Source organism: Coffea arabica, chromosome 8e (assembly GCF_036785885.1).
Source record: "Coffea arabica cultivar ET-39 chromosome 8e, Coffea Arabica ET-39 HiFi, whole genome shotgun sequence".
Classification (NCBI taxonomy): Eukaryota; Viridiplantae; Streptophyta; class Magnoliopsida; order Gentianales; family Rubiaceae; genus Coffea; species Coffea arabica.
The window spans coordinates 42235117-42306171 of record NC_092324.1 but is presented as its reverse complement, the minus strand read 5'-3'; the positions used below and the strand labels follow the sequence as shown (position 1 = coordinate 42306171).

The following is a 71055-nucleotide window of genomic DNA, read 5'->3' as shown; positions in this document are numbered from 1 at the left end:
GTCAAGTTTATAGTGCTATTAAACGAATCAAGTTATTCGTTAGTTTGCCTCATTTAGGTTCATTCATATTTGATAACAGTTCATTCGAAATTTTATATGAATCGAGTTTAAACAAATATTTTGGCTCAATTAGTAATCGAACGAATACAAATTCATTTGCGAATTTAAATGATTGTTCGTGAACATGGGTCTAATTAGTGCTTTAGTTGTTAATGAGGATGATTTATATGACATATTTTTATTTTATGTGGCATGGCAAGATTGGATTAGTGAATTTTAGATTGTTGTTGTTTCTTAATAGTTAATACTATAGACAAGCAGATTGTATTAATTTTTTGTAAGAAAGACTTTGTATTCGAACATCTCGAGTTTATTTGTGAACGGTTCGTTTATGTTAAACAAGTCAAACTCAAATTCGAACTAGGATTGTGCTTAACGAGTTGAACATGAACATAGATTTGGAGTTCGAATATTATCGAATGAACACGAACTTTATTCGATCAACTAAATGAATAGCGTTCAAACATGAGATACTTAATTCGACTCGACCTATTTACAGCTCTAGTTGAGAGTGTAAAGGGTATAGGGAGGTATGAGAAGATAAAAAAATAACTAAAAAAAATTAGAGCAAATGGGAGATTTGATATTTATGCACTACAACAACACCTTAATTATTAGTAAAAGTTGGCTCACTAATAATACAGGTAGGATCGTGCTTATGGTATGTGCATATTTTTCCACTTATAATTATAGTTAATTATTTGGTTCTTGGGTACTTAATGCTATAAAGTTAAGGGGGAAATTTGTCAAATTAGTCCCTAATATTTTCACAAAATACTTTTTTAGTCCCTAACATTTAAAATCAGCCAGAATAGTTCCTAACATATAAATTATGAGCCAGTTTGGTCTTAATGCTCGTATTTGCTCTTTTTTCCGGCTAAAAATAGAACACCGGCGTAATTTCAAGGGCAAAATCGGAAAAATTCGTTAATCCATAATTTTGCAGTCCTCAAACTCTTCCACCGCTTCTTCAATTGATTCTCAACCTACTGCTACTAGGATGGAGAATTAACAAGAAAAATTGAATGAAAAGACAGAAATATCAAAGACACCAAAAAGAAGTTTCAAGAAATATCAAAGCCACCAAGAAAAAGTTTCAATCACGAACAGAAGATTAATGGGAAATCTACTAGCCTGGCTAGAGGCTATGACAACAGGGTCAATCATGAGTTGTCCAGAAGGTGGAAAATTAAAGCAAAAGGCTTTGTGGGTTAGAAAGCTTCAGCTTCAATTCTTTCAAACAAGACAGAGCCTGCATCTGTCACAATCAACGGCTTCCAATGCATAATCATCTTCTTCCACAATACTCTGTACCAATATCTGCAGTTCCCTCATATTGATTGCTCAAATTTGGTAAGAAAGCTGTTGAAGCATTTTGGCAAGTCCACAGGCTATCTTTGCTTGAACGGAGCCCATATTCCTCCGTCTCTATTCAGCCATTGACCCAATCTCTTCTTCTGCTTCTGATTTCGTAAAATCATCCGTCCTTGCTCCTCTTAACCAAGGAATCAGCAACATGGGTTCTCTCAGGCAGCTATGGTTATTGAGAAGAAGACCCTTTTCAGTTTGGAAATCTCTGAATTCGATATCAATTTCAACAAAGAACTCATTTTTATCTTCTTATTTGGCAAATAATTCTCTGCACCTTCTTAAACCCACAAAGCCTTTGGAGAGCTTCAACAAAAGGGTGAGAATCAATTGAAGAAGTGGTGGAAGAGTTTGAGGGATGCACAATTATGGATTAACGAATTTTTCTGATTTTGCCCTTGAAATTACGCCGGTGTACTATTTTTAGCCGGAAAAAAGAGTAAATACGAGCATTAGGACCAAACTGGCTCATAATTTATATGTTAGGAACTATTCTGGCTGATTTTAAATGTTAGGGACTAAAAAAGTGTTTTGTGAAAATGTTAGGGACCAATTTGGCAAATTTCCCAAAGTTAAGGATAAGACCACAAAAATCTTGAGAAGCGACGGATAAGGTGTCTGCACGCTCCTCTATCGCGCGTGGAGTAATTATCATACTTACCTGACCAACACGAATCTGGTGGCTTGCGCGTGGAGTTCTTTATACCTAACTTATATTTTTTTTCCCAAAATACCCTCCATCATAAATATTTCATATTTTCTTTTATTATTTTCCCCAAATTAATTTTTCCCCACGCTCAAGCAAACCCTAGACCCTAGACCACAGAAATTGCCGATTCAAAAAGTCTTCGTTTTTCGTGAATCAGAGGATCAAATCAACAAATAGACTATCGGCATGGTCAAATTATTGCATTAATTTCAAGCAATTCGAAGAAAAGGTCAGTAGATTTGTCCAACAAATGGTTTCCCATTCGGGTTTCAAAACCCTAGTTTTTAAATTTTTCTGCTATTTTTCAATATGTTAGTGTTTTGAAGCTTTGCACATTTTACTGAGATTTTGGGGTTGGTTAATAAGTTTATTTTCTGAAATTTACAAATCTCATACTTTTTTTACTGGGGTTTTTTTTATTTATTTATTTCTCAATAAGCTTATTATGAGTAACGATCAAGGCGATTTTACTAGGTAGATATTGCGTTTTTTTTATTTTAAATGATCGAGTTTGTTGAATTTTTTTTATTTTTTATTTTTTGCCTTTTTTACATCAATTTCTGTTGATGTTATTTTTGCACCTTTCTAGTGTTAGATTAGTTTATCAATTGATTGTTTGAAACTTTGTAGCGGCCTCCTTTGTGGGTTTACATTTTCATTGTGATAAATTGGATGAAACCTCTTTCAAAGTAAATAAAGCCATCCATAAGCCCCTGATCTTTATCTGTGACATTGCTATGGTGTCTGGCTTCCCCGTCTTTAGTTTGAGTTGATTCTCGTGTTTGCATATGCTGATTTATTGTTTTCTGTTTTTGTTGTTCTGGACAGGTTTTAACTTGCGTTTGATTAAATTTAGTTGCCCATAATGAGGTTTAAAAGGGGCAGTAAGGTGGAGGTTATGAACAAAAAGGAGGTGCCAATCTCTTGGCGTAGTGCCGAGATACTAAATGGGAATGGTCATACTTATTATGTGAGGTATGAGTACCATCCGGTTATGAACAACAGATCTATGATGGAAAGGGTGTCAAGGAAATTTGTTAGACCCTGTCCTCTGCCTTCACAGGGCATAGAGACTTGGAAAGTTGGAGATACTGTGGAGGTTTTTGAAGATTTCTCATGGAAAATTGCCACCATATTGACAGTTATGCAGGGGGATTACTACACGGTGAGGCTACTTGGAAGCTCCAAGGAATCCAATGTACACAAATTGAATATCCGAGAGCAATGGTTATGGCTAGATGACAAATGGATCCTGATGGGAAAGGTAGGAGCTTTTTTCTTAGTCCACAGTCATTTTCCATTTCTCTTTCTATTTGAGCTATGTGTTATGCCTTTGAATCATACACTCTGACATATATTCATCATGCATATACATTTTTTTGGTTCATTGCAGTATGTGATCTATGGTTTTGTTTTGCAGAAATCTGGAGCATGTGGAGTAAATCAAGTCAACAAGCAATCAAGTTTGAATTACTATGAGAAAACAAGCTTCCAAGCAGCAAAATTTAATGCAGGGACACACACTGAAGCACAAAAAAATTGTTTAGACATTGAGAAACGAAATGGGTTGCAGGAGTTTCACAAATTATCAAGATCCCTCAAAAGATTGTCCCAGGATAGTTCATGTGTTATTGAATCACTTACTGGGAAGGCTTACAAAATCAGAGCAGTCGAGAAAGATTATAGGAAACAAAAGGTGGCTCCACCCTCATTGGTGGAAAAGGTAGATCTTGTTGCTTCTCCAAAAGAGAATCTGGGTGAAATAAACATGCGTGCTTCCGTTGACAATAGAATGATTGGATATAAAGAACGAAAAAGAGAAAATCTAGATGGTGCTGCTGGATCTTACTTAGCTAGAAGCTTAGAATCTAGGGATACCGAATCCAGTGATTTTGATAGTGATGCTTCTTCTGTTGGTAGTTGTAGTGTCAATAGCGAGCGACAGAGACGGTTTCCCTATCGTTTGGCGCAGATTCCTTTTCAGGTGACAGATAGTGTTTGTAGCGATGCGGAGTCATTTTGTGGTTCAACAGATAAGGAAGAAAGTTGTTCTCTTTCTCTTCCTTTGGAAGAAGAAGTGGCAACAAGTATTCATAACTTGGAGTTGCATGCTTATCGCTGTACTTTAGAGGCATTGCATGCTTCTGGACCCTTAAGTTGGGACCAGGAGACATTGCTGACAAATCTTCGTATGATGCTCCATATATCAAATGATGAACATTTGATGGAGATAAGGAGCCTACTTTCTGGTAAAACTGGTGCTAATTGTAGATAATAATCATTCAGCTCATTATTTTGTTTTTAAATAGGACCATTCACAAAACATTGTAAGAATGCTGTGTTACAGTTTGTACTCCCTGTTAAGTTTGTAATTCTCCAATTGTCTCTTGTAGCTCTGAAATCAAATATGAGATTCTTCTAAAGGAAGGACTGCATGTATTGGATATTGCAAAGAAAATAAGTGCTCCTACTGTCATTTTCCTTTTGATTTGTTCTGTTCCTTGTCATTGTGCAGTTTCAAAGAATGTAACAAAAATTGCGAATATTGCATAAGTAATCAGATATTTGATGACTTAGTTGCCTCTTACCAATTTTATTATATTTATGTCCGTGGTTAAAATCGTGCAATTATTGGTGTGAAGAATGCCTAGAATTACTGGCAAGCAAACAGTTCAGCTTAAGTCAAGTTGGTATAATCATGTGTTTGAATTGGAATTAGCCAGCCAAGTAATTTTGTTTTCTTGGTTTATGATTGTGCTTCTGTTTTCGTATTTTAAGGTGCAATGGTCCAATATAGTTACTTTCTTTAATTGGATGGCTACATCAATTTGTAAATTTACTGTGGAATTGTTGTTACTGCCTTTTCTCCTGTAACCATTGTGTAGTATTGGAGTTTATTGCTTAATATTTGGCTTGAACTCTAGAGTGGGAGTACACCTATCACTTTTATTATGAGTGATATTTCAGATTTCCTGATATGTTAGTTTGGAGTTTGATTCTTTCCATACTATTTAGCAGTAGCATGTGAAGTTCCTTTTTGAAGACATTATTGATCAGTCCCCTGCATTTTCCAGGGACAAATTTTGGAAGCATGCTTCCCTTGCTTCCCAAGGTTTAAAGATGATGTTGGGGACCTTGGGCTTTGCACCTTTTCCTTGGCATATACAGTGGGACACTGCTTGCATCCACTTTCTTGCAGATAAGATCATGGCAAGTCCATGCTACTGCTGCTCAATTTCTAGAAGTTGTTTGCTCTTTTCAACTTTATTATGCCAAGAGAGCTGATTGATGGCTGACATATTTTTCTCCAACAGCCATAATGTTGCATTTGCTCATACTGATGCAATATTCTTCTCCACCTGTTGCATCTGCATTTTGTTTTGAATTCTTTTAACACCTTCTATTTTAACAAATCTAATTTCATGCATGTGTAAATTCTGGAAATTAGCTTCAGTCTGCATGCTTTTATCCACTAAATCACAATGTAGTTCTCTTGCAAAGCTTGTGAGAATTACGACCACTTTTCTAAACTATCAGTGCAATACCACATAACAATATTTCAATGCAGTATAGACTTCCCATAACTGCCCTTGATTTTCACTGATTACCATGTCGCTTCTCATATCTCGCTCTCTTAAATATTGTGGCCTTTGTTCTTATTGTTACTCCTAATTGCTGTCACTTTTCCTTTTTCTTGCTTAGTTGTTGAGAAAATCTTCTTCTTTGGGTTGAGCTTGCCAGAAGGAATGATACCTTCCAACAGGTGCCTATTGAGAGGACAACCATGTAGAAGCTGCTTTGCTTTATTGATTTTTATCTTTATTATTATTATCATATTTTGGTTGATAAAAGATTCTTAGGCAAAAGAAAAAGAAGTCATCCAATCTGCTAGTTGAGGATGTCGCATATGCTTGGAATCACTTAATACATAGAAATGAGGTGGTCAGTTGTACCGCACTTACCATTGTTGGAAGAATGCACTGTCATTTCTGAGCTTATGACTTGATTTTGGATCAAGATTTTTCAAAATTTTCCATGGTACCCCTCTAGATTTCTTGGTAAAAGATAGAATTGTGACAGTGCTTTAAAAATCATGCAGTCGCTGGTTAAGCTAAATGATTGAAATTTCCTCTACGATAAATATTCTAAACTTCCCCTTTTCTACTGTAAATGCTGCTACTTCCAAGTTGTGGTTGAGAAATGTATATCGATTGTCCCAGCCATTCATCTGCATATACTTTTAGATGATGTGCATGTATCCTTCCTTATTTATTGATTGAAAGAAGGGTAAAGGAAACAGAAAAACCTCATTAGATAATTCATTTTAATTTAGATGGGATCTCCAGCTTAGTGGTTATGAATTCTTTCATCTGCAGATGATGTGGGAAAGTTGTTTCAGGTAATGGTAGTCCCATTGGCAAGGGACAGTGATGTGATGTTTGTGACCAAAAGTCACGTCACAAGCCTCCAGCATTGGTGTAAGATTAATTTTTCTCACTATGATCGAACAATACAACATTACTTAACACAGATTGGCTCCATTCACTTCAGTAGCATATCACTTTCCACATTGACAGAGTTACGGGTAGTCCACTAAGTATTCCAGGGCGAAGTTTGCGTCCATTGATTCCTGTTATCTACGGTTTAAACAGATGATGCTGGTTCTAACAGTCTTGCGCCCCTTTTCTCATCATAAAAATGATCAGGTGATATGGCTTCCGTGTCCGACTGATGAGGCAAACTATGACAAATTTGTTGTTGCTGGTAAATGTATCTGATTTACTTGTGTTTCTTTTGGTCTGCTTGGGTTTGTCCAGATTTACACTGCTAATAATAATTGAGATTAACTTTGATAATGCTGTATCTAAATATAGTAGTTCTGATGCTGACTGAACAAGAAATATTGCAACTGGTTAGGCTTTCTTCTTCCTTTTTCTCAATTACTCTGTTCAGTAAACTGTTTCCTTAAATTGGTTTTTGATTCTTTTTGGTTTCTGATTCATTATGATTTACATTCCAAAATAAGGTAATGGAAAATGTCTTATATGTCTAAAAACCATTACAAGATTATAATTTCTGGAACCAGAAACAAGGGATAAGATTGAATTGTATGTTATTATATGTCATTTGTCCTGAGACAAAACTTAATCGTGTGAATACTGTCAATTTAGAACAAATATTATACCCAAGATTCACATGACAGTTGTCTTTTTATGTTAAGGGGCTTGCTTGGGTGCGTCTATAAAGATGGCTGATGTGGAGATATGTTGCTATCATGGTTATGTTGGTGTGCTATCACGTTTGACAGGAGAGTTTCAAGAAGCGCCACATTCCTCTGTAGTTCATGAAGAAGACATAAGTGAAACTGTTCAAATAAAAATTCTGGATATTTTTCTGTGGCTCTACAGCTGGAAGCACAGCACTCGTACATGAAGAAACACCACAGAAGGAACTAGGTTCAGTTTTGATCATATAGCACATCAAAGGCTGTCTACAATTAGAACGTGGCCTGCTACAAGTCGAACAAGGGGAAATAACAGTAAAATTAAATAATAAAAAAAACCTCTAGTTAAACTTATTTCTGTACTTAATAAACATAGAGAGACAACCATGTAAGCTGCTTAGTATGTGCAAGGAGTTGAAGTAGTGGAGCCTGAAACTTTTGAAGGTTATGGTCAGATTTATCAGGACAACAATCTTTGCCCATTTGGATTGCTATCTTTTAGGGTTTTGTGGAAAAATATACTGTAGCAATTTAATACATGTGAGATAAAAAGGTGATTGAAAAAATGTGATTGAAAAATGTGTTTATAAAAAACGTAAAAATTTTTTGAAACAAAATGACTTTCCAAGCAGCGCTGTGCCACAAACGAGACCTGTGGTAACATACTCCTTACCGAAAACTTGATGTAACACATGGAGGAGATACTGGCAATCAAACATAACTTGCTGCTTGATCCTTATTAACATAGCGGTAGAGAGACTACCATGCTGCATCTAAACTTCAAACATTTTGCTTTAACCATTTTAATGGTCCTACATTATTGGTTGGTAGAGAATCAAAGGGGTTTTACCATCGAATCACAAAATGCTATGATTCTTACATGGAATTTCTTAATTTATTTCGAAGTAATTTAAAGTTTTTTCTAAAAAAAAAAAAAAAAAAACTGATGTGTACATAGAGAAAGCCGTGTGCAATGAAAAATGCAAGCACAGCTTAGGGAGGTACATAAGAAATGTATTGAATCAATTCTTTTTAATGAATCGATCTGATCGCAACTTCAAATATGGAATTCAAATTCAAACCCAGTGTGAGTTTTTCTATTTGACTTTGCTCCCCTCAATGAGAATGGACAAGAGGCTCGTGGGATTACTGTCTAATTCACCAATTCATGGGAAGAAATTGAACTTTTGTATTTGAAAAATGTTTCAGTAGGTATTTTTGAAATAAAAGTAGATGCCGGTTGATAAAGGAATCCTTGATCATAATTTCTAGTATTTCCTGAATATCTTGATTTAAGGTCAAAGAATTGCCTACCGCTACCATATAGTATTCATCTCTACCCAGCAAAAAAAAAAAGGACCAGTCTTAGAAATTTCATAAAATGGCTAAAAACGAAAAAGATTCCATAATCAACAATCAGATAATTCATGAATCCTTTAGTAAAGTTAACTCTCCAAACTGGACAAATTCTTCACTAACAGAAATAAAAAAGAAGGATATGTCTCATAGAACAAGTACAATCAGAAATCAAATAGTATTTTTACATCCGCACGACTTCGGCAGATCGCATCTTTTTTTCCACGCATTTCTCAAAATACTTCAACAGACGATAAATCGATTTTATTTTATATACCTCTTACTTTATATTTTATCTTTATTAGCACCGTATATAATGATAGACGAATAACAAATTTTCAATTGAACTTATTCTTTCAATTATTCTTTTTTATTATGTTCCTTTTTCATAAAAGGGAATTTTAACCAAAATCAAACTAATCCATTTTCACTATAAAATCGAAAATTTTTCATCATAGAACAATTAGTCGATCAAGTAAAAGGATAGCAAGTTACAAATTCTGTCTAGGTAGGATGTGTATTTCTATTACTATAAAATTCATAAATATTCATATATGTAGTAGTTAATGGTGGGATTACAATTATCCTTTTTGGAGTGACGAATCTTGTATGTGTTCCTAAGAAAAGGAATTTGTCCATTTTTCGGGGTCTCAAAGGGGCGTCATACTTATGGTAGTATAAATCCAATTCAGAAATTATGTTTCACAATTTATCTGCTGCACACTATGACACTGACAGAAATTACGGGGTCTTCCTGTGTCAAAACTAATAGAACAAGTAGTAAGAATTTGTAGCCCCCACGTGAATGGGCTGGTGGTTGGCGCCTCCTCCTCGGGACCGTTAGGTCCTGGGGTCGAACCTCCGCAGCAACATCAGTTTGCCGTGCATTTAACGTGCTAGGTCTGGTTGGGGCGCTGGGCCGGGCCGAGTGGGGATTAGTCGGGCCGCCTTTACGGACTTGACCCGGACACCCCACTCCGTCGACAAAAAAAAAAAAAAAAAAAAAAAGTAGTAAGAATTTGTAGATTTAGATGTACTCGTGTGATGTAATTTACCATTTTAGTGTTTGTGTGAATTTACCATTTTAGTGTTTGTGCAGTAATGCACTGCCTTCCTCCCATTTTAGTGTTCTTATATTTATTTTCTCTTTTTTTTTTTTTTTTGCCAGTAACGATATACTCCCTCCGTCCCAAAAATTTCGTCGCACTTAGAAAACTGTGCTTTTTATGAATAGTTCCAGCATAGGTGAGTTGCTTACCGTTTTGTCCCTCGCCCAAGCTCTTCGTGTAAATGTAATCGGTTCTGCCATTTCAAATTAAAGCCTAAACAACTTCTGGATGGTAGGATCAGAACTTTTGTTTTGTTTGCACATATCTTGTGCGTGCTTTGCACGCTGAGGTTTCAACCAAGTTTCTCATGGTTTTTCACTCCACGCACATATTCATATGGGCTTTTCAAACACATGAATACTGAACAAGTGGGCTCAAAGGGCACACATAACTTGATTATTGTGGGGACCAAAAGGGTAAAATAGTGAAAGTGAATGATAAGTCTTTACTATTTTTAGCAAGTGACAAATATTTTGGGACAGCTCAAAAAGGAAAGTATGACACTATCAATGGGACGGAGGGAGTATTGTATAACCTACTCTATCCTAATTTAGGGAGAGGGGGAGCCTAAGAAAGCTTGTGTTAGGGACTAGTAGATATCCAGATCTAACTAGACCAAGAAAATGTTAAAGCAAACAGATTTTTAATGTGCCATCTGTTTCTTCATTCGTACTTGGAAGAGCACAAATGAAGCTCGACTTTTGAAAATTTTGTCTTCAGATTGGCTTTGAATATTTTTGAAGCTCGGACTTATTTTGAATACAATGTGCACTCAAGTCGAGAATATTTTCAATGGTTTTAACGTGCACTCAAGTACAAATGAAGCTTCAATATTTTTTCAACAATCTTCTGAATCAAAGATTTTTGCAGCATGATGGCTTTGGTTCCTTTTCAGCTATCATAGAAATTGCTCACATCGAAACAATTCCGAAACAATTCCGGAATCAACAACTTGTAGACACCAATATAATCCACATCCGCGAGAGCAAAAGGAATTCCGACACAAATTACGGCCAACGTGAACAATACCCAAAAAATTACATCCCTTGAGCTGCTGGCATTGACTGGTTTCATGCCATCCCCTCCTATATTTCAAAAATACTAGTCATTGCTGCTCCATACAACTTGCACTTTATCAATTCTGCGTGTGTAGTGATACTAACGAGCATTATCCACGTCGAATTCAGAAAAAAACCTCAGTACAAATGTCGTACCACCGGATGATACAACAGCCCTCGAGCATAAACCAGGTAACAAGGTGAAGTTCTGCTTAACCCCAAGACCAGAAACAACAAAATTGTTGGTCCCGCACGCAAAAATTGAATTATAAGACGAAATGCACCCTTAATACATGGAAAAACTAAAATTCTGCATGCAGTCTTAGTTCATACAAACAATAGTCCACCGTATCTTTAACTGATTAACCACATCGGGTCCTTCTCACAAACAAATCAAGGCGAAACATCAGGAAGTTTGAAAATTCCTAAACTGATCGATGAAAAATCCCTCGATACTTTCTAATATGGAGACAAAATTCTGGAAACCTATAGATGGCAAGGAAACCTATCGATGAAAAATGCCACAAATTCCATAACAGAGGCACTCCAAGCTCCATCCAACCGCTCCTTACTCGAAAGTGTCATCATCGTCGTCAGGGAGTGGCTGAGCAGCAGCTTGAGCAAGCTCAGCCTCATGCCTGAAAGTTAAAATTGCAGCATTAGTTGGCATGTCAGTCATAGAGCAGCAACATCTATATGCATGTATAATGCGCAATAGCAAATTCCTTGTTTCATCTCTACGAGCATGTGAAAAGACAAAACACTTACTGTTGCTGTGCAACCAAGTCAATCTGAACTTCAGGGGGTAAAAGGGCAGGGGACTCGACAAAATGCAAGTTAGGGTCCCTGAAACAGTTCAGAAAATCAGTGAAAACCTTCAGAGCATTCTTGATCGCTAAACCATCTTTGAGTACGTTTAAACATGAAATTCAAGAGTGCAAACTATCTGCACAAGGTAAACACTCACCCAGCGAGTTTCCTTGCAAGATATAGGAAAGGCTTCTCAAAGTTGTAATTGCTCTTTGCTGAAATCTCATAGTACTGCAAGTTCTTTTTGCGGTGGAAGGTAACCTGCTTTGCCTTCACTTGCCTATTCTTCACATCAACCTTGTTTCCACAAAGTACAATTGGTATGTTCTCGCAAACCCTGCAATTGACCCCAACCGAAAACAATTCATAAATATTTCAACTAGTCTTTTATCTATCATTTCAAATAAAAAGAAAAAGGATCTAGCACATACCGACAAAGATCACGGTGCCACGTAGGAACATTCTTGTACGTCAATCGAGCTGTTACATCAAACATGATTATAGCACACTGTCCATGGATACTGCAGACAAATCGCAAGTGTCAGACAAAAGCACTTGGGAGACCAAAGAAATAAAAAAACATAAATGAGAAAAACCACGCAGCTGATACTAAGAGCTACCATCCAATAAATTTAGATTCTCAACTACTATATTTACCATACACAGTTCCCAGTTCCCACTGATTCTGCTTCACAAGGTATCATTTTGGATCTTCAAAAATCAACAACTTAGGCAAATACAAAATTTACCAGCATGTATTAGTGTAAACAACCAACTAAACACTTTGTGCGCAAACTATCAGCAATGTGCTGTAAAAGAAGCAAGACGAATCAAAATTCCCCCAATATCACATTTCAACCACAAAAAACACTGAACTCATTTAATAAAATCATGCACAAAAAACGCAATGTATCTACACATGTTTTAAGCAAATGATCAGGACTTACTAGTATCCATCCCGAAGCCCACCAAATTTCTCCTGTCCAGCTGTATCCCAGCAATAGAAACGAATCTTCCCACAGTTTGTAAAGAAGTCCAATGGATGAACTTCCACACCAATAGTTGCTATTTACAATTCAAAACAGAAAGATGGTAACACGCTATCAGATCAAGCACAGCAAAAAGCACCACAACTTCAAAAGTTAACACGTCAAACCTGAATCTGAAACACAAAAAGAGGGTACATTTCCATCACTTACGTTCATATTTCTTCTCAAATTCACCAGTAAGATGCCTCTTCACAAATGTAGTTTTCCCTACAGTACAGAAAGCACCGAGTCACCCCACAAAAATACTCAAGTCATGTATAAAGAAGAAATGGACAAGCACAAAAAATAACCTTAAAAATGACTTTTTCCCATTGTCCAATACCCTTCTTAAATTCAAAAATCCAAACCCTAGCTATCATTTCAACCGCTCAAATCTCAAGACTTTCACACATCCAAACACAACCTAAACCATACGAACAAGTAACCCTAGAACAAACTAAACTATTCAGAGAAACTCACTAAAATCCCAAAAAAATACATAAAAAAAAATTCTTTATCACATCATCAAACAGACAAAAAATCTGAAACATAGCAATCGAACAATACCATACAAAAAATTTCCCAAATAACAGAGGAAAAACATAAGATTTTTACCAGTTCCACCGTCACCAACAATTACAAGCTTGAAACTGGGATAATCCACGGTCTGCTGATTCGGCAGCGCCTAAGAAAACACGACAAAAAAATCAAATCAAAAACACAAAAAAAAAGTTCATTAATCGGCTATACATAATAAATTCGAAATATACCTACGACGAGAGATGGAAAATACAACGATAAATGCAGATCGAGAAAGTACTTACCATTGATGAAGATCAGAATCGAATTGCTGCGAAAGCGGAGAGGAAAGATATAATCAGGAATTGGGGTTTGGAATTTTGGGCTGCGGAAAATATTTGGGAAGGAGGAAAGTGAAAAATGAGAGGGTTTTTGAAGGCGAGGTTTTTGAGTTCAAAGAGGGTAGCTTTGAGCTGACGCGACAATCTGAACCGTTGGATTGAAATTGGAGCGGCTGGGCTACGCGACAATCTCGACCGTTGGATTAAAATTAGATCGGCGAGGATACGCGACAATCTCCACCGCTGGATTCAAATTAGATGGGCTAGGACAGGAGACAATATGAACCATTGGATTGGCGGAGATCAGTGACAATCTGGACCGTCGAATTAAATTTTTTCTATTAATCTCTTTTTCTTTTTTTTCGGCTCCTTTTAAAAGATACAAAGGACAAAGTAAGTTTAAATTATATAAAAGATACAAACAAATTTGATTAACTTCAAAAATTTAGAAAATTAATTACTTGTTTAATTAATCTTTTATCCTTAGCATATTTGCTTTCTCTGCTTGAGGTATTTGCTTGGCCTGTTCACGAAGTATTAGGTGGTGTCTGGATTGGGATTTTTTATCAAAAAATTTTGGGATAACTCCACAAACCTCTCCTGAGGTTTCTGACACTTGCACTGAGACCCCTTTAGATTTTAAAAGTTTCACCTAGCTCCCCGATAGAGTATTGGGGTCCATTGCTGACATGCAGAGTGCTGAAATGACCTATTTGTCCTCAAATGATGGTTTAGATGACTAACGTTAAGTAAATTGACAAATGCATCTGGAGGTTCGTAATTACATTTAACTAGAATAACAGAAATTTAATTAGTTTGTTTGGATAGTGGGTTATTTCCCCAAATATATTTGCTTACATCACCATTACAATTTTCAATACAGTTTTTTATCTTTCCAATTACCTTTTTATCTCACATACATCACATCATAAAAAGTACTACAGTAAAAATATTTCAAATAATTTACAATCCAAACAAACCTAATGTCTAATGAGGGTGATTAAAAAACCATTACTCCTAGGCGCCAATAGAAGAAGTAATTTGGCGCCAATTTTTAATGATGAGTGATGTGACAAGGCTGATTGAACAGATGTATCTTGCTTTGTAACTACAAACCTCAGAAAACATGTCTTAAATCTAAATATCAAGAAACGGGACAATGAAGAAAGCAGTGGAACTCAAGTGAAGCTGTCTTCATCTGGTGGAAGTTAAGCTTCTTAAAAGCAGAAATTAAGATACCAATTTCCATTTTCAGATATGCAGTACTGTAATGCAGTGTTGTAATGAATCAGTTTGTTAAAAAAGTGCATGTTATGGAGAAGTTTTTTGCTTAATCAGTAGATGTATCAAGAAACTAAAGATGTTTTTTGCTTTATGCAGTACTGTAACTAAAGATGTTTATTGAAATTTCATGCACGATGGATGCATGGAAGAGGTTTTCTGGAAATTTCATTAATTTCTGTTAAAAATGTGCATGAATGCATTAGCAAATATGAACTGTAATGATAGCAGAAATACCAGTACTTTCGGCAAGTGGTCCAACTCTCCAACTTACTAAGCTTATTTTTCTGGTGCAGGACTATAATGATGACCCTATTCTAATGAATTAGTATGTGAAAAAAATTTTGTTATGAAGTAGTTTTTTTGCTTGATCAGTAGTTTCTGTAATGCTAAAGTATGCTGATCTATAGTGAACATGTATGCTGATGTGTTTCTGAAAATTTCATGTGTTTCTGTAAGAATGTAAAGGCATAAAGCATGCACTTTTATTTAATCACCACTTTGCATCCAAATCTAAAAATGTAGGATGGGGACTGTTGCTGCTGCATATGACATTGTTATTCACTGTAATGCAAACAAAATCAGGATTCCAAATATTGACCAAGTGGCTACTCATACATTAACTTGTTGTTTGATGTAACTGAAAAGGCATTGAGCAAAATAAGTGGGAATATTAACATGATTATGCAGATGAGATGTGAAATTCCTAGAAAAAATTGCATGATGGATGTTAATGATGACTATTCAGTTAGTGAGATGTTCAAAATACATCAATCTAAGCCAGTGATAAACTTGCATGTCTCTGATATGGAAATTATCCCTACGATGAAGAGAATAACTTAGTAATTCCAACTAGTGTGAACATGCAAGATACTCTGGTTATTAGTAAACAGAATAACAAGACAGTAGCAATAGAGGTTGATATCTCAGATGATGAGTATGGAGACTCTAGCTCTGATTCTTCATGGAGACACAATATGCATAGTGACAATAAGGATGAATTAATTCTAGATAGGGTCTCAAATGATGATAGTGAGGATAGTAATACTAATTTTTCTGATTTTGAAAATAATGAAGTAGAAATTATGGTTCCTGATTCTGAAAATAATGAAGTAGAAATTATGGTTCCTGATTCTGAAAATGAGGAAGAGGATGATCCTATGAGACAGTTGATGAGATCAAAGATGTGGATTTGCAATCCTAAAAATGGCATAGAGTTTGAGAAGGGTCAATTATTCACCAATATGGATGCATTTAGGGCTGTCTTGAAAGATTATGTTATTCAAAATGGCTTTCCACTTCTGAGATTGAAAAATGAGAGATCTAGAGTGACTGCTATCTGCAATGCTGAGGGATGCCAGTGGAGAATACATGCATCACCAGTGGCTGATAATATCACTTTTCAGATTAAAAGTTACCAACCACAGCACACTTGTGTGATGGATAAACACTGTGCTGAAACCACATCTGATTGGATGGCCAAGAAGCTGGTTGGTGTCATGAGAGATCATCCTAATATGACCAGCAAAGGTGTAGAGGCAGAGTTGAAGACGTATGGTATGAAGCCAAGTAAAATGCAGATTTTCAGAGCTAAGAACAAAGCACTTAATGAAATAGAAGTCACACATGATGAATCTTATTCTAAACTGCCAAAATATGCTGAACTGTTAAGGAACAATAATCCCAACAGTATTTGTAAAATACATTATGATAGGCCAAATCTGTTAGTTGAGCTTAAATTTCTGAGAATCTTCATTAGCTTTAGAGCTCAAAAGCTGGGATTCCTAGAAGGTTGTAGGCCTTTTGTGGGATTTGATGGATATTTCTTGAAAGGTCCATTTGGAGGTGTGCTTCTCACAGCAGTGGCTTTGGATGCAAACAACAGCATATTTTTAATAGCATTTGCGGTAACTGAATGTGAGAACAAGGATACATGGAGGTGGCTCTTCTATTACTTTCAAGAGTTCTTTGGACCATTTGACAACAACATCCCTTTAATTTTCATAAGTGATAGGCAGAAGGGATTGAATCTTGCTTATAAGGAGATATTTCCTGATGCAACTGAGCGACATTGTTGTAGGCATATATGCAGCAATTTCAAGTCTCAATTTTCAGGAATATTACTTAGAAGTTTCTTTTGGAAGGCAGTAAAAAGTTATGATGTTGTTGGTTATAATGAAGCAATGGCAAGTATTAAAGATATTAACATTGCTGTTTGGAGATGTCTGGATAAAATTTCAAGAAGTTCCTAGTGTAGGCATGTCTTCTCATCTCAACTTAAGTGTGATCATGTAATAAATAATTTCACTGAATCCTTTAATGACTGGGTTGGTGATCTTAGAGGAAAGCCTATACTGACATTAGTGGATGGTTTGAGGACAAAGTTCATGAAAAAGTTGCACAAGAGATACCAGAAAGGTTGCACTTTGACTGCTAATATCACTCATAGAATTGTTGAGAAATTCACAAAAATTAGCCAAGCATCAAGAAAATGTGAGATGCATATGGCTAGTGAAAACACATTCGAGATTGGTGATCTGGATAGAAGCTACATAGTTAATCTCAGCAAAAGAATATGTGATTGTGATGCTTTTCAAATATCTGGAATTCCATGTAAATATGCAGCACTAGGAATTATGTACAGGAGAGAAAAATTGGAATATTACTGTGAAGCCTAGTTTACAAAGGACATGTATTTGAAGGCATACTCAACAATGACTCATCCTATTCCTGATGTAAAAAGATGGCCTACTATGCCTGATTTACTTCCAAAAACTGTGTTGCCACCTCCTTTGCGAAGAGCTCCTGGTAGACCAAGAGTAAATCGAAGAAGGAAAGCTGATGAGGGAGTTTCCTCTTCACAACCAAAAAGGTCAAGTACTCTCAAGTGTGGCCATTGTGGAGCTTTTGGTCATAATAAGAGGACCTGCAAAGGACAACCTGTGGTAGAAAGGACTGCAAATGCTACCCCTGCTGAACTGGTAGTTTCTCATCTCATCACTGAACTGCATCATCTTACATAGGTTTTTGTTATGTGCAACTCATTTGAAGTTGTTATCATAGATGACAAATAGAAGAGGCAGACCAGGCAGAGGAATGGCCAGCACAGGCTTGCACAGGCTTATCAGGAACTGTTCTTTGGGTATTTTGCTGCCAGTTTTATGTTTCATTCCTTATCTATTACAATTATGTATGCAGAGGTTTCCAGAGATTCACAAGTACTCTCATTTTACAGGATCATGCAGAAGGAGCAGTACCTATAGTTCACTCCAGTCAAAGGAGCAATCCTAGTCCTACTGAACATAATGGAGGTGTTAACGTGCAGAACAATTGTCAAACTACTGCTGCAGGTTCTAACAGAAAGGTAAAAACTTGTATACTAAGCTTGTCTAAGAGAATAACAAGTTTTGTGATCTGATTTTTGCTCTCAACTTGACTTTCATGTTATTATGTTTATAGAGAGGAAGGCCTGCTTCAAACATTCCTTCTACTTCAATAGTCAGAGGTGCTGGTAGGACCAAAAGTACCAGAATCTACTCCAATCCTCAGGTGCCAGTTCAATTGACTTCTGAATTTGCAAATGCTACATCTGTCAGCATGAATGCACCAGTAAATGTGAACTCCAATAGCATTAGCAGTACCAGCACTTTCAGCAACTGGTTTTGAGTTGCCAGTTCAGACTAGTTAGCATGTAATGATTAGCTCAGCTTCTTTTGAATTCGGTGCTGCTATATGGAAATGTATTAGAAGTTAGGACTGCTGAAATTTTTGTTAATGAAAGTTCACACTCTCTTACAATATTAGTGATGCAATCCTTACCATCTGCTATAGAAATTGTCCTGGTAGGTGGTGTTTTGTACATGTGGATTGCACTGATGGAAATGTTATATGTACTACTGATATGATTATTGCATTTTAGCATGTGTAATGTCACTGCTGCTATTGTTCAGGAGCTATTGTCAAATTAGCATACTGGTGCTATTCATTATCTCATACAATGACTGTAAACTGCTGCATACATGGATTTTACATTGATTTATGTAGCATTCTAACTGACATAGACTTCTACTTTCATTTGGCTTTCACCAGAAAAGGCATATTACAACTGCTGCAATGTTGCAGCAGATTTACATGAATTCAGGCTAGTGATTTTACTATTTGAATGAGAATGAATATAGCTAACCGTAGCATATTGGTGATGAGCAACATGTTTCCTAAGACACTTGGAGTTGGAAATTGTCTTTGCAGTTTCACGGCAACATCAGATGGCCTTTCTGAAATGCCAAGCACTCTAGCTCTGCTAATATCCCTTTCCCTGTTTGTGTCTTGGTTGCTTCTTCTGCTATTAACTTCTTCTTCTTCTTCTTCATGATACCATTTGAAATATCTGCATTTTCAGCAGCAGAAATACAATTTGTTCGAATTCTTTTCGCTCTCTGATATCTTCACTGTGGCCTTGCGATTGCAGTAGTAATATCTGTTCTTAATAGTGAAAGTTGTGGGTGAATTCCAGGATTCTGCTGGTTGGCTTGAAGAGGCCATTGAATCTGCTAAATGTTTTCAGCTTAGCCTTCTGTTAATGCTCCTCACAATCTTTTGGCTTGAGGATAAAATGTGCTTTCCAGATGTTTATATGCACTTAGAGGTTTCCAAATTTTTGGCCGTTATAAGATTGCACCAGACCGTTGCCTATTCCTGTCACCTACTGAAGATGCTCAGTGTAATAGAAGAAATATTCCTTAATTGCATTTATACCCCTTCAACTTTGATAATCATGTCTACCTTTTTATTAACAAGCAATCTTATACTAATATAGGGAGGAAGAGGGTATTCATGGAATATAAATGTCATCTCTGTCATGATAGTAATATTTTAATCCTAATTGGGCTGAATTGTTACCAAAATTTGAAAAGCAAGGGAGCTAGGTGAAATTTTTAAAACCTGGAGGGGTCTCAGTGCAAGTGTCAGAAACCTCAAGGGAGGTTTGTGAAATTATCCAAAAAAATTTTGTGTTTTCTATGAACAGATTTTTTAATAATTTTTTCATTTCAAATGCATCTAATTCTTATAATAAATTTTTCTATAAAAATTTCAAAAAATAGCAATCCAAAGTTTATTCTTTTTCTTGTTTTTGCATTTGAGAATTTTTTTCAAGTTCAATATTGTAACTTTTGATTCCATATTTTTTTGGCAAATGAAGTGTTATATTTGATGTCGTCAATATGTCTTTCATAAAAATAAATTTAAAAAATTTCACTTGATTATGGTTTTGACACCCTAAAGGTTCAAGTTTTTCCTCATTAAAATGCCTATCTAATACAATTTTGGGACTGTTTGGATTTGGAAATTTTTTCAATTACAGTTTTTTGCATACAATACTATAGTGTAATTTTTGAAATACACTCTCAAAAATACAAATTCTTTATTTTTTCTATTTTTTTTCTTTTCAACTTTTACTGCCAAAGTTAAAACTACATAAGGCCCCTTTTTTCCCTTTTTCTAGCAAGTGGTCAACGGGTACTCATTGATTGAACCCTTTGAAAGGTCCACTCGTTAGTTATATTTTGTGTTTATGAAATAATTTCAAAGATTTTCCTTTGAAGATGAAGGATCTGAATTGGCTATCTCGCATAAGTCATACCAAACACTTTTCGTCCCTTTGCAGTAGTAGTCATATAATTACTTTCACGACTGATTAATTGGGCAAAGTTGGACCAATGCCCTGGAACCAAATATCGATAAATCTTTTATACACTAACGGATATAAATATATATCACATATATAAAATTTGATATTCAAATTCAAATTCATATAATTTGACATTTATCCAATCTTGTTAGTATACATTGATAATGTAGCAAAGATTAATCTCCTAAATATACGTGTTCAGATGAATAAATAAATATGCAACAATTCAATAGTACCATAGATGGAGTTTTGGGACCTGATAATAAACCTTTCTATATTTAAATTAAGTCATAGTACAATGCTACAAATTTATTAACCCAAATGACATGGTTTACAAGGCTATTTAGACAAACCAATACAATTTAACCAAAATTAGCACACAAAATAAATAATTTTCAGGACCATAGGTCTAGCATGGAAATGGTCAAAATTGAACATTTTCAAGGGTTTGAGCAAATTTACGTAGCAAAGGCATTACTCTTTGTATTATTAATATTCAATTCAAGTGCACTAATTAACTATTTTGTGGATAGACAATACTAACAATACTATTATGTTAGTCGACCAAAAAAGAACAATACTATTATGAAGTGTTGTAACATAGAATGCCTAACAACATAAGGAAAATGTTATTTGCACTTTAATTTTTGTTATTTGTGCTTTCAACATTTGTTTTGTCATATAAGCTAATAAATGAAAACTATATGATTAAAATGACAATGAAAGTGTGATTAACAAAAATAGAAGTACAAATAACATTTAAAGTCAAAATACTGTAATATTTAGTGCTATTTATGGAGTGAGTATACAAATGCTGTTGTTACTTGAATTAGTTGCCATGGTGCCTTGAAGAAAGGTGGTGCTGGGCAGCAGTGAAACAAGCAGCATAATAGTGAAGAAAAGCTTCATTGTTCTTCGAACTGTGAGAATGCGAATACGCTATATATGATTGAGATGATAATGAAAACCCAAAATTGCATGCACATTTATAGAGGGTGGTGAAATAGGTGAGTAATTTGATGAAAGGAAAATCCAGGGACATGCACATCCAATAATTGGGATTAATTTGGAGTAGCTCTAGGAAATTAGTCCAGCTCAAGTTTGGCTCTTTTTCGAGACTCCAATAAGAAAGATGGTGTTTATGCTTGCAGGAAGGTTGGTTGCTGGTTCTTGCTGTATGCATAAGGGCAAGTGGGACAAAAAGTTTAGATGGATTTGCCTCCAATTATCATCATGAGTCAGAATATGTTTTCGAAACTACAAAGGTTCTTACAGATTTACAGTCCTTATATTAGTAGCGGAATTCAAACACATGATCTTTTATAAGAAAATGATTTATTCTTTACAGTTGAGCTAACTCATTTTTTACACTTGCTAAAAGTTGTATGGATGAGAAAAATATTTAGCTGTGGCTGAAGTACCATCCCTAGTTAATCGTTTGTTCTTTTATTGTGCTTTGGAAGGAGAGGTGGATTAGGAGACTGAATTTCATTGTTTCAATCTCTAGGATGCAAATATTTATCACTTCCAACTAATTACTCATCTCATTAACAGATATCTTTGACAAGAAAAGTACAAGTTGATCAGTTGTCTACTTATGCATAAAAACACATTTCTTGGTGTCTAGCCATGCATAAATATGCAATAGTTTAATTTAAACCTAAATGCTATTTATCAGACAAGAAATTCAAGAAATGTAGTTAAACCAATAACAAATCTTGACAGATGAAAAGAAAAAGATGATACTAACAAAAAACCCTGATAGTTGATGCCAAATTGCACAAAGTAAATTAAAAAACCTTTTGTCTCGAACAAATGAAAAATGCTAACATTAACCTAATAAAATCACTAAAATTTTCTTTTGCCATTTTCTGGACTCAATCTCTCTCAGAAAGATGCTTTTATGCATGCATGGTAGAAGGCTTGTTGCTGCTTCTCGCTAGTTGCATCTGGGATTACTCATTACAGAGTTAAATGACTGAATTAGTTAATTTCAATAATACTATTCTTTGAGATTTTTCTACCATTTGATTGCTGCACTTGGGGAGAAATCAATTAGGAGATGAATTTCAACCACCTAGACTACAATGCAAGCATTCAACCTTTTGGAACTTAGCAAATTTCAAGCATAGAACTAGATGTTACTTACTTTCAACTGTAGTAGTAAAGCAATTTTTGTCTGAATGTATATTATAAATCCTGACTATTGAAGCATTTTAGTGTGGTTATATATGGAGATATTTTAACCATCCTCCAGCTTAACTGTATTGGGTGCAATACTTTCTTTAGGTCAGTGTCCAATAACTTTGAGTCCAAGACAAGCCTATGTGTGCAATTGACCCCAAGTATTCTAATCAGCCAAAAAGGGGAAAGGTTGTCTTAATTATTCTTTTCTCATGCCAATTTCCTACGTCAAATTATGTTTAATTACTCTTTTCTTGGTATGTTACAAGTGTATGTGTAACTACTAATTTCACAGTCATCGGAAAAATGTAATCTCTAAGCCTCTAAGGTGTATAACCCTGTGAAGACTCATTAACTACCAGGGGGAACTTGACATTATTATAATAAAAAGCTGGCTAAAATTGACATTATTGTAATAAGAAGCTAGCTAAAGAGAGGTGTGTTTGATAAAATTGAAGTCTGAAATCTGAAATATGAATCCATTAAGTTTTTGAATTGTTAAATATTAAATCTAATACATTTGAGTGCATATCACATTTGGTGATAAGTAAATAACTTATCATTAAATTTTGGAAGTAACTTTTGCCTAAAATATTCAGTACCACTTAATTAATTCAGATGTTTAATATTTGGTTATTAAACGGTCTGAATATGTTAAAATCTGAATTTATTAAATTTAAGTGTTAAATTGAGTTATCAAACAGGGCCATAGAAAACTACAACTAGAAATAGAATGTTGCTTGATAATGTTACTGCAAGTGTCATATTTACAGGCAATCACGAAAACTTCAGTCAGAACCACTAAATAAGGCCTTAATTGATAACCCAATTCATCATTTAAAATTAATAGATTCAGATCTTAACATATTCAGATACGTTTAATAATAAAAAATAAAACGTCTGAATTAATTAATTAATTAAGTGACAGTGAATTTATTAGACAAAACTTATTTTCAAAATGAGTGATAAACTATTCACTAGTCACTAAATGTCATATACACTCAAATATATCGTATCTAGTATTTAACAGTTCAAAAACTTAATGGATTCGAATTTCAGATTTCGGTTTCAAACTTAAATTTTATCAAATGCACCCTAAATTTTGCAGGCAATGCAGTGCTACCACAATGGTTTAGATGACTTTGCACGTAACATCAGATGTTTGCGAAGTGCAGTCACAGAAAATCATATGCTTTCAACAATTGATCTATTAGCAGCCATCTACAGGAGGCAGCAACACAAACTCATCATCATCATTCTCATCATCAGAGCAGAGCCATCCAAAAGAGAGTTTACACGTTTGGTTAGTTGGTGCATGGTCGATGGGAGAACATTTGGAGCAAAGTCTACTGGTGCACCAAGCTGGGCTTGCTCATCTTCATCCTTCAAATGGTTGGAGCTCTATAATGGAGTAGACAGAATAAGCAATAAAAACCCAATACTAGCAAAGTCACAAGATCAAGGATGCATATATGATAGAATCAAATGGTTGAAGAACTATAATGGAGTAAAGAATAAGCAATAAAAGCTCAAATTCTACCAAGTACTAACAAAGACACTTATAATTTTCAACAATCATGCTAGAGTCTAGAGCTATCATTTTCATTTGTGACTACAAATTTTCTCATGAACAATCAGCACCAACATTTTAGAAGTCCATCCATCAAAGGAAAAAAAACTTTGAAAATTTACTCTTTAAACCTATAATAGAGAGCAACTAACAATACACAACACAATGTCGCATTTGACAGCAAGCACAAGACATCTAATTGGCTTAATGCAAGGAATTGATGCATAACCTGATACAAATTTTCAGTCAGAAAATAGTTCCAAAAGCAATGATCGCAGCAAAAATTCTCTAAGAATTAATAAATGAGGATAATCAGCTTGAGCTGAGTCTCCTCTAATTCATACGATTACTTCTAGGCATAACTTTCATGGTATTTACTGCATTATTTTCTTTGTCAATTTTGCCTTAAATTGTTTTTAATTTCTCCGATAAGTAAACTGTGCCATAATAAAGTTGTAGCTTTGCAGGGTATAAGAATTCAAGTTTGCAACACCAAGAATATATAGATCTGAAAGCCAAAAATATGAGCCGCTTTTCTGGTATGGTCCATTTCTTTCTCAAGCAGTCTCAAACTCTATTAACCTAATAATATGATTTGAATCCGATTTTAGAGTTGACTTCTCTTGCCAAATGCTCGGCTTAAAAATTCAGCAGCAAACTGACTCAAGAAATAACCCAGAAAAAATATATATTACCCTGGGAATGAAATCGTAGTCGACTTGAGACTTCTTGCCTTGATGTTTCTCAACATCAATCTCCAGTTGTAGATATTTTTGTTCCTTGCAGCAGTCTTTCTTATCAAACAGCTCGTCCAGTGAACCATAATTTTCACCACTCCCACCTGCATCATCTCCTACTCAACTGCCTTCTTGCTGTTCTTCAAGCATCGTTTCAATGAGGAGCTTGTAAGAAGCCTCCTCAATGAAAAATCATCCATCTTCCCCCATAAACCTTTAATCAGTAATCATGCTCGGAAACACAAAAACATCACAACAGACTCGTTGAAAACATTAGAACAATTCAAAAACTAAAAATTTAAAAATCTTGAGCAAGTCTTTGACAGATTTACGAACAACATCATCAGGGAACCCCATTGGACGCATAGAATCCAATACAGCGTCAATTCTCATCGAACCAACCTGCCAAAGACCGATATAACCCACAAAATTCAATCTTTGAATAAAAAAATGCAGAAGGAAAAAAAAAGAAAAGTATTATGTAAGTGTAAAAACCAAACCTTTTTGCGTCTATTTCTTGGAGGAGCCATTTTTTCCAATGCTAAGGACTGAAGTGATGAAGAGTAGCTCAAGAACTTATGATGTTATTTTAGTACTTCACATAGTTGGACTGGGAAAGAGCTCAAACTGACTCTACAGGGGTGGAAAAGGAATAGTACAAAAAATGCTTAAAGTAACAGTATTTTACTGTCATACTCTTCAAAGAAAAAGAGCTTGAACGGCTGCCCCTGAAAGGTGAATCCTCTTACTCTTCGTCTGTCTTGGCTCTTAAGCAGGCCCTAAGCAATGCCAAAGCAAAAACAAAATGCATTACACTACACTCCAAACCTTGGCCTCACAAATATGCTTTCCTGCAGTGCAGGATAACACTCTTTATGATGCTCTTTTCCATAGATTGAACGTGTTCAATTCAACAAATTGTCATCTTATTCACCACTCCAGGCGTTCAGCTGGTTAAATCAATTGCATTCATCAGAAACAATATCCTCATCCATTGTGAAGATTGCAAGAGTAGAGTATGGCTAGTTACATTATCAACAAATAATCAGCTAATCTCAACTATAATTTCTATAACAAGTATGCTCCGATAGATGATGAATTTCATTGTTCCTCCATCCAGCAGGGAACAATTCATAGTGGAAATAAGATTACTTTTCTTTTTTCCTAAGCTAATATTTATAAACTATCAAACAATATACATATACAAACAGGAGAATACGGAATACCCCCAGAAACTCAGAAAACATAAGGACAAGTTTTCTTGTGGTACCTTTTTCCAAAGGGATAATTTCAGATACCTCCCATGAGATTTCTGACAGTTTTACTCCCCTCCCCTGTGATTTCAAAAATATCACAAACTTCCCCTAAAACTAAATAGGCAGTGTCAAATTAGACCCAATTTAAAAATAAAAACAATAAAAATCAGTAGCTGGAGAGAGAAACAAGTGTATACCACAAATGCCCTTATTATCTTGCATTAATGAGCTAATCTCATGTGAAGAAAAAACAGGGAATTTAAGAAGAATGAAACTTGAGGGGGTGTAAGTGAAACCAATGTATTCATTAAGGTCTGAACGTCAGTAGTTGCTCTTTCAGGCAGTCAGTTCTAACGTCCATATGCAGCGGCCAATTCAGAAGGCTATTTATGAAAGTAAAATGTAGCAGCAAGAGATGCAACAAACAGCAACAAACAAATGTTAATTTTCAAGATGCAACTGAAGTGCTTGGTGTTGGATGCAACTGAAGTGCTTGGTGTTGGATGAACTGCAGCAGCAACAAACACAAGAACAAATGGCCAGTTCAAGCAGCAGATGTGAATTCTGGAATTCACCTACATCATTTACAATTAGAAATAGATATTGTCGATGTAATCGCAAGGCAACCATTAAAATTTCTGAGAGTGAACGGAATCCACACAAGCTGTACTTTTGCTGCACAAATTGCAGATTCTTTGAATGGTATAAAGGTCCAGAAGAGGAAGAGGTGAGCAACCAAGAGAACGCAGACATTCATCAATGCAAAGGGAAGAACAAGTTCAGATTGGTAGAGTTGAACAACAATACTCCATAGTGACAAAGTTAATGATACTTAACCTTGTATTCTTAGCAATTTATATGTTTATTCAAATTGTGAAGTCTGTTTAATGAGACTGGTGCAGTAAAATGCTGAACAAATGGCAGATTGTTGAAGTAATGTTCCTATTGCTATTTGCTGAACTTATAGTTGAAGTATGTGCATGCAAGACGTTGTCTATTATGATCTTACTAAGACAATACCATACAATCATATTTACAACAAAAATTTGAAAAGTAACACCTTGCATATGGCAATTTACTCCAAAGATACAAACTGTATGTCTTTAATGAATTTACACTGCTGCTTGGAATTCAAATGTCATGCAAAATACCATGTATAGGTACTAAGTCAATAGATGGTATACAAAACCAAAAGTTGCTCCAAAGTTTCAGCAAAGTTTCAACAAAATTAACAGTGACAAAAGCATCTCCAATCCTAAACAGATACAAAAGAACAGCAGTATTCTTTTAGTAGTTGCAAAACAACAATATATGACAAGAGAGGTCTAACTATTTAAAACTTCAAGCTAAAGCTGCTGTTGAGATTGTGTGACTCATGATTAGCTGATGTATTGGTGCTTACAGAAGTTTGTAAGTAGGAATTTCTGGTGGAATTGGCTCCTGCAGTTGGGATAACTGGAGTTGGTTGTGAAGCTGCAAATGAAGTTCTCCTCCTGATATTAGTTACAGTAGATGTTCCATCTTTCTTTGAGGGCCTTCCTTTCTGAAATGATGTAGGACAAGTGCATATGGTGAGCAACTCAGAATTGGTAAAATAATGACTATAAAGCAGAACAAATACCTTTCTCTTAGCAGTATCCATAGTTGTCTGTACATTCAGTTGAATATTAACTAGACCAGGTTCAGTTGAAGGGCTTGGATTACTGCCTTGACTAAAAATCACAACAGGCACACTCCCATCTATGTGATCCTACAATAGGAAAATCTCCTCATAAGTAGTTAACTGTTGTTAATTTGATACTAAACAGTTGGAGCTCACTATATCTATAATAAAGTAACGTTTACCCAGAGAACAGATCCTGCCAAGCCTGCGTTTGCAATTTCCCTGCCAGACTTTGCTCTTCTCTTAGGAATCTGTACATGAAGTTGTATATCATGATCTTAAGTAAGGTGAACAAAGTAACATAATCAATATTACAAATCAGTAATGAACCTGCTGATTTGTATGCGTGGCAGAGTTATTTCCTCTCACAAGTGCTTTTTGGCATGTTCTTTTATTATGGCCAAAAGCATTGCAATTCCCACATCTCAAAGTAGTAGACCTCTTTGTCTGAGATGGAGCTGGTTCATCAGGTTCTCGCCTTCTATTCACCCTTGGTTTACCTGGAGCTCTCCTCAGGGATGGTGGTAAGACAATTGTTGAAGTGAAATCAGGTAATGGATGCCATCGTTTCTCATGAGGAATTGGGTGAATTATGCCACTATATGCCTTAAACCACATTTCTGTTGAGAAGCAACCATCACAGTAAGCCTCTAATTTTTGTCTTCTATATATAATGCCTAGTGCAGCATGCTTACAAGGCAGTCCTGACAATTGAAAAGCACCACAATCACAAGTCTTTTGGGTCAAATTGACAATGTATTCTCTGTCCACATCACCAACTTCAAATATCTCCTTACTTGCCATTTGCAGTGAGCATCTCCTAGATAGTCCAACAATTACCTTCAACTTTTCAGTGATCTTTGGAGTGATGTTAGAGCTCCATATGCAGGCCTTGTGATATCCTTTATGCAGTTTTTTCATGAGCTTTTTCCTTAAACCATCAGCAAGAGTCAGTATTGGTTTAGCTCTTAAATTTCCCATCAGCAAGAGTCAGTATTGGTTTAGCTCTTAAATTTCCCATCAGCAAGAGTCAGTTTTGGTCACACTTCATCTCAGTTGAGTATGCGTGCCTAGCCCAAGATGCAAGTGGAACTTTGATAAGTATCTCTATGCTTCTACATTCATGTCTTTAATGGAGGCCATTGCTTCATTGTAGCCTATTGCATCATAGCTCTTAAAAGCTTTCCCAAAACAAACTGTTCAGTAATAGTCCAGGAAATTGAAACCTGAAGTTGCTGCAAATGTGTTTGCAACAATACCGTCCAGTAACTAATGGAATCATCTCCTCATAAGCAAGATTCAATCCCTACAGCAAAGATTAAAACCAATCAAATATTAGGCACAGCTGGACATATAGAATGAGACATTTGCCATGATAGTAAAGTAAACAAGGTCTATACCTTTTGTCTATCACTCATGAATGTTAAAGAAACACTGTTATCAAATGGTCCAAAGAATTCTTGAAAAAAGTAGAAGAACCAGCTCCAGGTTTCTTTGTTTTCAGATTCAGCCATAACAAATGCAATAGGAAAAATTAAGTTATTTGCATTCAATGCCACAGCAGTTAGTAATACTCCACCAAAACTACCTTTCAAGTGACAACCATCAAAACCAATAAAAGGTCTACAACCAGTTAAGAAACCATCTTTCTGACCTTTGAAACTTATAAACAATCTCAAAAATCTTGGCTCGACAAGTAAATTGGGTCTATCATAATGAATTTTGCATATGCTATCAGGATTGCTCTGCCTTAGAAGAACAACATATTTTGGCATCTTACTATATGAAGCTGCATGTGTACCCTCAATTTCTTCCCTGGCCTTTTCTCTTGCCCTGTACACTTGTTGTTTGCTAGGATGAACACCATATTTTAGCATCTCAACTTCAATCCCCTTTCTGGAAATGTCAGGATGATCTCTCATCACAGCAACAAGTTTCTTGGCCATCCAATCAGAGGTGACCTCTCAATTCTTGTTGTTCATCACACAAGTGTGTTCTAGTGTGTATGATTTTATCATATATGTCACTAAATCTGCTAAAGGTGAGGCATGAATTCTCCACTTGCATCCATCAACACCATACTTGGCTGTACATCTACCTTTTTCATTCTTCAATCTTTGTAGGGAAAAACTTTTTTGGATCACATAATCCTTTAATGCTGCTCTAAAAACATCAACATTTGTGAAAAGTTGTCCCTTCTTAAACTCTATGTCCTCCCTTCAGTTGTAAGTCCACACCTTGGCTCTTAAGGCTTCTCTCATGGGATCTATTTCATGTTCAGATTCAGAATCAGGTACAATATCCTCATTTTTCTTGTCATCAAAGTCAGAAAAATCATCATCACTACTGTCACTTTGGATACAGACCAATGCTCATCATCTAAATTATCCTCATTGTTACTGTCCAACCTTGTTTCCATGAGTCATTAGATGTAGAATCACAACAGTACTCCTCAGTCTCACAGTTTAATTCATGTACTTTGATATTATTGCTTCTACCAGTTTTTTCAGTTCCTAAATTCTCATGCTCATTTACTGGATTTCTGTTTAGGAAGCTATCACTCTGTTTGGTAGGGATGATATCCATCTCCAACACTTGTATATTGATGACTACATGAGATTGATGCAGCTTGAACATTTCAGCAACAGATTGGTCATCATTTACATCTAAGTATTCAGATGTACTGGGTATTTCGTATCTCATGTGCACCAGTAGATTGATATTTCCAGGCATTTCTTGCAATGCCTTCTCAGCAACATCATTTAGTAAGTCAATGTACAAGTAACTCTTGGGATCTACCTTAGCCACTCTTACTTTTCTTCCCATAAAATGGAGCACAATATCATGAACATTAGTGTTAACCATCCTACAATATACAATCATAAGCTACTGAAGTTACTGAAGTTATAATATTAGTTATTGAAGTTACAAAAAATATTAGTTATAATATTAACCGTCTTGCAACATTGGTTGCTGAAGTTACAGAGCAAGCATAAGCTTTCTAAGTACTGAGGTTTGGCATCTAACTATATCAAACAACCCAAGTCAGACGAGAAATATAGCATCAAGTAAGCATAATCTGGTAGAGGCTTAGCAAACCAAGTCACATGACAAACTAGAAAATCATAAGCAAACATGTATCAAGCTTACACAAACAACAACCAAATCATCATAAGTTGCCAAGGAATATCGAAACAGTAAACAAAATCTTAAACACTTACCTGGTAAATTTTTCTTAATGAGCTAAGAGACTCTTCATCAAAGGTTACAATCAAGAGCTTTGTTTGCCAACCATCAACCTCAGTTGCTATATCTCAACAATGGCGGGAACAGAGTAAGTTTCTTGCTTCTATATGTACCGTGCCTTTCAAGCTATTATGTCAATCACCACATGGCGCCTAAGTTTGGCGCCATTTTGCTAAAGACCCTTTTCTATATTGGTTGTTAGGACTCTAATTTATCGTTAATTACATTAATTGTGTTTATAACTAACTTAACTAAATTTTTTCAGATAATCACAAAATATTAGCAAACTAGTGAGGGTATTTAAGTCTTTTTGGCACCAATGATGTAAGAAATGGAACCTAATAATCTAACAAGGGAGGTTTGTGGTATTTTTGAAACCACAGGGGAGGGGAGTGAAACTGTCAGAAACCTCAGGGGAGATATCTGAAATTATCCCTTTTCTAAACACTAACCATACTGTACAATCCCGCTAACAATCAAACTCAAGAGAATACGGGAGATTGTTGAATACCTTCAAGTTCCTGTATCTCCATCTATGATAAGGATTAGCACAGATTATTACTTATCATAATCACAGACAACTTCGCCAGCCCAAATTCTTGTGTCTTTTCATTTCTAATAACTTTTTCGACTATGACGGCTTGACAAAACATACAAAACATAAAACCAGCTATTTATGGTCACAAGAAAATAAAAAAACACACGGAAGAAAGAATTAAAGAAAGTTTTAAAGGTTCAGAATACCAAGTTACTACTAGCAGTTGTAATCATAAAAAGGCATTAGATTGATAGCTGATAGTTGATACTCATTCATGAAGCCCCAAGAAAAGGGCAAATTCCACTTTACCCCCCCCCCCCCCGTGATTTAGTATTTTTTTGCATAGCTCTCTTATGGTTTCAAAAACTATACATAATCCCCTCATAATTTGGATTAAAGTGTTAAAGTGACGAAAATGATTATTCGTAACGAAATCACCTAAAATATCAAAAATACCCTTATGTAAAGTTGAAAATTATTTATCAACTAAGGGGGGTTATGTGTATATTTTGAAAACTATAAGAGGATTATATGATAAAGTATTAAATTATAAGAGAATTATATGGTAAAACATAAAAATTATATGGGGTTAGTGTGTCATGTATTTATAAGGGTAATTTCGATATTTTTAGAAGTTTCGTTACGAATGACTATTTCTTTCATTTTGACACTTTAATCCAAACCATGAGGGGGTTATGTATAATTTTTGAAACCATAGGGGGGTTATATAAAAAAATACTAAACTACAAGGGGGTAAAATGTAATTTGCCCCCCAAAAAAAAAGAAAAATGTAATTCATCATCGGGACATTGTTTTGCCCTTTTAACTGTTTATTTGATATTTACCAAAGAAGTTTTGATCTAGTGACTAAATTTGAAATTCCAAAAATTGCCCGTTAAGAAGGGAAAATTTATCTGATTGGATTTTTGTATCAAAATAAGATTTTTTTAGGCACTCAGAATTTGCCAAATTAATACTACAAATTTCGATAAGCACACAAAAAATACTTGATAATTTTTTTTAAAAAACTAACTAATAAGATACCCTGATAGTTAATTTTAAGACGGGAAATATAGATCTTTTTTTTTAAGCTCTGGGTTGAACGTTTTATTTTCACGTATTGATAAAATAAAAATTTTGGAACGAATTACCATAGTATAACTTTTAGAGAATCTTAAATTGTAAATTACATATATAAAGAAAATTAAACCGTATCATTTACTAGCCTTATTTGTATTCTTTACTTTACTTTTTGTATGAATTGATGAAGCTCATTTGCAACCCCTTTAAAACACCATATATGAAACTCTTTTACACCAATATCATTACAGAGTCTGGTCTGTTTTACCAAATTACCAACTAGCATGAATCTTTTTTTTTTTGGGTAGGGGTAGGGGTTTGGGGGGGGGGGGGGGGTACACCTTCATTGGAAATACTAGTCAATTAAAATAAAATTAAAATAGCTCGCACATAAAGCAATTTAGGGCTTATTTAGAATTACGTTAGTTTATTTAAAATACTTCACCTAATAAATTTTTTAATAAATGCACGCGCACTTGTTAAGTGCTTAAGTCAGTTAAGTGCTTTCAAACATGTTTGATTAGAAAGTTCAATAAGTACTTATCATATTAGATAATGTGCAATTTAAAATTTTTTAAATATATTTATCTCTTTATTAAGTTTATAAAACACAAAAGTTATTCTAAAAGCACCAAATTTAACTTTTGCTAAAAGTACTTTTAACACCTCAAATTCCACTCCTAATTTTATAAAATAATATTCACCAAACCCTCAAAAGTACTTTTAAAGTACTTTTTTTTTAATCAAAAACACCCCAACCCAACTTCAGGCCTTATAATCCTTGAGTAATAGAACCACAAGAATAAATAACAACAATAACAGTAAGATGAGTCAATCATTTTTCTGCAAGAGGCAAAAGATTGTCTATACACATCAGCATTGTCCTCCGGATTTTTGCTTGCAATAGCACTAGAGATTTGCATCACAGCCTTGATTCTGTTTCTTAATTTGTGCAATAAGACTGCAGCACGCATGCTGCTTGCAGTTATTCTTTTCTCCCTCCTGTTTCCTTCTGCCTTTTGGGTTTTCTGGAGAGCAGACTAGGAGAATATGGCAACAGAAGCGAAAGTGCAAGTACCTTCCCGTAAGCTCTCTTCTGATTTGCATCCTCTGCCAAATTTTGGTAGGCGTACGCATTTGGCAAGTGGAATTCAAGTAATCATCTTGAGCAGTAAGTTGCTGATTAATCTTGTGACTGTTTGTCATTCACCGGTTCAAAGCAGCTCTACTTCAGCAGTTCTAAGTGTGCTTGCCTGGGTATGACAAGGAATGGTAATCTTTAGTTGTGCTACATGGGACTGCTAAGAGAGTTAACACAAAATACATAGAGCAAAATGTTACTTAAAGCATAACTCAAATCATAATTTACTTGGGAAAAAAAAAAGAAAGAGCTTAGTTATAACTAATGATCATACAGTTATCTGCCACCCTCAACATCAAACTTAATGCCTGATCAAAGTTGATGAAAGAAACAAATAATCTTCAAGAAAGAGTCTGAAAGCCAGCTGGTCTATTGCCCTTTCCACTTCTATAGATAGCCGGCTTGTCTGTTGCCCTTTCCATTTCTTTAGATACTCTCTTCTAATCTCACCATCTCTTTGGCTATCATATCCAACCGGCAAGCGTTAATTAAGGATTCTTGTTTCTGGTTCACCTAAATCTGAATCCCGCACCATTTAAGGTGGGAAGAAAAATTCCCCCATCCCTGACCCCCCATTTCCCCTCATATACAACTCTGTTTTGGCTTTGTGTACCTTAAAAACAAAGAAAAAAATGGAAAAAGAAAAGGAGTAACACCCATGAAATGATGAATTAAATGTTTGAGCCCTTGACTTTCCAATCAGCACAAGCAGGCACAAACATAAGTGTAACAACCACTTTTACTTCCTTTGTTTTGTGACCATATTATGACATGCCAAAGAAAGAAAAAGTTTTACTTCCTTTGTTTTCAAAACCTGAAAGTATGAGCAATGCATTGGGTGGGTGGAAAAAGTTGCTTTTTCAAATTGCAAAGTGGGAAAGGTAATAAAATATTGCATTGACTTTTAGAAAGTGACTCTTTTTTTTGGACATCCAAAAAGTGGAAACATGACATTAACAATGGGACAGAGGGAGTATTTGGGTAGCTACTCAAAAAGGTTCAATCTCAATTTAGTTGAATGCATGCTTTCAGTAACAAAATTACAAAGCAGGAACTTCCCAAATGCAAATAAAACATACCTACTATGATTTTTTTTCTTGAACTTCTTCTCTGAGTTAAGGAAACATATTCAGAATGCCATTTTATGTAACAGATGCATTTATTACCTGATCAATAAGATTTTGTTGTAGAAAGAAAACACTTCAAATTGAATCTTCTGTACAGCCAATTTTGCAAAGAAAATATCTTCAGATGAACCAGACATAGTACTAACTTGTTTTATGACATCATCTTCAAGCAAGAAAATCAATTCACAATGTTATGTATCTTATTTCCCTAAATCTAATATATGATGTACATAAAACCAGAAGAACGTAAAATCTATATGCTACAATTGAAATTTTCTATATATTATCCTATCTAATTCTAGGTTTCCACATTATCTATGTTTGATAGTTGTGCCAGAATATTTTGTAATTTGAGGATGTTAACCATTTATCTGTCAGTAAATTACCTTTGGAAGACAGTCCAAACAATGGACCCCTCATAGATCGCAGAAAACAAATCCTTCACAAATTACCAAGTACATGCATACACCATCCAAGCCGAGAGTTCATGTTTTGCAATTCACCAGAGTCTGAGGTCAAGTGATCAACTTGTGAAGTAGATGTAAAGCAGATGTTACCTGCATAACACAATGAAGTTCATTAGTATATATGTCCCCCTTCCCCTGGCTCCTTTTGTGAGGAAGAAACAACAGCAATAATTATTAGGTCACAATCCCAAATGAAAGATCAATGAAAAGACAAACAGTTCATAAAGATTGAAATAACAAAATCTAATTGGTCACCCCAAAAAAAAACAAAAAACTACAATAACAAGAGTTAAAATGAGGTATGCACGTGACACTAACACAAAAGTAACATAGGCTAATGTAATGCTCGACAAAGTCACCCGAGCAAATAGTGTCAGGTTAATTTGTTTCAAACCAGATGTTATTCTTTTTTTTTATTTAGTATTATCATTACATTTCTTTCTTTCTTTCTTTTTTTTTTTAAGAAGGCTGTATTAACTTTTTGTATTTCAAACCATCCCCATCTTTGTTGTATGTTTGAATATTTGCTAAACATTAGGCATATACAACATATTCACATTTAAACAATTTCCACTAAATGCACCACAGGAATTTAGCTAAGTGGTTTGGTTTTACAAAAGAACACAAACAACTTAAACACATCCAAACAGGAAAATCAATATTTCCAACACATAAGAGCTAGCAGCCATTGCATCTTGTCAATCCATACATACACCAATAAAAGAAGATGTACAGAAAAGAATCAGTACCGGAAGAGAACTAACACCATCTGGTGTGAAAACCTATCAACATGAAAGAGTTTCTCTGCTAGTGTGGCAGCACATAATTACCGTGCAACCTAAAAGACAACAATCGAGGAGTCATCACGTGAAGTTCCCCAAATTGCTGGCCCCGCCCAAAAGCCAATACAATGTTAAAAAGTAATATTACCCTGAAGACAACTGAGGATGTCCAAGAATGTCAATGGGAGAATATGTCTCTCCTTTACAGAAGCAGGAGGGACTTGGTAACACCAACAGGCAAGTGATCTCCTTTTAATATTAGCCACTTGAAACTCTAAGAGGAAAATTGCCTCCTTTGTATTTTCCAGTTACAAGAATATCAAAAGTTGTGTCATCAGGGGCCAGACCTCTCTCAAGCATCTCATCATGCAGCCTAAAAGCCTCTTGCAAATTGCCCTCCTTGAAATATCCAGCAATTAACGTATTATATATAAGAACATTTGGTGTCATATTCATCCCATACATATCATTCAAGATTCTTCTTGCGTTCTCCACCTGTCCTTTGTTACACAGACCATGTACCAAAACAAAGTAAGTGACTGCATCAGGCACAATATCCTTGGCAAGCATCTCTGTGTACAGATCAGAGGCAAGAAGTAATTTCCCATCTTTCAAAAGACCATCGATTAATGTGGTATATATATCCACATCACATGGGATTCCCTCATTGCACATTCTTTTATGCAAGGCAAGGGCTGCTTCCATGTTATTTATGTTCCTGAAGCCACTAATCATACTGTTATAAACAACCACATTAGGATATAAACCAACTTCAAAGAGTTCATCGAAAAGTTCACGTGCACTTTCCATGTCTCTTCTTTTGCAAAAACCGTCTATTAGGGCACTGTACACAGTAATATCCCATGCGACACCTTTGGTTCTCATCTCGGTGCTCAGCTTTAAAGCAAGGTCAATCTGATTGCTTTTGCAATAGCCATTAATCATGCAAGTGTAAGTAACAACATTCGGAGAGATCCCACTTTCACACATCTCTGCATAAGCAGCAAGTGCAGAGTTGATGGCACCTTCCTTCTCATAACCATCTATAATGCTATTATAAGCCATAACAAGGGGAGTATATCCTGTATGCATCAGCTTATTCAGAAAACTTTTCGCCTCAGATGTCGACCCAGCTTTGCACAACCCATTGATTATCGTGTTGTATGTGAAGTCAGTAATAGGAACTCCAGAAGCTGCCATTTGGTCAAACATCCTAAGTGCTTGGTCTTTCTCTCCTTTTCTGAAATACCCATCTATAAGAATGGTATAAGTATATACATTAGCTTTCAGATTCTTTTCCAGCATTTTGGACAATAAACTCAATGCAGCCTCCATGTTACCCTGCCTGCAATTTCCAAGAATCATATTGTTATATGAAACTGCAGATGGTTCAATGCTGTTGTTCACCATTTTATCCCATATTATAAGAGCATCATTAACTTTACCCCCCTTACAAAAACACGACATAAGGCTATTGTATGTGAAAACATTGGCAATACCAGTATCAACTGCCTCATCAAACTGCTTAATTGCCTCATCCAACAACCCTGCTTTTAGAAACCCTCTTATTAAAGAATTAACAGTGTATACAGTTGGCCGGATTCCAGCAAATTTCATCATGGTATACAACTCAGATGCCTTTTCCATATTTCCATACCTGCAGCACCCTTCTATCAGGACAGCATAGGTGACCTTGTTGGGATTAAGACCACGTGCAACTATGTCATTAAATAAATCCAGAGCAGCAATAAATTGTCCCTGTAGATTATATCCTTTCATCAAGCTAGTTGCAACAACTAAATTCAGTGAATGACCACTTCCGATCATCTCATCCTTTATCCTCAAGGCTTCAACCATATTCCTCTGCTTCACATAAGCACACACCACATTAGTATACGTACCCTCAGAAGGAATCCATCCCTTCCTTTTCATCTCTTTTAACAACTCGCTTGCGTTATCCGTGTCTAATTTACGACAAGCAACATGAACAGCAGTGCTATAAACTGCTGCATCAAGCACAAGTCCCCTGGCCTTTGCTTCAGAAAAACACTTCTCTGCCTCCACCATGTTCCCTTCTTTCAAACAGGCCCGCATAATCACATGCACAGCAGCACAATCATGATTAATCCCTCTACCCACTATATCATCATACATTTTTCGTGCTTCCGAGATCAGTTTCCTCCTGACCAATGCACTCAAAGTAATACTTACAACCGTGACATTTGGCATAATATTACGCGAAACCATTGCATTGAAACAATCAATGGCATCTCTATTTCGACAAGCTCTGACGTAACTGTTCAACAAATAATTAAAAACCTCTGAATTCAACGGAAAGTCGAATCTTTCAGAACAACTGATTAGATGATCAAAAAGAAGAATACCTGAAGGACTAGAATCACTTGAGACATAACTATTAAGTAACCTCCTAGTTAAACTGTACTCATTCGGAGAACTCACCAAAATATGAAGCAAAACACAGTAAGGATCAGAGACTCCACGCAAGAAACCGCGCTGCCCCTCAGCCCACTGGAAGTACTTGAAAGCAGCAGCAGGGTCATTTCTATGGCTTAAAAGGGATTCTACGACATGGGTTCGGCTTAAACCTGGATTTTCCGAAATGGGTTTTTTCCAATTTTCGTTAAGGTTAGACAAAATTTGGATCTTGGAAGAAAATTCAGGATTTTTTGAACCCTGAGAATCTGAAGGGACAATTTGGGGATTTTCAGGTTCTGGGGTCAATGTTGGAGAAGAACAGTGATATCTGTAGGGAGTTAAGTAACGGATTCGCCATGAAGGTTTTGAAGAAGAAGGAAGAAAATGTCTCATTGTTTGAGGGCTATTCTGACAATGGAAATCAATACTCAGTAGCCAGTAAAGAGACAGGGAGCTCTTATACCCTAGCAAAGAAGGCTTAAACCCCCAGTTTCTGTTGTCATTTTCTTTGTAGGAGCAATCTTTAGCGATGTCAACATGGATTTGGAAATTTTCAGATTTCGTCCCTCATGTTTAGTATAGTGTCAATTTAGTCCTCCATATCAAATTTGCTTCAAATGTTGTCCCATTTGTGTTTCACTTAAAATTGGAACAATTCTTCTCCTCGTGTTTCAATACTAGGGAAAGAGTGCCCGCGTATCGTGCAAATATTTGGTGCTTGTGGTTAAAGAGAATTTGTCATTGAACAAATAATAGTATATTTTAAAAAAGATAGTCATCAAATATGATAAAACTAATAATAGTATATTCTAATCGCAACATACACTTGTACACTTTGTTTTATCAATACTTTACTATTTCTAAAAGATCCCTACAAATGTCAGTTGAAAATCGCCCAAGAGCATACATAAGTTGTTTCAAACAAAAGAATATCCTCTAATTGCTAGTTACAACAACATGTTAATTACACAACGTGTTAACATATATTTGTATTAATTGCACAATAAAATCCACACTTCAATTAAATGTATCTATAACATTATTTCAGTATTTACACTAACACATAAGCTTATATGTGTTGTACTAGATGCAAAAACGGTTGCAAAATAATTTCATATTCAAAAAATATCTAGATGTCTCCATAAATCAAGGGATAATTTCAGTAACCTCCCTTGAGGTTTCTTATAATATCACTCAGCTCCTCTGAACTTTTCAAAATCTCACTTACCTCTGTTGAATTGGTATTTCTTGTAACATTTTAATCCCTTTGGAGAAAATACAAGAAAGATAAAACTTTTGTTCTAATACTACCCTTATATTATCCTACTTATAAAATTTATAACAACAATAAAGAATAAAATAAGGCTAAATTTTTATAAGGTGTAAATTTCTTGATGTAAACTATTTATTTTAGTTGTATTGGACCTTAAAAAATTCACACGTATAAAGAGATTATTTTAGTTGTTTTAGTTTTCAATACGACTTAAACAACACCATAAATTAAAACATATTTCCCCAAAAAATATTTTGACTTCCTTAATTGTAAACGAAATTTTTTAATGTTTTAATTACTCTCTAAAACCCTCCTAAATGGTTGATCTTGATTAGATTTAATTTATTCATATCCTTTACTATTCCATCATGACTCAAATGTAAAGAAATATGAACCATTATTAGCTTGCAATTTATTTCTTTAATTTACATTTATTTCTTTTAAAATTTTATTTTGTTTTGGCTTTTTGGTTAAATAGTTATTAAGAACAATGGTAATGTTGTTAATTTGTGACCTTTGATAGGAATATGTAGTCTTGTCAAGTTGACAAGGAAGGTAAGTGAGATTTTAAAAACTTGAGAGGAGTTGAGTGATATTACGACAAATCTCAGGGGAGGTTTCTGAAATTATCCCATAAATCAAAACTTTAAATATACCAAAATAAGTGCATTTCGGTAAATATAGCTAAACACATGTTGTCCTCAATTATATCAAAAGTTTTAAAAAAACTACACAACATTCCACATTTCCAAAAAATCCCTCTCTATGCGGTTGAAATTCAAATCTCCTTTGACCACAACTCATTTTTATATAGTACTTCCTCTGTCACATTTTGGTAGTTCTAGTTTTTTTTTTCCACACAGATTAAGAAAAAGTAGTTAACTTTGTTGGAATAATAAATTTAAATTGCTATTTTTCTAAAATACCCTTACATTAAATAGAGTACAACTTTATATTAATTATTCATGAAAACTTGAATTGATGGTTTATAAGAACTTAAATTGATGATCAAGAAAAAATCAATTCTCATTTTACATTATTTCAATTTTGGCTTGAAAGAATAACAAAGCTGGCTTGAAAGATCAATCTAAATGTATTAAATGGCGTAAGTTAACAATCTATATTAAATAAGGTAGTTTATACTAATAACAACCTACATTGAATAAGGGTAGTTTAGAGAAATAAAAAGATAACGACATTTTCAATTAAAAAGTGGATTATAATTTGGAACATACGAAAAATGAAAATAAGAATATCAAAGTGGGATGGAGGAAGTATAAGGATTTGGTCATCTTAGTTTGGCAATCAAGGATTTGGTGAGAAAATAAGGGAAAAGAAGGGGAAATATTGGGAGCTTTAAGTGGGAAGAAAAGAAAGGAAAGTGGAAGGATAGATTGGCTAGAAAACTTTCCCCCCAAAAATGAGAAGAACGGGAAGGAAAATTTAACCTTTTTAAACTTCTTGAAAATGCCAACTTTACTCACAAAATGTTAAACAATAAAATCACAGTGCTTAATCTGTCCAAAATCATTCCTTTTCTTTTTTAAACTCCCAATCAATTTGAAAATAAAATCATATCTTTTCTTTTCTTTTCTTTTTTCTCATAACTTATCATTCCTTTTCTTTTCTCTTCTAAACTCCTAAAATAAGCCTAAGACAGTATGAAAAATTTTAGGTGGTTGCGGCTCCTATAACCACCTTGCATCATCACAAATCAGAACATGCCTTTAAAATCATAGAGATATTAGCTTTTGCACGTATGAGTGGGTTAATAGATTTCAAAGTAGAATAGTTATATATAATAAATTTGTCTATATAGAACCCACACACACCAACGTCCGTAAACACAAAATAAAAAGTGAGTCAATTTTTTTTTTTTTTTTTTGCCGAAAGGATGCATCTCTTTCTCGAAAGAATTTCAGTTCAGGGGATGGTAATTTTACAGCATCAATCCTTCCTTTGTCTAGTACGTATATAGAAAAAACCATATGAAATTTCCTTTTTCATTTTTCCCTTTTTATTACAGGTGAAAAGCAAGTTGAGACAGTTGCAATTACACGTAACAATACATTAGATGCTTTCCCCACCCGCTCCCCCTCACCCCATAATCTTGGATTTTCTCGCAACAAGTTGGAGAGTGTAGGCTAACATGCATTCTTGAATGTCTAAGCAAATAAGCTTTCTTAACAGTTTGGTTCATGGGTTGAACTTTATTAACCGATGCGAAGTAAACAGTAGCTGTTGCTTTAAAATGCAATGGAAATTGTGAATGGAACTAAATCAGTCTATACACCTAAAGATCTTTAAGTTGAGATTTTGCTTAAATGTGAATATTGTGTTGCAGAAAGAGCATTCATCCTTTCACATTCTGATATCTACGTGCACTCACAATCTGAATATGGTTATTGTTAATAGGCAAGTGTTTTGACAATCAAAACCATGTTGAACTTAATACAGTTAAGAGAATGGAGATGTAAATCGGAAAACAGGTTAGGTTAAAGAAAGGGTAAATTTCACTTTACCCCCCTGTGGTTTAGCATTTTTTACATAACCCCCTATAGTTTCAAAAGTTATACATAACCTCCTCATGGGTTGGATTAAAGTGTCAAAGTGACGGGAATGATCATTCATAACGGAGTCATCTAAAATGTCAAAAATACCCTTATGTAAAGTTGAAAATTATTTATTAACCAAGGGGGGTTATGTGTATTGAAAACCATAAGGGAATTATATGGTAAAATATAAAAATCATACGGGATTAGTGTGTCATATATTTATAGAGGTAATTTTGACATTTCTAGAAATTTCGTTACGAATGACTATTTCCGTCACTTTGACGCTTTAATCCAAACCATGAGGGGGTTATGTATAACTTTTGAAACCATAGGGGAGTTATGTAAAAAATGCTAAACCACATGAGGAAATATAATTTGCCCTTAAAGAAATGAGGACAAACTTTGACTAACACAAGCTGGCAAACTTTGTCATATTATTGAATAAGAATTTGTATCTAATTTGTATCTAATGACTATTTCCGTCACTTTGACGCTTTAATCCAAACCATGAGGGGGTTATGTATAACTTTTGAAACCATAGGGGGGTTATGTAAAAAATGCTAAACCACATGAGGAAATATAATTTGCCCTTAAAGAAATGAGGACAAACTTTGACTAACACAAGCTGGCAAACTTTGTCATATTATTGAATAAGAATTTGTATCTAATTAGCCCTCATTATAAATGCCCGCAAGGTACTGTAAAATTTTAACACATTTCGTTATAAACAACGTAAATGGTGTATATAGCACCTGTTAGGAGAATTCTTGAATAAAATGAGTCAACTCCAAAGTTCATAGGAAGGAAAAAAGTCCAACATCAAGAAAAGATCATATTTCTGGTCATTTGTCAACCCTAGTGCATCTATATATTAACGACTGCAGGAAGAAGAAAGCCTGACCAAATTTTGTGCCTAATGGAATCCCAAATTCCACCAAACTCTAACGCCATACACAACCCATCCCCTTCCCAAGCACCACCTCTTCCACCATCGGCAGTTGGAGGAGCTCGACGGCCGGTCTGGAATGTAGAACGTCACAGAAGGTTTGTACAAATTGTTAACAACTTGGGAATTGAGACAGCTTTGCCTGAGCAGATTTTAGAGCAAATGAGTGACCTTGATGGGGGCATGACATTAGAAGCCGTGGCTAGTCATTTGCAAACGTACAGGCTCTTTAATGAGGCGAGGAAGTCATTTACATGTGCAACCTCAGCTGTCCTCCCTCAGAATAGAGTAATTTGCATGGCGCCAGACTGCTTCGTGGTAGCATCAGTAAAAGTTTCTCAGTGATCTTTGTGGAGCGGTTTGGAGGGTTTAGCTTTCTTGTTTTTATGAAATTTATATGTATGAGAATAGCATTTGAACATCCTGGATGCTGCTAATAATCCCCCTTTTCCCCTCCCCCCTGTAGCCCAAAAACAAGAAATGAAGGAACCAAGACTCTTCCTTTCTAGAGGCATAGAGCATTTCAGTGCAAACCCGTATTGCTACTTTTGTATCTATGGCTAGGAAGAAGACATGCAAATTTTTTGAACTTGAATTATGAGTTTGAAAATTCCCTCACTGTTGCCATGGAATCAAAATTGACTACTCTTGCGAAATTCTAGGTGCATTAAACAGCAAGCGAAGTATGCATTTTCTTTTAGCAGCAAGAAAGAATCCTTTAACTGACCCAAGAGCTTCCGCAATTGGTCTGTAGTTTCCTGTACAGCAATAATAATTTTTGGACTAGACAAAAGGACAAATTAGTGACAAAGATACCTGCCATCTCTAGGGTATCAAAGGCAAACTCCAAATCAAGAAGTTATTTCCTGTGAAGAAATGGAAAAACTTCGAAAAACTTCCTCAAGTGGTATAAGAACAAAGAATAAACGGTTCAACAAAATTTTGCTATTTCTAATTTTACAATAACATAACTAATGAAACAGTGATGGCCTTCTTAAATTGCCACAATCTGCTCGGAGCACTACAATATGAGGTCTTGGCAATCAGAAAATACAAATTTTGCATCAGCAGAAAAGAACTATCCACTTGTTACAACAATATAAATCAACAAAATCAAGCATGTTACTGACAGCAATGAATGACTGAACTTCTGAATCAGTAAATACAACTTGTAGCTGGAAGAATTGTTCCACAGCTAGCATGTTACTGTTAAATCCCAAGTGAGAAAATCAGTCGATCATCATCAAGGGAAGCTTCAATGTGCAGATTGTAACTTAACAGTCATGTTGGATGAGAAAATAGGTAGCGCAATTGTGGAGCAACCACTCCAACACTTAAACTATTCCCAAGCAACGCATAACTGCAAAATAGACAATGTATCTAGTCAGGGAGCTGAGCAATGACATGTCAGAAAAAAGAACGCAATCATTTCATAGCAATATCTCTAGCTAAAGGCAAGAAAAATCATAATAGCACAAAAGGAGATTGGAATTATAAAAGAGCAAGGCATCACTAATGTATAACCTTATAGATACTTGATTTAATTTGTTCGTTTCAAACATGTTGGCAAGAAATTCAGTAATTCAAGGGACATGGAAGAAACCACTGATTCCCATTTAGCATAAAGTACTAATTGAAGATCAGGTACTGAAACAAATTCTTGGGTAAGATCTTCAAGCGACTTATTGCTGCCACCAGACACCCTATATGTGTGTGTGTGTGTGTGTACATACATGTGGACAATGTATTATTAGTGTTCACTTATTAAGCCTTGCAATAATGACTACACCACATCAGCATAACAAGCCTCTTTGCTTGAAATGGAGAGGCTGTTTACCTAACTCTTCTGCAGCACAGAAATCTTGAAAGCATCAGCACTATTGCAATTTGAATTTGAATAGGGTAATGGGTTTCTCCAGAGACATTGTGAATCTCCATTCACTCTTATGTGCTATCAGAGGGTGTACAATGATGTGCTACTACTAAGGAAGTCCAGCCAAAGCAAATTTAGTTGCTGATTGTTCCACCTATTACAGTTTCTATTTCATGCTGTTTATCTCTTTGGGGGATTTGGGAATTTGGGAACAAAGATAAAATATGTTTCTATCATAAGTAGACTGTGCCACCAACCCCTCCCCTGGTGCAGAAAAAGAAAGAAAGGGGAAAAAAGAAAAGCAGAAGTCAAAAGAAACACAGTTGCTTAGAGTCCTTTCCTGTGACACATAATATATATGGCAAACACAAATCAGAAATAAAAGGAAAAAGAAAATATGGGATAAATAATACATACAAATACGCTGTTTTGAAGGATTAACATACTTCTCAATCAATACACAAGCAATATTCTTACTTTCCAACAAAGCTGAACTCAGAAAAACATACCATTGTCGAAGGCTGATGTGCTCTGGAAATTGGAAATCCTCTGGAAAGGAATGCAAATTTGCAACCTAAGAAAAACAGGTAGCAGTTATACATTACAGTGGAAATGCGCTTAGAAGGAACTAACTCATGTACGAAATAATGTCCATAACATACCTCCCTAGGGGTAAAGTATCTAAGACCAAGTTCCTCCAGTGGAACAATTTTATCCTCGGTTTTTTCCTGTATTTCATGCATATAAGATGGAAAAAAATTTCCATTAGGTTATAAGGTCAATATAACAATCAAAGAATGTGAGGTTCCCAATCAACATAAAACTGATGAGATTTATTGGGTCATGTAGTGTGGACACATTCAGTAGATGAAAAACTAATCTAGGACAGATAAAAGTTCTATTCTAACCTGAATGGAAATATCTTATTTTCTTTTTAAGTTCTAACCAACCATTTAACAACCATCTTGGAGCAGCAGCTACTGATGTCAAAGAGCAAAAGAGAGATTTGCAGATAAAATTCATAAAATTGTCCAAAGCCAATGAAGATGAGCTTATTGAGTCCTAATACAAAGATCATCATCGTAAGCACAAAGAAGAGAACCATATGCTCCTAGCTTTGGACCAAATATTTGCATTAAAGTTCATCAAATATTTGCCTTAAACTAGATTTGGACCAACCTGCATAAGAAGGTATTCGTGTCACTGCAAGTAATCAATTCATCCTTCAGAAGTGTTTACTTGTTCTTCTTCTTGCTTCAATATTGTAGTAATTTTTATTACTGAAACTAGTCTATCAACTAAAGAAGAACCACATTACCTATGCCAATAACAATTTAGCGTGTTTAAGTTCTAGTATGATCAATTGATGCCATTAATTATGCAGCCTCATATTGGACAAAGTTTGTAGCCAGATCATTGTAAGACTAACTATGGTATGCATGGAATGGGTGTTGCACTACTCTAAACACATGGCACCAGCTATACAAAAACTAGCACTTAAGCATCCAATTCGTCTAGTAAGGTAGAAGTCAGTATCTCACTGTAGAGACAGCCACATTTATATGTTAATCCAATTATGCACAATATAGTGAGTGACTAACCTATTGTCCAGAAATACACACAATATAAGAAACACGCTAATAGTTTATAGCATGTCTTAGCCATTTATGCAGAAATCCCATTCTTAAGTAACTCTTCTCAAACTTAAACAGATAAATGACGATGGAGACGAAGCTATAGCTTTGGAAATGAAATCTATATCTGCTCCAAAGGGAGTAAACCGGGATGACTTGGAGGCTGATATTTCAACTTTTCAAATAGGACTGTTCATGAGATAAAACAAAGTGGAAATTAATACCAAATTTACAAATTAAAGGAACAAAATTTTAAAAAATGTTAAAGTAATAATTAGAAACGAAGAAAAAGAAGCTAAAACATGAAAAGCCAACACCCTCTGACAGTTTGAATTAGCACAAATTAGAACAAAAGAATAATGCTACAGAAATCCTTCACAAAGGTACACATCTATTAGAAAAGTACACATATATTAGAAAAGACAATACCTGATTGGTTGCCAACAAGGAACCAGTACCCTTCACAAAGCGGTAGTAGCTTTTCGTAAAACAACAACAGCGTCTCGATGCAGGAAAAACGATATCTGCAATCTCTTAAGGAAACTGACAAGCAGTTTGGTGATTGGGAAGAGAAGCTATCAAAGAAAAAGTTGTTATGATATGGTTCATATGGATACCCATGGCACTGCCCCATCTCTCTACTAAGCTTAATGGGACCAGATATGTGTTCAAGGAGCTATGGCTACAACCATTTCTTTTATCAGTTTGCTCAGATAAATCGGAAATATTAGCCAGCAAAGTACAATAATCTGAATGAACCTTGTTTCTGGGCACCTTGTCCTCAAGAAAATCCTCTATAGGCCTACATGCTTTAATTGAGTCATCAAAAATTCCATGTGACTGGTCAACCATGCCGCTTTTTTGATCATCTTGTTCATACAGTGGACCGGGACTCCAAAGAAGTTGATTGTTGAATTGTGGATTTTTGAAGGCTAAAGGTTTCCTTTTGGCCTGCAGCATGAATGGAATTTCACTTATAAGACTGCGACCAAGCACCGTAAAATGCACATGTACTCATGAAACCTTATTATTGAAGAACAAAATCTATAGATCATAATCCACGGACCTAGTGCCAAGGGGTTGCAGCCCAAAGATATTCAAATAGTTTTATCATGTTTGAACACGGACAAATAAAATAATGTGCATGCTTTAAAAACAAAAGATAATCTGAAACTGCAGTAGAACTTAATTACAAGAAGTTGCACAAATGATTTAAAGGCCTTTGTAGAAGCTATCAGGTAGTACATTATACCAATACTTTACCAAGCTACCGGTACAACATCATCTAATAAAGCAAAGTAGTACTAACAGTCATAAGAATTAAGCACCAATCTGCTTGGAAAGGAAAGGCACCCACATAAATGTGGTTACTTGATGTCAGCAAGTTACTCTTTGTTTTGAGAACTCCAGGTGAAAAAAGAAAAGTTCTTTTCTGTAAGTTTCTATTCTTTATTTATGGAATTTGCAAAACAAACCAGTCATAAAAGTACCAAAAAGTCGTAAAATAAATGCAACACATGAGTGAATGAACTTCATATTTTGGAGCTATACTGCTTCTTAGTTCACTGTCTTTTTTAATTTACTCAATCTATCATTTCTCTCAATCATTTTAAAACAAGTTAAGATTTTGAACCACGGAGTGCAACCACCTAGCAAATGGTAAAAATTCAAAAATATTACTTAATCATCAGAGGATAGAGTTCTTTGCAACTATGGGCATTAGCACTTATTAGTCATTTTTTTTCTTAACTTGACATATGCTCAACTGATTTATCAGCTTCCCATCCAATTATTGCTTCATGAACATTCTAATGTGATAATATCAATTGTTTAGTAAGAGAATATGCATACATGAACTTGTAGTTGTGAGAGAGAGAGACAGAGAGAGAGACCAAACAGAAATATCGAGGCCGAGAATAAGGTATGCCAAACTGCAATGGGCTCAAAATAAATTCTTGTAGGATGAAATTGTTTTCTTCTAACATTTTAACCATCCTCTTATGGGTATCAGATGTCTGCCAAAAAAAATAGACATATCATGTAAAGGAAAAGCATATCAATCACGAACTCAAACAACTTAAGAACCATCCATGATTTTGATATCAATTCTGTCAAATGCACCTCAAATCCAACAACATTCTCAACAAATAGCATGAGCAGAGGCTGTGAAGTTTGTGGTATCAATTCCAAAATCCTCAGAAAAGAGGACGCCCGAGCATCACTGGATCCCTTCTGAAGCCCTGAACTAAAACACAAACTCAAAAATGCATTCTATTCTACAAGAGCAATGCTACATCCCAAAGATTCAACAAAAACAAAATCCAACGAAAAGAAGCAAATCCATCACCTTGTCGAGTGTATGGTTGACAAGGCGGAGATAGAAGCCACACCTCGGCCTCATAACTATCAAGATCAGCAGCACTTAGAGATTGAATGTTGCCCTAAACTCATCCAAAAAGAATCAAATTTTACAACTTTGAAAAAATTCAAATTAAATTAAAAATTAAATAACAAAAAAAAAAGGGGAGGCACCTACGTTACATATCATAGCAAGAAAATACAGACTGAATCAAGCAAAACCCTTTATTTTTTTTATTTAAATCTTTTCCAACTAACTCAAAAACAGACGCTAATCACTGCTTTAGTGTACATTATAAAATCGGATGAAAAACAAAAATCATTTGCTAAAGTGAAAACCATAACTTCCTGGATATTAAAACAATACCTGGTAAGGCCGGTGGCCAAAATTATGCTGATAAACATCATTTGCAACGTCGTTTATGTCGAATGCTTCCACAACTACTGCGTTTACTCCTGCCTTCATCAATGAATATCTCTGCCAAAAATAAACCCAAAAACGAAAAGGGAAAAATATCAAAATTAATTCTGAGAAAATATAAAAGAATTAAAATAGTAATAACCGTACCATGCCGCCAATTCCACTGTAGAATTCGAGAACCCGCCATGGCTTTTGTTCTCTCTCTTCCCTTAAACCCTCAAACTCCATTGCAATTCTAAAATTCTTGAATGAATTTAGTGCTTGGGAAAGTTTACTCATTCGGTACGATTGCGGTAGAAAGCGGCGTCGTTTGGAGCCATAGATTTATTGTGTTTTCATTTTTTTTTTATCTTTTTGACTGCAAATTTTTGCCTAATGATGGTTTGGCCCCTGAATTTTTTGCATTTTGGTTTGGAATAGTGTGAAACAATATGAAGAAAAGAAAAAATATCCCTACCTTTTCTCCTCACTAGACTGTCTAGACTTTATTTTAGTAAAAAAATAAAAAAAATTCAGCAAGAGAGGAATGAGATTTAAGAAGCGAAGAAGAAGTAAGGGAATTAAGAAAATTTGAATCGAACATTTAATTCACCAAACAATTTAGAATCAAAATTTACTTAAACTTTATAATTGCAATTTAATGTAAACATTTTTTAAATATAAGTGTTATCATGATTCAACTATCAAGTTCTTTACTTCTTGCTTATTTTTCAGCTTTGTTTTGGTATAGGTAATAATACTCCCCCCCCCCCCCCCCCCCCCCCCCGCTCCCCCAAAAAAAAAAAACTTGTGAGTTGCACTTTCTTTCTTTTTGACTAAATTCTGGATTTATGAAATTTTTCCTGCTCATAAAAATGTTTTCGTAAATTTAATCTTCTTGCTACTACCGCAGAAGATAAATTTAAAAGGTTTGTTTGTATAAGAGTTTATTTGGATAATTTATTTGAAATTATTACTTTAATACTTTTTGTGATATAATGTATGTGAGATGAAAAAGAAATTGGAAAGACAAAAAATTACTTTGAATTTGTGAAGTAAATTATTTTATTTGAAATCATCTCAATCCAAACAATGTGATTTGCCAACATATTTGATAACTTCTGATTTATGTGATAATTTGGGTTATCTACATTAATATTGCAATCTATTCCAAAATCGAAGAAATAGTAGAAATCAATTAGTATTTATAAATTAAGATTAAATTCCATTCCTCCAAAAAATTGACTTTAAATTCGATTTAAAGAAATCGACTTCTCATTTTCATCTTTTCTACTTTTCTACACTTCTTCTTCCACTTATGCGCAGTTTACTACTAGGCTTACATAAAGCAATCAACTTATAAGAGATTGAAAGTTTCTGAGAATTTTTTCTGATCCCATTCACAAGTGGGGTGATACAGGAAGACTTTTGCAGGAATAGAGAAGGAAGTCAAAATCACTGGTTTGTCAGGACTGAAGCTGTTGCCCATGAGATTTGCCTGGCCCTTGAGTCAAAACCATTACTACTGCTACTACTACTACTCAAGAAAGCCTTCACAGTTTCTGAAGGCTGAAATTGGAGAATCTCACCAGTTACCCTGGAACTGGAGAAGAAAGACCAAGACTCTCAAGACTAATTGGAGAAGCTCTTCAATACTAGTTGCTGTCAGGCTCCTCATACCAAGTATACCGTCCCTTGTATGATTGTTCTCATTGGAAAATTTTGTCAAACTATGTACTCTGTAATAGTGAACCTGATTACGAGACTCGGGGAGCACTTCTCAAGAATCCCGGTCATTGACAACGAAACGCAGCCTAATTGGTAGCACATTTCACCTTGTCAAGGAGTAAGTGGAGAACCACTACTGATTCTTTGAAGAAAAAAATCTCCCAGCCATCCTAGTCTTAGAAAACAATCCTCGTTCCATTGCAGTAGCATACTCATCTTCCTTGAAAAACACATTGTCAAAAGTAAAAAAAACTAAGGGATCAAGACAGATCAAAAGAAGCCATTTAAGAAATCAGGGAAAACCTTAATTAAGCTGCTTTAATTAAATTGCGAAACAAATTTATAATTTATGGCACAGCAACTGGCCAAGAACTTAGTACTGCAAGGATTAACTTTCACTTCAGTAGATAGTTTTGAACATCTAGATCTTCCTACCAGAAGCCTAAATGAAGCAGACCCACAAGAATGAATTTCCCCCTATAACACAGAAACCAGAGAAGTAGTAATGGTATCAGCCGAAAATCTGATTAATCGTAGACATGGTTATGCATGCCAACTGACAAAAGAGTACAAACAGTTCAAAATAACCCCAGAAAAAGTAATGCCGAACTTTAACATAGTAAAATAGGCAATAAGGTGAATCCCCAATTTCACTTAATGCATCCAGGCCAGGGTAATGAAATATGGTTGAAAGATAAACCATTGATGGCAGTGGGAATCACAGGTGGAGAGCAGCAAATTCACCAAGCAAAGCAGATAGTAGGCAGAGTAGTAAACCCAAATAGACTAGAAACAAGAACATTACGACATATAGTATGTCACATGCAACCAAACAAAATGTCATAACAAGTAAAACATGTTCAAGAAAAGGACCCAAAAAAAGGACCCAAAAAAAGATCACATTAGATGCACTAAAAAAGAAGATAAATGGGGAAAACAAGAAAAAAGATATATACTAGGCAGGATTTTAGCATTTTACGGGACAGAAACTTCAACAACATCTATCAAATGTAAATAATAAGGTTAGCAGAAGAGCAGAGCATCTGAGTTTTCTGGGAAAAACAATTTGGGCTTTGATTGCAAAAAAGCTACAGTGGCGACAAGCAACTTCAATTCAAACCATGAGAAAGAAAACACTACTCATACAGACTGCGAAATGGCAGGCAACTTCCAAACTTCCAGTATATATCCTGTCCATAAGGTTGGAATGACCAGAATGGGTTTATATTAAATTACACAAACAAATGGCAGTTAAATAATGACTGATGAAAAGTCAGTGCTACTTCTGTTACACCTAGAATAGAAAACCAGCACCAACAAAGAAAGCACACTAAGCAGCAAAAGCACTCCTTTCGAAAGAATAAATGGATTACGCATAATTTCTTATAGTACACAGATTATTGTTCCAAAACCTGAAATGATTTGGATAACTGCCAAATCAGTCATAAAACAAAAGACAAGAAGCTCAAATTCCTTCATCTATTCTTTAGATATAACCAAATCCTTCACATATTTTGTTCTCTTGCTTTCTTCTCTGAGATGCTAACCACTTCATATGCTTCGGCTCTTAGTTCATACCATTTTTTCTATACATGCCCCCTCTGGAAATGAATAATTGGCTGTGATTAAGAGATCTGTTAAATGATAATCTATCTATTATCTAAAATGCCATAAAAGTTTCTTTCCAAACAGTTTCAGAAATCCCTTCAACTTAATCTGAGCCCATAAGTGACTTCCGTGGCCAACTGACGAATTAATAAGGTGTAGAGAAATTATTGAATGCACATGGCAATTTAGTATGTAGATAGCCAATATGCAAAATGTCATTCAGTGTCCATGGGCTCCACCCAATAGGAGTTTATTTGGATGATTTATTTGAGATAATTACTGTAGCACTTTTTGTGATGTGATGTATGCGAGATAAAAAGGTGATTGGAATTTGTGAAGCAAATTATTTTATTTCAAATCTTCTCAATCCAAACACACTAATTGTTTCTTCTATGCACCATGAATTTAAGCACGCAGACTTCATCTCTGCTTCAAAAAGCTCATACAATTGTTTTCACATTCCGTTTCTTTCTGGAAATTTTCAGACACACACACACGCATGTGTGTGTGTGTGTGTGAGAGAGAGAGAGAGGCACCACATTGAGTAACACATCTGCAGAGCAAAGTCTGAAACTCAGTAAGACACAATTTCTATCAGGTAAGGTAAGCAACCAAGGAGACGCACAGGTAATATAGTTATTATATTAGCTTAAAAGAAACATAACACCAAGAAGTTCTTAACGACTAATATCTTCAATATCCCAAACAAAAGCTAGTTTAGGCATAAACCAACAAGTAGTACATTCATGGAGCTGGCCCCTCCCTTAGACGGCTCACAAGCTTCCCTTCATTTGCTTCACCCAAGCCACACCGCCATGAATGAATAATTTGATCAACTCTATTGATTTCCTTCTGATATCCGAATACATGAGCTGGGGCAGAGGCATCAGATTCAAATACTAATTGTTCAGTACAAAATGTTGTGGATAGGATGAGGACTATAGCTTCATGATGTTTCATTGCCCTCTATTTTCTGGTCTAAACAAAGCTTCTGAAGTTTATTGATGTACTCTGGCACTTGTGCTTTACCAAGAATCCATACTAAAGAAAGTAATGTGATTCGTAAATTTTGAATAAACATGAATCCTCTTTGTTGCAGGGCTGCCTTCTGATAATTGTCTTACTGATTTACTGCCTATTTTTGGATCAAGTACTAAATAAGTTGGTAATGCAGTTAAACTTGGCAGGTTGAAATCCAATAGGTTGTGAGAAAATACATACTAAAGATGATTCTGAAGATAAATTTATTGGCTTAATCTTCACTTAAATTTGGCAAAAGAAACTCTTGTACCTCTTCCCAGAAACTTAGATGAAAAAATCTGTCTGATATATTTATTGCTATTAAGAGTAGTTAGATATTGGAAGTTGCAAGAAGATCCAGAGCTCCTACAGGCTACTGCAACAATTTAATAGGATTTTGGTCAAGGTACACTTTATAAATACTTACTGTAAATTATAATGACACGCTCTTCTATTATTATATCATAAATGTTGCAGGGGTACACCCTTGAATGCACTAACAAGTTTCCACTCGTACACTTTGGATTGATTTTCTGGTTGAAGAAAGAAATAAATCCAATATGAGAAACTTCCAAATCCTTCCATTTTAGTTAGTTATCTGCCCCTAGGTGAATATTTCTTCAACATTTACCAACAGAAACAAATCAACGGTCACTCTCTAAGTATCCATCCAAAGCCACTATTCAGAACACAAAACTTGCACGACATGTTATATTGCTACTGTATGCAATGACCAAAAGGATTCCAGATAAGATATTCACTGCTCAAGTTAATTCAAGGACTATGCCTTTCAAAATGTATAATCTGCTTCTTTACATCAATAAAATGATCTACATATCCTACATAAATAAGTATTCCACAATGTAAAATAAGAAGTATCTTATCTATCTAGAGCTGTTCCAAGTTCATCCAAGATTCTAGACAAGTCAGGTTGGATTCTTCACACCGGAACTACAAAAAAAAAAAATTACTCCTCACACTAAAGACAGAAGGAATGAGTAACAGTCAAAACTTCACCACAAGCTAACAGGAACTTCTAACATGGAACGCTACGAGGCTATCTAATCAGGAATGCAGTTTGATCTCATAATACATTCCCAGACCTCAAGGAACCAACGTCCATCAGAGAAAAGTCTTCAAAAGATATAAGCTTTGAGAATCATCCTGTCAACAAGTTCATATTACCCCATGCAAATGCTAATGAAGAATATAAAAATATTTATTGTTCTAATTGACTATTGAAAGATTGGACAACAATACTGAGCCAAATGAAAGACCCATTCCTGTTCCCATATACATCTGCCATGTTTTCCATCTCTATTTCTTCAGTGTGCACTAGAGGAAAGTAGGGGAACACACTCTTTAGTAACAAATATTTTCAAAAAAGAATCTAGATGTGTTCTCATGCTAAGAGAGTTTAAAGTTAGAGGTTACTTGACCATCATATGAAGAAGAATCTAAATAGTACCTCAAAGTGGTCTTCACCAATAATCCCGACAAGAACATACCCCGTCTTTAAAATGGTGAAATCTCTTGGCATCTCGCATAATAAGTTCCCTACCAACCAGCTTTGAGATAATCTTCATAGCATTATGACAATCAAGACAGATACGAAGATTTTTAATTATCCGCATTGCAGACCTAGCAGGGGTATTTAAGAGACCCTTGGCAACAGCAAGTCTCTCACTATGTCCGAGCACAGCTTCCTCCTTCGATTCTTGGTCAATGTCATGGAGCACAACTTTAGTTTCTGGAATATAACCAGCCTCTTTCATTTGATGCTTCAGTCCCCGAAGCAGTGCATATAATTTTTCATGATCAGGATCAGATCTATCTCCTGCCCTGAATTCATGGACCCGGCTCCTAACCTCAAGAGGATTATGACCATCAGCTTTCCTCTTTTCCTTCCCTTTAGAAAGGTCTGAAGCTTTGAATGGTATGAGACCTGCCCTTGATTGTTCATTCAGTCGAGATGGATCCAGAAGCTCTACAAGCTCAGCACAACGGTCCCCAAGCTCCATGTTACCCTGAACTCTAGAAAGATGCATCAGAGTTTCCCAGACTTCCACACTTGGCTGCACTGGCATCTTTTCAATGAACTCTAAAGCTTCATCCAGATAACCTGCACTTCCAAGCATGTCCACCACACTCACGTAGTGTTCCATGGATGGAACAATGCCATAATCTTTGCTCATTGCTTCAAAATGCAACATGCCCTCAGTGGTGTCAAGTAAGTCAGCACATGCACTAAAAACACCAAGGTACATTTGACCATCAGGTTTCAGTCCCAATTCTTTGAATTCCGTGAACAATTCAATGGCATTTTCTCCATGACCATTCTTAGCAAGCCCAGCAATCATAATGTCCCAAGAAGTCAAGTTATGTTGTGGCATCTTCTCAAATATACTATAAGCATCCTCCATCGCTCTGCATTGACAGTACATCTCAAGAATCTTATTGTAAGTACTAACTTCAAGATTAGGTATCGATCTCATAAGATGTTGATGAATGCACTTTGCCTCTTCAAGAGCTTTATCCTTGCCACATGCAGTCATCAAGGCTAAATAACGAGGCAAATCAACTTTGATACCCTGCTCCCCTAACAACCCCAAAACTTTCACTGCTTCCTCCAGTTTACCCTCTTCAACGTAATGATCAAGCTCCTCAATCCTGCCTGTCATATTCATATCACCATAATTTCCACTTGACTCATCACCCGCTTTCAAATCTTCACTTATAATTTGCTGACGCATTCCTGCATTACCATAGCTGCCCTGCATTTGTTCAATATTTCCAGGTCTTCCAGCATGAATATTCTGAGAATTTTGCTGCAAAGTTCCAACCTTCCCCACATTATGGCTCATTCCATTATGCTGTGACGCTCCACCATAACCATCAGAGAAACCGCCCGTCTGTAATGCTGGATTTGTTCTGTGATTCCAATTTAGATTCCGTTCAGCCCCAACTGAACCCCCATTACTCAAATTCCCACTTCTACCAACCGAGCTCTGCTGAAGCTGAGTTCTGTGGCCCTCTCTGAAATGCCCATTTGTAAAATTCCCATTTCCCCCCTCTCGTCTCTGATAAATTGCACCTGAATTCTGTTGCATACTTTCATAGCTTTCCCTCCCAAAATTCACATTTTGCCCACCTGAACCGTGCTGAAACTCATTTATAGGCATGAAATCCCCATTTCGCTCTTCCTGGTTCGGCTGAAACCCCTTCTTAAAGCCATCAAAAGACATATTGCTATCACTATTACTTGCAAAAACCCCATTTTTCCCAACTGGGTTTTGCTGCCTAGGGTTTATGGGATAAACCCTACTAGGGTTTTGCTGATAAACCACCCCAGTTTGATTTCCGTTTCTAACATAAAACCCATGTGGATTTTCCTCAAATTGCCCATAATTTCCTCCAACGTTCCAATTTCCCACCTTCCCACTAGTATTTCTATAAAACCCATTATTGTTTTGCTTATAATCAGCATAATAATCGCTATTAATCTCAGTGGAGGTATCAAAATCTGATCTAAAATCTGATCTTTCAGTGGCAGTACTGAAATTACACAATAAAGCAAGGGTCTTTATGCAGCTCTGAGAGTTGGGATATCTGCGTACCTTTGGGAGAGTTGCGAGAGAGTTGAAAGTAGTAAGAAGCGTAGCTTTCTTCCTATACATGTCTGTGCGTTGAACTCACTTGACTAGACTCGTTCCGGTTAACTCAGTGAGTCAGACCACCACGTGAGGGAGACGAATGGCCGGAGTTTGGAGAAGGAAGAAAGAGGAGAGTTTTGGAAGCTGCAGAAAACAGCTCCCTCCGTTTGTTCTGTTTTAATGGAGTTTTCAGTAAACCCTCGTGTTTTCCCTTAATTTTAATTTGGAAAAATAGTTAAAAAAGGTGTATCACATTTTGTAAATTAACTTATTTTCGCCTGTTACTTTTAAAAGTATAATTTTAAAAGTATAATTTTACATTCTTTATAAATTAACATCGATTAAATTTGATTTTTATTTAATTTTTTCGACTAGTTTTTTATCGAAATTCAGCACATATTTTGCACGTAATCATTTTTTAGGAGAAAATTGTTAAATTATATTCTACATAATTTGATTTATAATCCCTCACAATTCACAAAATAAATTTTTTCATTCCTCACATTTCACAAAATAAGTTTTTTCATTTCTCATTGATCATGTGTACAAATAGTTTTTTCTTATTTTTGAAAATTCATATTTATGTCTATTTGATTTCATTGAACAGTACGAGTAGCATGTAATATATGTCTATTTGATTTTACCTAAAATCAAATAGAGATATATTACATGCTACTCGTACTGTTCAATAAAATCAAATAGATATAAACATGAGTTTATAAAAAAAATTCGTACACATGATCAATGAGGGACGAAAAGTTTCATTTTGTGAAATGTGATGGAAGAAAAAATTTATTTTGTGAAATGTGAGGAACTATAGTTCGGATTATATGAAATGTGATTTGATAATTTTGTCGCTAAAAAATGATCACGTGTAAGGCACATAGTGAATTCCGAATAAAAATTAGTTGAATACCTAAATAGGGATTGAATTTGACCAATATAAATTTGTAAAGGAAGTAAACTTACACTTTTAAAAGTAAGGGACGGAAAAAGTCAATGTTGCAAAATGTGAAGAACGTTTTGAACAATTTTTCCTTTTAATTTTTTCTTTTTTTCTATATAATACCCTAAATTTTAATTTTATTTCTTTTTTTATATATAATACTATACTAATATTTGTGTAGCAAAAAAACATATATAAAGAAAGACCTCTATATTGTGATGAATTTTTTTTTTTTTTTTTTTGCATCCAGAGCATCTTATGTATGTATGCCATGTATAAAATAAAAGAATTCTAAATGTAAGATGTGCTTCTTGTAACATATAAAATCCCTGTTTGTCAAAGATTAATTATTAAATAATTAGGAGAAATTTAGCTAAATAATTAACTTTGATCATTACAAGAGAAAAAAATAAACAAAAAATGTCTTGAGAGTCAAATCAAAGATGACTGAATAAATAAGAATTTTTATTTAGGCCAGATAGAATATGATTATTGGTCCCATTTCGTTTTATTTTTTATATTTTGCTTGATAAGTGATCCCATTTAATATTAGGCAAACTATTGGGGTTGACTCAATGATCAAAATAGGGATTTTAGACTTCTTCGTGGTGTAAGATTCAAGATTCAAAACGAATCGCGGACTTGACATAGAAAGAATATGGGAAGAAGCGAGAGAATTAAAAAAAATCCTTCGATTTGGATGGATAAGGGGAAAACACCAAGACCATTGGGGATATGAAGGGTATGGGAAGGAGCGGAGGGTAAAAATTGAAAAAAAAAAAATCCTTCGATTTCGATGGATAAAGGGAAAACACCATTTGATATTATTAGGCAAATGCAAGCCAATGATTCTACAATTAACTAATGCGATGCAAAGTGTATATTAATAAAAAAACACAGAAGATGTACACGTAAATTAACTAATTATAGTGGTCCCTCAAAAGAAAAACTAATTATAGTGGCTTTAAAAAAAAGAACTACGTAATTACATTGCTTTAAAGTAGAAAGAAATAAAATAAAATCAGCATTCATAATTTTCGTGTACCTTGCAGATTCTTCAAGAGAAAAATACAAATAATCAAATGCTACTAACTATAAATGTCAAACAAAGGACTTAGTAAGAAACACTCTCTATTCAAATTGACAGTGGGGTTCTTGGATTTGTGTAAGAAAACGAATCCGTAAATTAGTATGTATTACAATTTTGATGCGGAATAGTAAAAATTTGTCCAATAAATTTGGACTGCAATTTTCTGCAGATTCCGGATATAAAAACTGAAGCCATGTCCACCTGTATCTACCAGATGGAGCTAGCTATCATATTTGTTTGTTAGTTTTCGTTTATATATTGTTATTCTTTCTTGGAATATTGAATTCATTTTTTTTATATATAAAAAAAATAGCCAAATTCTCAAATATCATAATGAAATTGTAGATGACTTTTGATATATTGTCCCCAAGTTGCATGCCGAATTAGAGATACCGTGTTTAAGTTGCCAAATCGCATGAAATTAATTAGACAATGTGTATTACTTGCTTCCAATTGGTCTAAGTCTACATAGGGATTTGCTTGTTTCGACATGATGGAACACTTGACTAAAGAACAAGCTGAATAGACAACTAGCAACAAGACCAATAAAGGAATCACTGTTATGAAATAACAAAAATGTGGATGTCCCTTTGTATTCCCAAGGGGATTAATTCATGATTTTATGGCTACTTATGTATATAAGTTACAATTCATAAATCCATTCATATAGTGGAGAAACCGTTTCTTCATATTATTGTAGTAATGGATGTTTAATAGGATTTATGTACCTTTAATCTTGTAGTGTCTATATATAGAGGTACATTGAGACCCTTTGGGAGGACTTTTGTATCTTATTGGAATATAAGAATATTACTCTCCATTTCTCTACTTCTTTCTCCAATATTTCACTTGATATTATAGTAGCTTATTTGATTAGTTTTATAACACGTTATCAGCACGAAATCTCTACTTTTGAGCAAAAGGTGAAAACGGGGGCTCTACCTTGAACAAAGGTGAAGTACAAGATTTTGTCGAAATTCTGTCCATATTTCTTCAAGAAAATTCTGAGGTAAATTTCTAACTCATAAACTTATTTCAATTTCTTATGGCTAACATTTGAATTATCGCAAAATACAAGTACCTACTGTTGAACAACCACTAAACACAAACATATATTGTTTGATATCTTTGAGGTAATATTTCTCCTTTTAATTCTACTTGTTTACCTTTATAATTATTCGTTATAAATACTTATATTCTGATGCATTGAGTTTTAGAGATGTTATTATAGAAAATCAATTATATTTGAGGATCTACTTGTCCTTTGAAATATTTAAAGAAAAAGATTCGACCACCTGAAGATGGTCGTTCTTTAATGAAAATATTTGGCCACTAGAAGATGGTCATTATTTCAAAAGCCTGGTATGATAAATTTACCTGTGGCTACAAGAACATAATTATGCAATTTTTAGAATTACTTCTCAGTTGAAATTGTGTTGAGAAAATTTTACTCATAAGATATATTAAAAATAATACTCTCCACAATTGATTTCTCGAATATGCTCCTGTAGTAGCAATATTGAGAGAAATTTTGAGAAGTATTTTGTACTTATTGCATGCTAGTTCTAGTCCATTCCCAGAAGTGAATGCGACTAAATTTCAATTTATTAGTTATGGTTGTTGTCATGACTATGATTTTGGTAAATATATATTTTACCATGACAAGAGAAAAAATTACCACTTGAAGTGGGATAATAATGATAAGGACAAGAAAATAAAGGTCCTAAAGATAAATGTCCTGAAGTACATTTGACAAATCAAAATTATAATCGTACCTTCACATGGCCAATTTCTTTAAACACCCTGAAGGTGTATGATGTTTGATTTAATTTATGATAGTAATTAGCTTTTCTTCCTGAAGATGAAATGAATGTTAAATATTTGGGATTAAAAAAAAAATTATGGTGATGATATTTGTCCCATAAGAATTATGGTGACAATGATATGTGTTTCATTAATAAGTGCTACTATATACATTATATTCCAATGAGAGAGACAAATACAATCAGTTGTAGTGTATAAGTGATTGAAAGCTCCAGAAGAGCCACTACTATATTTCTCCCTGTAGGAAAAAAGTTTATTATGAATAAAGTACTATTTTTTTATCATGTCTCGAAAATTTATTGAATTTGAATATCCGTTGAAATGGATATCAAATTGAGATATTAAATGAGACAACAATAGAGATCATGTATAGAAATCAAGTGAGATAAAGGTTAATTATATCATAATAACCATTCGAGAGAGAAATGGTTATCGATATAGTTGTCTTCATTTTCATTTGACTTATAATTATCACCTGCAGTAAATCAGAAGTTTACTGATCCCAATGAATACCTGATTTAACGAAAGTGAAAATATTTGAGAGCCGACAAATGTTTATACATATCCCCTTTATATTATATATGGCTCCAAAAAAAAATTTAATTTTTATGTCGGGTATGAATCAGTTTTTACGATTAAATATCGTAAAATATTTAATGGGTGATCTATTAAATGATTTATTTATTCTGATGAGTTACGATTCCCGACAATAGGGGGAGGAAAAGATCAACCGAAAGGAAATCATTTTTAAAAAAAATTAGATTTCCTCGATCCTCATACAAAATAACGTGAACTGGAAGTTCAAGAAATTATTCATTTGCTGAAAACTGCAAATCAATTGTCAGATATATTTATCGACTCCAGAAGAGCCATTAAATCAACTATTCCTGCAGGAAATACTCTGGTTAAAATTGATGTCCCTGAAGAACATGTACAAGTGCTACAAATAAATTTAAGGCCGGCCTATCTAAATAAGGTATAAATTGATTTCAAATATCTCTGGAGATTAAATGTCATGACAAAATTCAACCTCTTGAAGAGGTTGCTCCTGAAGAGCCAACTCCTGAAGAGAATGAAATCATAAAAAAAAAAAAATTTAATTGGAGCCTAATGAAATGTAGCACTTGATATTATAGAAATTGATGAGAATCATGAATCTAAATCGGTTGATGAATGTCGGTATAGAAATGATTGTTCAAAATGGAAAGATGCGATCCAATCTGAATTGGACTCACTGGTTAAAAGAAAAGTTTTTGGACCTGTAGTCCAAACACCTGAAGGTGTAAAGCCAGTAGGATATAAATGGGTATTTGTGAGAAAAAAAAATGAGAAAAATGAAATTGTGAGATATAAAGCAAGACTTGTAGCCCAAGGATTTTCACAAAGGCCTGGATTTGATTATGATGAAACGTATTCACCTGTAGTGGATGCCATCACATTTAGATATCTTGTGAGTTTTGCAGTACATGAGTTTTGCAGTACATGAAAAATTAGATATGCGTCTAATGGACGTCGTTACTGCATATTTATATGAAAATCTTGAAAATGATATTTATATGAGAATCCCCGAAGGATTCAACATGCCTGAAGCATGCAAATCAAATTCTAAAAATATTTATTCTATAAAATTACAAAGGTCTCTGTATGGGCTCAAACAATCTGGACGTATGTGGTATAATCGCCTCAATGAATGTCTGACTAAAGAAGGTTATACCAATGATCCAATATGTCCATATGTTTTTACCAAGAAAAATGGATCAAATTTTGTGATCATTGTTATATATATTGATGATCTAAATTTGATTGGAACTCCTGAAGAGATTCAAAATAATGTTGAATATTTGAAGAAAGAATTTGAGATCAAAGATTTTGGAAAGACAAAATTCTGCCTTGGTTTACAAATTGAGCATTTGAAAGGTGGAATTTTTGTCCACCAAACTGCTTATACCCGGAAGGTATTAAAGCGATTTTATATGGACAAAGCACATACATTGAGTACCCCAATGGTTGTCAGATCATTAGATCCTAATAATGATCCTTTTAGACCACGAGAGGAAAATGAAGAGATACTTGGTCCTGAAATACCATATCTCAGTGCAATTGGTGCACTAATGTATCTTGCTAATTGTACAAGACCTGATATATCATTTGCAGTAAATTTATTAGCAAGATTTAGTTCCTCGCCTACAAGACGACATTGGAATGGTATTAAACATATTTTTCGCTATCTCCAAGGAACAATAGATCTTGGTTTATTTTATTCAAATAAATCCAAACCTGAATTGGTTGGTTATGCTGATGCTGGGTATTTATCCGACCCGCATAAAGCAAGGTCTCAGACTGGTTATTTATTTACATATGGAGGCACAGCCATTTCTTGGCGATCTACAAAGCAATCACTAGCCGCCACTTCATCGAATCATGCTGAAATAATAGCAATTCATGAAGCCAGTCGAGAATGTGTTTGGTTGAGATCAATGACCCACTATATCCGGAAGAATTGTGGGTTATCCTCCGGAAAAGAAAATCCTCCAACTATATTATATGAAGATAATGCAGCTTGTATAGCTCAATTGAAAGGAGGATACATTAAAGGAGATAGGACGAAACATATTTCACCAAAATTCTTTTTTACTCATGATTTACAAAAGAATGGTGAAATTGATGTGCAACAAATCCGATCAGATAATAATCTGACCGATTTATTTACCAAGGCATTACCAACTGCGACATTTGAGAAATTGGTGAAGAGTATTGGAATGCAACGATTAAAAGATCTCAAATGGCGTTTGCATCAGGGGGAGAAATTATTACACAAGAATAGTGTACTCTTTTTCCTTTACTAGGATTTTTGGTCCCACTGGGTTTTTCCCTGGTAAGGTTTTAACGAGGCATATTCTTTGTGTAATGGACATCCAAGGGGGAGTGTTATGAAATAACAAAAATGTGAATGTCCCTTTGTATTCCCAAGGGGATTAATTCATGATTTTATGGCTACTTATGTATATAAGTTACAATTCATAAATCCATTCATGTAGTGGAGAAACCGTTTCATAGGTTTCTTCATATTATTGTAGTAATGGATGTTTAATAGGATTTATGTACCTTTAATCTTGTAGTGCCTATATATAGAGGTACATTGAGACCCTTTGGGAGGACTTTTGTATCTTATTGAAATATAAGAATATTACTCTCCATTTCTCTACTTCTTTCTCTACTTCTTTCTCCAATATTTCACTTGATATTATAGTAGCTTATTTGATTAGTTTTATAACAATCACAGAATTATTTACAGCCCATTTCAGAAGAGATTCAATTAATCTAGATTCTGATTCTTAATCAATCAATTTTATAGTAGTAATAGCAATAACACATTACCATTCAAGACTAAAAGTTAATCAAGAAGTAAAATATTTTCCCAAATCAAGAAGCAATAACGCTATGATTGTCTTAGTGTTAATATTATGACTGTAAATCACAATATACAGCTCCACCATCTTAGGCAAAGGACTCAAGAAGAATTAGTCCCCTTTTAGTTTTTAGTATTTCCTCCACTTTTATTGATCAAGAAGCTCTAAATTTTCTATTCAAGACAAGAGGTTCATTCAAGAATTGCCAATTTTGTAGTATTCCATAAATATTGGTGATACATTTTCATTGCTCATGAATACCAGTATTCCAAATCAGGCAAAGTAGGTAGCAGCTGCAGGAAACCCGAACCCGAAGTTGCTGATGGCAAACTTTCAGCATCATACGACCTTGAAGTGATCAACAAAATTAAGCAACCTCCAAACGAATTACTTTGAAAACATCATTCAAGTTCTTGAGCCCTATCAATAAATCCAACATCATTTTGAACCCACCAATAATCTCAAGGTGAAAAACCATTAAAAATTAAAGAATCTGCAATTTTTTTTATAATTGCTAGATACTGGCATAGGACAGCTTATCGTGAGAATCATGAACTCAAGAATTTTGTGTATATAAACAAGCTATACCGGCATGTACCAATATTGCAAAAATTTCTTGATCTTTTTAGAGTCTAGGATTGAACTCTCAAGAGAATTAATCCATCAAAAATGAGTTCCGCACCACCCCCTCCATATTTTTGGCTTCCTAAGAATCTGCAGCCTAATGACGCTAACCCTGAGTGGCTGAACAAGGGAGACAATGCATGGCAGCTCACGGCAGCAACGCTTGTCGGTTTACAAAGTGTTCCAGGCCTGATAATCTTGTATGGAGGAGCTGTGAAGAAGAAATGGGCAGTAAATTCAGCTTTCATGGCATTATATGCTTTTGCTTGTGTTTTGGTTTGTTGGGTTTGCTGGGGATATCAACTTTCCTTTGGCAATGAATTGATCCCAATCTGGGGGAAAATTAACGTTGCATTGGAACAAAAGTACCTGTTGTCACCAGCATTTACTGGCAATTTTCCAAATGCAACTATGGTGTTTTTTCAGTTTGTTTTTGCTGCAATTACTTTGATTTTGATTGCTGGGGCTGTGTTGGGACGAATGAATTTTTATGCATGGATGCTGTTTGTTCCTCTGTGGCTAACATTTTCTTACACATTTGGAGCTTATACCATTTGGTCTCTTAACGGTTGGCTATCCTCAGCTGGGATCATTGATTATTCTGGTGGTTATGTTATCCATTTATCTTCAGGAGTTGCTGGCTTCACAGCTGCTTATTGGGTAAATTTTTCTCGTGAGATTTCTTAACTTCTGTTCTTCAGTTATAGATTTCCACCTACATTTCTTCTTTAATTTGATTAAAGATATCCAAGAAACATGTCTATGAAATTGTGACATTGTTAGAATTTTGTAATTAAGAAATTGGGTAAAAAGCAAAAAAAAAAAAAGGCCCTTCGTAGTAAATTTAATATATTGAAAAGCTCTTGTAATTTCAAAACGTACAAAACGATACCTCATGCTTTGAACTAAATTGTAAAGACGACGGAATCCGGTAAAATTAACAAAAATGACGTACTAGAATCTAAAAACAAATGATGTTATTGAGCTGCCTTTACTTAGTTATATCAGGGTATTTTTGTCATTTTGTCCATCCCCGTTAATTTTACCGGATACTATCACCTTTACTATTTAGTTCAAATCAAGTGATGTGTTATAGGTTTTGAAACTATGAGAGATTTTTTTATATATTAAGTTTATCACATGGAATTTTTTTGTTTTTTACCCTAAGAAATTTTCCAAGAAACATGTCCATCACACCATTCAAAGAAGTCGTATTGCTTTGCTAACAACGAAGGAAAATTTCGAGGTTCTTAATTTGTCTAGTGGGATGAAGTTTGGATATCTCGTTTTTTTCTTGATATTCAATCTTCCAAGAAAATTTGTGCTGCAACTATTGAATAAGAACCTAGAATGAAATTTACAACTTCATCTAGAAGTTTTAAGTGTAAAAAGACAGGGTTTTGTCTGGTGCTTTTATGTTTTAGCATATTTATATTTAACAAAAGTAGTAGTATCATTTTGTCTCTGAAAGCCAATTACTGCACGACTTGGGCTTATGTAGATATTGACAAATTATTTTTCTTTAGGCAAAACACACTTTACCCCCTTGTGATTTAGCACTTTTTTACATAACTCCCCTATAGTTTTCAAAACTATACATAACCCCTAATGGTTTAGATTAAAGTGTCAAAATGACGAAATTTGCATTCCATAACGGAGTCAACTAAAATGTCAAAAGTAGTCCTATGTAAAGTTGAAATTATTTATTAACCACAGGGGGTTATGTATATATTTTTAAAACTATAAGGGGTTATATGGTAAAACACTAAATCATACGGAGTAAGAGTGTCATGCATATTATGTTTATATATTTTGACCACTTCAGCCATTCTAGTTTTTAAATAAGGATAGTTTTGATATTTTTATGGGTTTCGTTACAAATGATCATATTCGTCATTTTAACATTTTTAATCCAAATTATGAGGGGATTATATATAGTTTATGAAATTATAGGAGGTTATGTGAAAAATTACTAAAGTATGGGAGGTAAAGTGTATTTTGCCCTTTTCTTTCAATACTTGAAAAAGCATTATACTGCACTTCAAAGGAACAAGACATATAGCATTCTTTCAATAGTTTTTTCTTTTGGTCTGTTTGCTTAGCAAAATTTGTCGTAACCTTTTACCGAAAATAGAAATAAATTCCAAGCTACTTAATTCTTGTAGAATATTCAAGTCTCACTGGCTTTGGCTTTCTTAGATACAAAAAAAAAAAAAAAAAAAGGTCATTTATATATAAGATATGAATCGGTGCCATTAATATAAACTCTCCAAAAAAATAAAGAAAAAACAGTCATTTTTCAAGGAAAAACTGAACTTCAATATTTCAATTCCATCTAATCTACAAAGTTTAAACAATTAGAAGATGCAAAATTGAATAACTTAACTCATACAATTGATGAGACTTTTTGTTCTAAAAAAATGATCATCAGGTTGGTCCTCGTTTGACAAAGGACAGACAAAATTTTCCTCCAAACAACATCTTGCTAATGCTAGCTGGTGCTGGCCTGCTGTGGATGGGGTGGACAGGGTTCAATGGTGGAGACCCCTATGCTGCTAGTATTGATGCTTCTTTGGCAGTCTTGAACACTCATGTTTGTACTGCTACCAGCTTATTAACATGGCTTATACTCGATATTGTTTTCTTTGGCAAAGCTTCTGTTATTGGTGTTGTTCAAGGCATGATCACTGGCTTAGTTTGTATCACCCCAGCAGCTGGTATATAATTATCTCTCAGCTTCTTTCTTTTTCTTACTCGTGTTGGTTAATTTTCTATACATTGATAGTATATATACTATCAGATTCAAATGCATGACAACTAATTTTAAATTGAATTGGAAATCCAAATTTTATATATGTGTCATTCATCTAATTCTGTTAGTGTATGTATTATTACAGTATATAGAAAATTAATTCTTGTTGCTGTTATGCTTTTTGATTTTTTTTTTCAACCTAATATCACCATCTCAACAGCTATACACTTTTGTGCTTTGTCCCCACTCTGTTTGTATTGGTACTAACTTGGGCATATTTAAAATTTTTATTGCAATACAATACCGTTTTATTACTTTATGTTTCAACATGCTTTAATAATCTCCTGTTTGTCTTCTTCTTTAAAGCATCATTGAAGCCGTCCACATTAATTGTTAATCAGCCACATTCATTACAACACCTTAAATTTATGTGACTAAAAAATTGAATAAGTAGTACTACAGTTGAGGTTGCTTTAATGGCCCTTTTAATTATCACAGACCTGTCGTGTTGAACTAATAGAATGGTACCCTAAAGAAATTGTAGAATCTTCTTGCCTTTGATTCCTAAAGTTTAGCGATTAAGAAGGTTGAATAGCGAAAGAAAAAAGGTTAATGTAAATTAATTAAAGTTTAAGACCTTCAATGAAAAAGTAAAGATTGCATTTATAGAAAGTAATAAGGATTAATCTTCTATACATAATCTAAATTTGAATTGGAAACCCAAATTTTGCATATGTGTCATGCAACCAGCCAAACATGATAGTATCTGTACAGTCAGTGTATATAATAAGATTTACTCAAATAATAATAATAAAGTCTAAATGGTTACAAATGAGACGAAATTATATTCTCAATTCGTGCTACATGTGCCATGCTAGACTACTTCTCAATTAATCAAGAACCCTTCTATCTTCTGGTTGTAGGTGTTGTTCAAGGATGGGCAGCCATACTAATGGGACTTTGCTCAGGTGCTATACCTTGGTTCACTATGATGGTTGTGCACAAAAAGTCTCAGCTACTTCAAAGAGTTGATGACACAATGGCTGTTTTCCACACTCATGCTGTGGCTGGAACCCTTGGAGGAATCCTCACTGGTTTATTTGCCGAACCGAATTTATGCAGTTTGTTCTATGGGAAGCCTGGAAGTTATACTGGCCTATTTTATGGCTTTCACAACAGCAAAGCCCGTGATGGGTTCAGACAAATAGGATTGCAGCTTATTGGAGTGCTTTTTGTGGTTGCTCTTAATGTTGTTAGTACGAGTTTGATCTGTCTTCTAATACAACTTCTTGTCCCACTGAGAATGACAGAGGAAGATATGGAGGTTGGTGATGAAGCTGCCCATGGAGAAGAAGCTTATGCTATTTGGGGCCAAGGTGAAAGGCTTGAGAATTCAAGGATTTCAGTTAATGATGTTGAACTTGGAGCACCTAGGACTAAGGAATCAAGGCTTGAGACGACATGAGATGAGAAAATTTGATGGCTTTTCAAGTGAAAATATTGGAAATGTATGCTTGCCTTAATTTTTCTACAATATGTTTCTTTTGTGGGAAAACAGACTTTTAGTTTGACCAAGTTTTATTTCCTAAAAAAGAAATTGTATGCTTGTCAATGTGGAGGACGCGTTATCCAACTCAAAGAAGATCAATTGTAGTGGAGAAATATAAAAAAAAAATGCATGTTGTCACTTAACTTGAAAATGTTATTAAGTGTAACCTTATTAAATTTGTCAAGAAGCAAAGTTTTTCTATGATTTATGTACAAGTATATTTTGCATGATCAATGTGAAAGATAAAAAAAAATTCACCTTCATTTGAGTTTAAAAAACAAAAAAAAAAATCAACTAAATGAATGTGGTTCAACTAATTGCTATTTGGTCCCTTCCTTTAGGTTGGTAATTGGTGGCCAAACGTGTAGTTTTAGTTCCCTCAAGTTTGGGGTTAACATATTTAATCCCTTAACTTTCAAGGGTTTGACAATTTAGATTACCCTAATTGCTCTCGTTTGCAAGAAGTTACAAATATACAAATGATTTAAATACAAGCCAAGTGCATCTCCATTGCTTGCAAAAACTCATAAAAGGCTCACCAATTGCTTCTGACGTTCCACTAAAACCTCCACTAGTACTTCACACCGATCCTGGCCTAAAGGTTGCCTCAGTAACCTATAATTGATCAATGTTTTGAAAGTGTAGAATTGCCACAATTTTTAAGAGATCAAACAAGAGGAAATGCAAAACTCAATCTTGCAACATATACATACACGCACAAATATATGTAAGGGTATTTATGTACGTACTTGTTTTGTGTTTTATTTTAATATTATATACTAGTGAAAAAGGCACACCTTATGGATGTGCAAATTTAAAAGAAAAGTTTTCATAATAAAAGGGTAGTTTTAAATTTTAGTATACAATAATGGTAGAAGTTATTAGAAGTTTGATTTGCAAAGAAAAAAAAAAGAAGTTATTGGAAGTTTTTTGAAAGGAAGTAAGTTTCTTAGTTTGTTTATAGAGTATATATATGTATGTGTGTGTATATATCTGTATATACATATATATATATATATATATATATATATAT

The 71055-nt window shown here is 34.8% G+C and overlaps 7 protein-coding genes across 26 annotated transcripts; 3 read left to right on the top strand and 4 right to left on the bottom strand.

Moving 5' to 3' along the window:
- Positions 1-1000: 1000 nt before the first annotated feature.
- Positions 1001-7843, top strand: LOC140012930 (uncharacterized). 7 transcript variants are annotated; one of them, XR_011819889.1, is made up of 6 exons: positions 1001-2366; positions 2966-3401; positions 3558-4386; positions 5212-5347; positions 5840-5900; positions 6514-7843. XR_011819889.1 is itself a non-coding variant. In XM_072061541.1 (4 exons), exons 2-4 carry the CDS (start codon positions 3003-3005, stop codon positions 5253-5255), a joined length of 1272 nt encoding a protein of 423 aa, XP_071917642.1. In that variant the 5' UTR covers positions 1001-2366; positions 2966-3002; the 3' UTR covers positions 5256-7843. The 7 variants fall into 7 exon arrangements, 1 of the variants encoding a protein (XP_071917642.1); XR_011819888.1 differs by lacking the exon at positions 5840-5900; XR_011819885.1 differs by having other exon boundaries at positions 5840-7843.
- A 3302-nt stretch (positions 7844-11145) lies between these two features.
- Positions 11146-13688, bottom strand: LOC113703624 (GTP-binding nuclear protein Ran-3). The gene is made up of 8 exons (XM_027225049.2): positions 13547-13688; positions 13338-13407; positions 12894-12950; positions 12642-12759; positions 12126-12215; positions 11852-12031; positions 11653-11730; positions 11146-11522 (listed from the first exon to the last, which is right to left on the bottom strand). The coding sequence occupies exons 1-8, from the start codon at positions 13547-13549 to the stop codon at positions 11453-11455; spliced, it is 666 nt and encodes a 221-aa protein (XP_027080850.1). The 5' UTR covers positions 13550-13688; the 3' UTR covers positions 11146-11452.
- Positions 13689-15726: 2038 nt separating this feature from the next.
- Positions 15727-17115, top strand: LOC113704806 (uncharacterized). The gene has a single exon (XM_027226678.2). The coding sequence runs from the start codon at positions 15727-15729 to the stop codon at positions 17113-17115; it is 1389 nt and encodes a 462-aa protein (XP_027082479.1).
- A 16368-nt stretch (positions 17116-33483) lies between these two features.
- On the bottom strand, positions 33484-39262 carry LOC113703131 (uncharacterized). Of its 4 annotated transcripts, XM_072062052.1 has the most exons (5): positions 38804-39044; positions 36492-38639; positions 36311-36399; positions 35481-35651; positions 33484-34079 (listed from the first exon to the last, which is right to left on the bottom strand). In XM_072062052.1, the coding sequence occupies exons 1-2, from the start codon at positions 38902-38904 to the stop codon at positions 36602-36604; spliced, it is 2139 nt and encodes a 712-aa protein (XP_071918153.1). In that variant the 5' UTR covers positions 38905-39044; the 3' UTR covers positions 33484-34079; positions 35481-35651; positions 36311-36399; positions 36492-36601. The 4 variants fall into 4 exon arrangements, with proteins under 4 accessions (XP_071918153.1, XP_027080192.1, XP_027080191.1 ...); XM_027224391.2 differs by having other exon boundaries at positions 33484-34124; positions 36492-39262; XM_027224390.2 differs by having other exon boundaries at positions 36492-39262.
- A 5221-nt stretch (positions 39263-44483) lies between these two features.
- Positions 44484-50145, bottom strand: LOC113702706 (tRNA (cytosine(38)-C(5))-methyltransferase 2). Of its 2 annotated transcripts, XM_027223835.2 has the most exons (10): positions 49987-50145; positions 49786-49896; positions 49408-49501; positions 49182-49300; positions 48953-49075; positions 47678-48011; positions 47490-47584; positions 46089-46154; positions 45936-46000; positions 44484-44913 (listed from the first exon to the last, which is right to left on the bottom strand). In XM_027223835.2, exons 1-10 carry the CDS (start codon positions 50116-50118, stop codon positions 44835-44837), a joined length of 1218 nt encoding a protein of 405 aa, XP_027079636.2. In that variant the 5' UTR covers positions 50119-50145; the 3' UTR covers positions 44484-44834. The 2 variants fall into 2 exon arrangements, with proteins under 2 accessions (XP_027079636.2, XP_071917877.1); XM_072061776.1 differs by lacking the exon at positions 48953-49075.
- A 901-nt stretch (positions 50146-51046) lies between these two features.
- LOC113704076 (pentatricopeptide repeat-containing protein At4g32450, mitochondrial) lies at positions 51047-58031 on the bottom strand. 10 transcript variants are annotated; one of them, XM_027225718.2, is made up of 2 exons: positions 55643-58031; positions 51047-51766 (listed from the first exon to the last, which is right to left on the bottom strand). In XM_027225718.2, the coding sequence occupies exon 1, from the start codon at positions 57849-57851 to the stop codon at positions 55656-55658; it is 2196 nt and encodes a 731-aa protein (XP_027081519.1). In that variant the 5' UTR covers positions 57852-58031; the 3' UTR covers positions 51047-51766; positions 55643-55655. The 10 variants fall into 10 exon arrangements, with proteins under 10 accessions (XP_027081519.1, XP_027081520.1, XP_027081523.1 ...); XM_027225719.2 differs by having other exon boundaries at positions 51047-51762; XM_027225722.2 differs by lacking the exon at positions 51047-51766 and adding an exon at positions 51836-52023.
- Positions 58032-65718: 7687 nt separating this feature from the next.
- LOC113704805 (ammonium transporter 2 member 5-like) lies at positions 65719-70165 on the top strand. Its single transcript, XM_027226677.2, has 3 exons — positions 65719-66381; positions 68153-68438; positions 69397-70165. The coding sequence occupies exons 1-3, from the start codon at positions 65767-65769 to the stop codon at positions 69936-69938; spliced, it is 1443 nt and encodes a 480-aa protein (XP_027082478.1). The 5' UTR covers positions 65719-65766; the 3' UTR covers positions 69939-70165.
- Positions 70166-71055: the final 890 nt, after the last annotated feature.

Excerpts from the sequence above, each read along its gene's own strand:
- LOC140012930 (XM_072061541.1), top strand. The coding sequence starts at position 3,003 with ATGAGGTTTAAAAGGGGCAGTAAGGTGGAGGTTATGAACAAAAAGGAG. Across the intron at positions 3,402-3,557 it reads AATGGATCCTGATGGGAAAG|AAATCTGGAGCATGTGGAGT; the intron begins GTAGGAGCTTTT and ends TTTGTTTTGCAG. Across the intron at positions 4,387-5,211 it reads GATAAGGAGCCTACTTTCTG|GGACAAATTTTGGAAGCATG; the intron begins GTAAAACTGGTG and ends TGCATTTTCCAG.
- LOC113704805 (XM_027226677.2), top strand. The coding sequence starts at position 65,767 with ATGAGTTCCGCACCACCCCCTCCATATTTTTGGCTTCCTAAGAATCTG. Across the intron at positions 66,382-68,152 it reads GCTTCACAGCTGCTTATTGG|GTTGGTCCTCGTTTGACAAA; the intron begins GTAAATTTTTCT and ends AATGATCATCAG. Across the intron at positions 68,439-69,396 it reads TTGTATCACCCCAGCAGCTG|GTGTTGTTCAAGGATGGGCA; the intron begins GTATATAATTAT and ends TTCTGGTTGTAG.
- LOC113704806 (XM_027226678.2), top strand. The coding sequence starts at position 15,727 with ATGCAAGATACTCTGGTTATTAGTAAACAGAATAACAAGACAGTAGCA.
- LOC113703624 (XM_027225049.2), bottom strand. Across the intron at positions 12,216-12,641 it reads GGGCTTCGGGATGGATACTA|TATCCATGGACAGTGTGCTA; the intron begins GTAAGTCCTGAT and ends ATTTGTCTGCAG. Across the intron at positions 11,523-11,652 it reads GACTTGGTTGCACAGCAACA|GCATGAGGCTGAGCTTGCTC; the intron begins GTAAGTGTTTTG and ends TTTAACTTTCAG.
- LOC113703131 (XM_027224391.2), bottom strand. The coding sequence starts at position 39,172 with ATGAGACATTTTCTTCCTTCTTCTTCAAAACCTTCATGGCGAATCCGT.
- LOC113704076 (XM_027225718.2), bottom strand. The coding sequence starts at position 57,851 with ATGTATAGGAAGAAAGCTACGCTTCTTACTACTTTCAACTCTCTCGCA.
- LOC113702706 (XM_027223835.2), bottom strand. The coding sequence starts at position 50,118 with ATGAGTAAACTTTCCCAAGCACTAAATTCATTCAAGAATTTTAGAATT. Across the intron at positions 46,001-46,088 it reads GATACTTTACCCCTAGGGAG|GTTGCAAATTTGCATTCCTT; the intron begins GTATGTTATGGA and ends TGTTTTTCTTAG. Across the intron at positions 44,914-45,935 it reads CACATCAGCCTTCGACAATG|TTATGCGTTGCTTGGGAATA; the intron begins GTATGTTTTTCT and ends TCTATTTTGCAG.